Source organism: Quercus suber, unplaced genomic scaffold, assembly GCF_002906115.3.
Source record: "Quercus suber isolate HL8 unplaced genomic scaffold, Cork oak 2.0 scaffold_1033, whole genome shotgun sequence".
In the NCBI taxonomy this organism is placed as follows: Eukaryota; Viridiplantae; Streptophyta; class Magnoliopsida; order Fagales; family Fagaceae; genus Quercus; species Quercus suber.
The window spans coordinates 52183-123770 of NW_027070444.1; the positions used below are offsets into that span (position 1 = coordinate 52183).

Sequence of the window (71588 nt, forward strand, 5' to 3'; positions counted from 1 at the left end):
ATTGCTAGGGTTTTAAGGAGAGAAGAAAGAAAAAGAAAATAGTGATGATGTGGAAATTTTTTTTGTAATTATTTAATTTTGGTATTTTTATGCAAAAAACGTTATTTTAGGTCTAGGTGATTTATTTCCTTGTTTTTAGGTTCTTTTCATGTTTTTTAGGTCAAATTTGGTTCCTATTATGGTTAGGTATTAATTAGGGCTTATTTTAGAATATATTTTCTTGTCCATCAAGTTTTATGGAGCCCTTAAATAGGCCTCCAAGTTTGTATACGTTTTTCAATATTATTGATATTAATAAAAATTCAAACTTTTGTCTATTGCTTTTCTGGTGTATTCTATATAAGATATAAAACCTAAAAATAAAAAGAATCTAAAAGAAAAAGAAAATAGTGATGATGTGGAAAATTATGCAAAAAACGTTATTTTAGGTCTAGGTGATTTATTTTCTTGTTTTTAGGTTCTTTTAATGTTTTTTAGGTCAAATTTGGTTCCTATTATGGTTAGGTATTAATTAGGGCTTATTTTAGAATATATTTTCTTGTCCATCAAGTTTTATGGAGCTCTTAAATAGGCCTCCAAGTTTGTATACGTTTTTCAATATTATTGATATTAATAAAAATTCAAACTTTTGTCTATTGTTTTTCTGGTATTTTCTAAATTTTTTTTTTTTTTGCCTATTTTACACTAAGAACCTATTTTTTGTATTTTACACAATTACCTTTACACTGTATTTTAATTAAATAATCATTTTTAATTATTTTTTTTACCTTTAATTTCTCCGGTTCTCTCTCATCACTCAAGTCTCTTGTTTTCTCCGTTCTCTCTATTCTCTCCTTCCGTCATCTCAATGGTCTCCCCTCTCTTCATCCTCTCATCTATCAGCTTCCTCATCTCAAACATCTCACTCCTCTCTGCTCTTTTTCATCGCCATCCTCGTCCTTCCTCTCTCTCAATGTGTACCACCCTCAACCCACCACTAATCTTTACCTTTTTCTCGATCTAACCCAGCCAAGACCCCAACATTTCTCTCTTTCAATCTGATCGGCAATAAGACGGAATCACTAGTTTTTTTGGTTGAAAGCTTTTATCTCTTGATCTCACCCATGACTCGAACATGGGTTTTTTGGGTTAAGGTGAAATGGGTCGAGATGAAGTTAGGTTGAAGCGAAACATGTTTTTTGGGTTGAGGCAAAGATTGTATTGTGATTTTCCTTTGAATTTGGTTTACATTTTTGTTTATTTTGGGTTGATTTTTTTGTTGATTTTAGTTTAATTTTTTTGTTGATTTTTGGGTCAATTTTGTGTTAAATTTAAGGTGTGGTGCTAGGTTGTGGTGGTGATGGTGGGTGGTGCTAGGTTGCGGTGATGGTTGGACAATGGTCGATGGTCGATCAGTTTTGTTTGGTTCAAAGGAAAAGGAAGAGGGAGAGGGAGAGAGAGAAGAGGTGAGAGAAAAAAATAATAATGATATGCATAGCTTGTATATTTACATAATTATTATAGTAATTGTGCAAATTTACACAAATTTAGACAAGCAGATGCATAAGAATTTTGAGGAATTTTGGGGTTAAATATACAAAGTTGGACAGTTTTTGTATTTTGCATTCACTGGTGTGAATGCTTTAAAATTTCTACTAACCCATTTTTTAGCATTTCACACGAGACATGAGATTGACGCATGACTAATTATAGACACGTGTTGTGTCTATGTCTGCGTCTCATCCAATGTTCATATGCATTCTATAGAAGCCAAACCCATTCAAAGTTCTCTTCTTTATAGTCAATAAAGTTTGAGGTTTATATTTTAACAGTAGAAAAGTTGAGCATTTGAGTGGATAGTAGTGTATGGTGAATAATAAATAAAGATTGTTTTATTTTTTTAGTTTACAGTCATTATATCAAAGAGATAAAACAAAGAAGGTGATTCTGAGATCTCTGCAAACGCCCTTTGGCATGGAAATTGCTCAAATTCTTCCTTTGGTCACTTGATAAAAGATATAATGCCTTTGATTAGTTTTCTGCAAAACTATTCCTTCTCGCATACCCTTAGGTAAGGCAATGCGTTGACTCATGTTCTAACCAAGAGAGTGAGATTTTGTTCTAGTTTTCAAGTTTGGATGGAGTCTGTTTCTCCAATCTTTATTGTTGTTAAAATTTTGATTTGCAAGGATCAATTTAAATTGCTGATTTGGCTTTTTTCTCCACCAAAAAAAAAAAAAAAAAAAATTGCAAATAGACACAAATGAAAATGCCACACGCCCACGTTACGGCCAACTGCAAATAGACACAATTAGTAAGTTTTTTTTTTAGAAGATACACAATTAGTAAGTTAATATTATAATTAATTAGAACTACCAAATTATTAATTAGTTATTAAACTATACGTTTTTAGTCATACTCACTTATAACTCTTAGATTAGCAACATAGAGGACTTTTTGAGTTGGATAATTTGGTAAGGATTGAAATTAGAGAGGTGTCATTTTATTGGTAATTACTAATTAGTCACGTAAAGGACTTTTGATTCATCAATTTTAAATATTATAGCATAGTGGCTCTTTTATTCGTTTAAATCAATAACTCGTAGAGTCATAACAATTTTCAACTGCTGTGAAGATTATTATGTCTATACTCTATAGTTTTACTCACCTTAGAAGAGAAGGTGTCCTGGATTTACTTGTAAGAGATAAATTCTTTTGGTCAAAAGCTTCTTCTTCTCCCTTTTTTTCTTTTTCTTTTTTTTTTTTAATTTTATTTTTTATTTAAATCTTGAGTTTGTAGGTTGAATCTGAACCCATATTTATTATTATTATTATTGTTTTTTTTTCTTTATTTTTACATTTGAGTTACAGTTCAAGTCAAAAGTAGATGTGCACTGTAGTTGAAAGCCAAAATATTTAGTTTTCGTTCCACCATACTAGCCCCAATTTTGTAGTAGTGGTACTAAAAAGTTTTTTAGCTCCACCAATAATAATGCTCTAATAAACTGAATTTAGCAATTGGACTTTTGGATTCAATAATTCAACTGCCGAATTCAGCACTAATTTGTATCAACTATCTTGTCCTTTTTTGCATCACACGCCCTAACCACCCCATTCCATGTCACCATGAAATTTGACATTTTACTTGCCAAATTTACACGATTTCGCACTATGAATTGTTGATGCATAAAGTTTGCATTAATCAGTTTGGACTTCTAACACCTGTTAAAAGGAGAAAAATAATCTAAGAAACCACTTCCACTAGGATGAGACCCAGCAGGAAGTCTATGATGCCTAAGTTAGAAAAAAAAAATATATATATATATATACACACACACACACACTCTAGTATATTCCTATATAAGCTTAAAAAATTTAAAATAATTAAAGTTAAATTATTATATAAATAGTAATAATAAATTATAAAATAAGTAAAAAATTTTAATTAAAAAATTACTTTAAGATTTGATTATTTAGAGTTTAGAATTTATAAGTGTTCATCTATTTTAAAATTTTAAAATTCTCTTTGTACTTTGTGTTGATTTCTTAATATGAGATATGGAATGAGTTTGATTTGATCATTCCTACTTGGTTTATGTTTAATTTATGCCCTAACCATCACAAACAATAATAAACAAAATAATTCCTCATTATCGATTTTTTCCTAATGATAATCTAATTGAAAAAAATCAACACACTCACAAATTAAATACAATAACCAAAACCGAAAATCAAAACAAGCACAAAAGAGTTCAAAAATTAAGAACATAAAAAAATAAATAAAATCTTACTGTGGGGTGTTCGAGCACCGATAAGGACAAGGAGCATGACGTTCCTCACCAAAACATTTGTAAAGTGCCTCAAATCCGAGAAAGTGGTATACTAGAGTAGGAGATGGGAAAGAGGCATGAGGTCTTACGAGCACCCCAAGAGGAGGGGTAACACTTTGGGGAGGAATAGTGGGGTTGTAAGAAGTTACCTGAAAGAGTATACCTACTACCCCCGCATTGAATGCTCTGTAGCAAACTTATCCATTAAATTAATGAAAAGGTGACCCCTGAATAGTGTTTTCACAGCTAGCAATCCTTTCTATCACCTTCAACAAAACCTTGATGGGACAAGTATTAGAGGGAGAGTTTTGGGACGTACATGTGGAAGGTCATGATGCAAAGCAGTAGGATATATAAGAAGAAAGAAGTTCTGAAATGAGAGGACCTTTTGAATGAAACAAGAAAAAAGGAGAAAGACCAGTGTACAAACTAAGAAAACCTAAGAAAGACTTATATAAGAACACATCCTCGGGAAGGACCGAGGATAGTTTTTTACTTATTTGACTCTTGTTTTTCCTTAACTGTGACCTAAATCATTAGCTTGAAACTTAATGTACAACTGTATTGTGATTACCTTCTCATCTCTATATTAAAACAATTCTATTGTTTGGGCTTGGGTTGAAGTGCAAGTCATCATTAATCTAAGTGGGCTTGGGCTTCCAAATCCAGTTCCTATACTTACATAAGAGAACCAAGAACTTAAATTGATATCTATTGTTTTACTTCTTTATAGTAAATTTCTTTTGGCATAATATCCTACACGCAAACTCAAAAGCAAAGAACAATAAGTAAGATGAATTTTTTAGATTAAAACATAAGCGTAAGTTGCATTTTGAAAAAAAAAAAAAACAATTTGAGTGTATTGTGTGCGATTTAATTATAGGAATGACTTACTGGTTATGATGGATTATATCAAAAAGTCATGGCTAAATATATATAAGTTTTGAAAATTTTGATAATAGACGTTTAGTTGAAATAGAATTTAAATTTCTAAAACTTAGATTATTATATGATAAACCTTTATCTAAATTAAAATATTGTTAAATAGTATCTTTTAGTCAAGAGTTTTGTAGTTTAATATCCTAATAAAATATTAATTTAATAAGATGCAACTTGAGGGAAAAAAATTTTAAGTTCTAAAAATTTTGATAATTGACTTTTCGTTGGAGTATAATTTAAATTTCTAAAAATTAGATGATAAAGCTATTGAGGGCTAAAATTTCACAAGAAAACTCATTCCATGAAAAGTAAGGAAAGACCATGGGTCTGAACAAAAGAATGCCCAATTCATGAAGTTAAGAAGGACCATGAAGGCCCAAAGTCCTAAAAAGAAGGAAAAAGAAAGAAATAATAATAATAAAGAAAAAAGAAGAGGATCTCGAAAGAAGGATCCTGGTCGGATCAAAGGATATGCAGCAAGAAGTACATCAAGGCCCTAGGACGCCTTGATGTGTCCTTTTGAAACCTTGAGAAGAGGACCTTGGCTGACATATGGGAAAGCCAAGGTGTATGATTAGATTTCCAGCAAAAAAGCCATTAANAAGGACCATGAAGGCCCAAAGTCCTAAAAAGAAGGAAAAAGAAAGAAATAATAATAATAAAGAAAAGAAGAGGATCTCGAAAGAAGGATCCTGGTCGGATCAAAGGATATGCAGCAAGAAGTACATCAAGGCCCTAGGACGCCTTGATGTGTCCTTTTGAAACCTTGAGAAGAGGACCTTGGCTGACATATGGGAAAGCCAAGGTGTATGTTTAGATTTCCAGCAAAAAAGCCATTAAAAAACCAGCAAAACTAGGCATTATATTTGTAACCCATGGTCCAAGCCCGTGGGATCCCAAGTGGATAGTAAGGGAGAAGTGGTTTGTTTGGTAGGAGAGTGATTTCTGGTGAAAGGAGGATCCCGAAGGTTTCCCTTGGTTCATATATTTGCTTGGAATGCATGAACCAATGGAAAATTCAGTTCCTCCATGTGCATGATACCTCCCACAATTTCCTTTCAATTGTCATTTTCAACTAAAACTGTTATCCAGTACATTGAGCAGTCCACCCACTCCTTTAACTTTTCAAGAAAGAATCTCATTTATAGCTAAATCCAAATGCCCCTTTTAAGTTATAATTGCCTAATTGAGCTAAACCTTTTCCCAATGCACTTTTTTAGGCTCTAGAGGACATAGTTTTACCCATCAGACCAGAGACGTCCTCGCCCGGGGTACCAGACCATTTCCACTATAAAAGGAACACTAAGGCATAGCAGAAGGGGGGGGGGGAGAAAAATGGGGATTTAAAGGGCGATTTTAGAGGTTCAAAAGATATATTCTTAGAGTTTTAAGAGCCTAGCAAGGGAGGGGAAAGAAAAAATGGGCAAAACAAGAGAGAGCCAAGGAGTAGGAATTCGTCTCATATCCTTAAGATTATTCAAAATATCACTTAGCCTCCAAAGAAATATACGCCAAAAGCATGCACATATTAGATATCACTCTCTCCCACAAAATCCTCCTCACTTGACTATCTGGGAAGGCAATACCCAAGCAAAGCTACTTAGACTTTAGATCGAAATCTCACAAGTCTTGTGCAAAAGCACTAAATCTATGAGAATTGGGGTCAGGATCCTCATGGCTGACTCATTCTTATGAAATTCATTTACATATATGTATATGTATTAAAATGTATATCCTAATTTGAAGATCTAACAATATTTAAAGATATGTGTATTGTATAGTTGTTCTTGTGCAAGATCTATAGAGGTAAAGAGAAAGGACAAAACTCCATTGCATAATAAGCATGGAGAAAGATTCCAGTTCAAGGAACCAGAAATTCTGGGTTCCATGGATTACTGACCTAGTACACCTGGGAGCCATGACATCACGTTCGTTGGGCCTGGGTACTGTCCAAAAAAGGACCCACACATTTTTGATAATTGACTTTTCGTTGGAGAATAATTTAAATTTCTAAAAATTAGATGATAAATCTTTGTCTATATTAAATTATTTTTAAATCTTATCCCTTAATCAAGAGCTTTGTAACTTAATATCCTAGTAAAATATTAATTTAATAAGATGCAACTTGGGGAAAAAAAAGTGGGTTGTGTGGGATTTTTAAGTTTAGAAAATTTTTATAATAGACTTTTAGTTTGTATAGAATTTAAATTTGTTTTAAATTATTGTTAAATCATGCAACTTGAGGAAAAAAAAAACAAAAACATGGGTTGTGTGAGATTTAAGTTTAGAAAATTTTGATAATAGACTTTTGGTTTGAATAGAATTTAAATTTGTTTTAAATTATCGTTAAATCTTATCACTTAATCAAAATTAGGGGTGGCAATTCATGTTAATGGGTCGGGTTCATGTCGTGTCGAGCCATTAGTATTAAGCTATATAGGTTGACCCGAACCCAACTTTGTTTAGTAAACATGTCAGGAATTCTCAACCCAAATACGACCTGTTTATTAAACAGCTCGACCTGACTTGACACGTTTAACTCGTTTAATTAACAAGTCATGTAAAGATCAATAAAAATGACCCATTTAACAAACTATTTGATTAATAGGTCATACCAAACCTATATAATTTTTATCAGTTCCCATATATCTAAAATTAAAATACAATTGCTTTAAAAAAAATTAAAATACAATTACAACTATAAATATAGTAATAAACATATAAAAATAACCATTAATTAAGCAATAATATCAAAATAACTAATAATTTTATAAGCTAAACGGGTCAAACAGGTCAAACGAGTTCACATGTTGAACACAAACACGACCCGTTTATTAAAAGGGTTAACCGTGTCAACTCAAATATGACTCAAACCCATTTAGCCTCAACTCATAACTTGTTTATAAACAATTTAGTCGTGTTGGGTTCGCGGGTTGTGTCAGATTTTGCCACCCCTAGTCAAAACATGGGGTTTTTACACAAAAAAAAAAAAAAAAAAAAAAAGTGGGTTGTTGTGTGAGATTTAAGTTTAGAAATTTTTTATAATAGGCTTTTAGTTTGAATAAAATTTAAATTTGTTGAAATTTAAATGATTAAACTTTACCTAAATTAAATAGTTGTCAAATATTATTATCCCATAATTGAGGAAATATATCTTAACAAAAAATATATAACTAATTTACTAATTAATAATAGTAGCCACTTGGCTTAACCATGACTTCTAAGCCAAACTTTTATTATATAGTAATTGAATCATGCATCTTGTGGGGAAAAAGAAAAACATGGATTGTGTGGGATTTAAGTGTAGAAATTTTTGATAATAGACTTTTAGTTTGAATAGAATTTAAATTTGTTTTAAATTATTGTTAAATATTATCCCTTAGTTAAAACATGGTTTTTTTTTTTTTTTTTTTTTAAGAAAGAAAACATCAGTTCCTGAGTGAGATTTAAGTTTAGAAATTTACTATAGTAGATGTAGGGTCCGTTTTTGTAAGGTTCCCCAACAATACATTTTTAGAGAGTGGGTCGAAGGTTTAGGCCCTAACCGGCTAGCAACGAACTACAAGCACCTCTCTTTTATTGAAGGATGGTAAGCCCAATTTACAGCTGAGGGTAGCCCTTCGGCCCTCGTCCGAGGAGGTTCTCCCTCTTCAAACTATCATCGCCTAGGAGCAATTCTCAGTTCTTCTCCATCAATGACCTCTCCCAAACCCCCCCCCCCCCCACTTCTTAAGTTCTTCCCTCACTCTTATATCCTTCTCCTTTCTTTTTGCTGATCATCCATTGGCCTCCTCTCTGACCCTCCGTCCCATCAGCGGTCTTGTCCGTACTCAAGTGGCTCACCATGATCGATGTTGCCCTGCCAAGGGATTACATCCCCATTAATGCGGCCAGGAGAGTTAGGTGAGCGTATTCAATGCCGAGGTGACAGTTCGCCCAGGGCTTGCCCCCCTCCGCCGTACTTCTGTCGCCGACGCGTGGCACTCGGCCCTTTCCTCCTCGGATAGCCAAGAAGTCTTCTTTGGTGGGATGGTCCTTGCGTTCTCCCGGGGTCTCGGACGCCTGAGGACGGTATGCTCCTCGGGGGCCGATCTTCGTGCTTTCATCCTCGGACCCATCATGCACCCTCGGCGTGGGCCATTTGGGCCTGGCTTGGAGTGGGCCAAAGCTACCCGATTTTCTGGCCCCACAGTAGATTTTTAGTTTGAATAGATTTTAAATTTGTTGAAATTTAAATGATTAAATTTTACCTAAATTAAACAATTGTTAAATATTATTATCCCTTAATTATGGAAATATATCCTAACAAAAAAAAAATATAATTAATTTACTAATTAATGAGTGTAGTTATTTGGTGCATCCATAGTTTCTAAGCCCAATTTTTATTATATAGTATATATATGCCGATTATTTTACAAGAACAATATTTTTTTTTGGGTGTTTCAAATTTTCAATGTTTTTCTCATAGCTATTCCTAGTTTAGATTTCCCAATAAAAAATATATAGGCATGCTATTGTATTGTTTTTTTCTTAAGCCATTTCCTTTACCATGGATTTAATTAACTCGTATTGAGAAGCATAACTGCCTCCATTATGGGCAATATTTTAATCATGCAATTGTTGCTTCTCATAATGGGGAGTAATGGTTTCTCTAAGTCGAACTCTAATGGCATAGTGTGCTCACGTGTGAGGGTTCTTGGATTATTTCATACACATTATGTATGAATGAATGTATTCAAGAATCAAGATATAATTAAGCTAGGGTCGAGGCTATTTTATTATAGGAATTACGACTCAAGTCTTTACCTACAAATTAGACTAAAAATTATAATTATGTGGGTTTCAGTTACTTTAATTAGTAATAAAGTCTCTTATCGTTGAATAAAAAATCTGATATTTGAACCCTGTCTACACCAACAACTCATTGGTATCTTGACCAAATAATAAATAACAATCATCGCAAAATAAACACCATAGAGAAAGACCTTTTTGTAATGGTACTTTGGGCTAAGTAATGTGTTTGAGTTTGGTGAAATAGTGTAATTAAGTGTGTGTGTTTACCAATTAGTTTGTTTCTAAAAAAAAAAAATATATCAGTCAAAGACAGAAAAAAACTTAATCCTAATTTGCACGTAACCCAAACATTTATCTTATCTCCCTTCTTATTTATTCGATTATTTCTACGATATTTTCTTATCATGATAACATTACTAACCACAAGTTTTGGACCTTCTGGTAGCTGGACGAAGTCTTAACCATCCAAGTTCATGAAATGATCTTTTACTCACTGATCTCTACTTGTGACTTAGATTCTCAAGCAAGGTATGTTCCTGAAACTAGCAAGTAAATGGATATCCATTGCCATCTTCTTGTTTTCGTGTTTGTGCTGGAAGCATCCAAATCCAATACTCCAACTAAACAAGTTTTTTCTTAGCCCTATCCTCGTATCCAAACGACATAATATTATTCGCCACCACATGAAGAAGCCTGGCATATTCGAGGCTTTCGAGCATTATTCTCTCTTTTGAAAAAAACAAAGGTTCCCCACACGGCAGGCAGAGATGCCTAAACCCTAAAGCCAAGCCACTAATTGCTATGGGCATCTTTCTTGACGTTTCACCTTATATATCATAATTTTTTTTTTTTATGAATTCTTATTTATCATAATTAAACAAATGATGTCACAAGACTCACAACAAAGCACAAGTCATACAAAGATACCAACCTTAAGATGCTAGCTAGCTACACTCTAATGTAAGTTATGTAAAATTAAAATACGACATTTTTATGTTTACGTTCACTGTTTATGTAAATTGTACACAATTGTATACATTTGCGTGAACAATGTACAATATTATACATCATTTATGCAAATGTCACTACAAAAAATGCAGGTTATAACAGCACATGTAATACCCATTACAGTTGTCATGAACAGCTAAATATAATAAAATAATTTTTCTTTAAAATAGTAATAAAAAGACTTTTTGGGTCTCCCACTCGTAATCCTAGGGCTAATGACAGCACGTTCATACCTTGACTTTGTTGTATGGTGGGGCAGTAAGATTAAGTTCAAATCTTTTAATTAAAAAAAGTTTCAGGCTGTCTTACTTCCCCTCCCCTGTGTGTTAACTTCTAATCTAACTAAACTTTCTCAAAAATAAAGGTTCTGTGGGTTGTAGTCCCACATCGGTCCTGTGTGTGTGTAGTAAGACTTATAAGCCATGATTATTCCCTTAGAAGGTAGGCCCTTCTAATGGGATAAGTATTGTAAGCTCTTGTGAGTCTTGCTTCCCCTCTCTTGTGTGTTAAATTCTAATCTAATTAAACTTTCTAAAAAAGGTTTTAGGTTAGTGAAAGTCGACAACGTTATAACGTCATCATGGGCATAAAAGACATCGATAATTTAGACTACGAAAGATCCGATGAAATATGCTTTTTCTTAGTCTACTTTTCGTTTATTATTATGATGTTTATGTTTTTGCTTTTATTATTATGATGTTAATGTTTATGGTTAATATCTTTTCTCAGTAACACCATATATTGTCATAACATTACTCATATATATTGTCTTGTCAAGCTCCTATTTCTTGTACTTATTAGAGACTTAGGAGTCAAAATTCCGAGTTGGCATCAAGTCTATCTCAAATAATTTAGCACGCGAAGGAAAGAACCTGAACCGTCCTCAGCCTTTTATTTATTTATCTTGGTTGCATTTTATTTATTTTATTCGGCAAATAAACCAAATAAATACTAAAACCCAAAATTTCGCTTTTTTCTTTTTAAAATCCTTATCTTTTTTTTATGTGACTAGCTTATTTCAAACTTGTTTATCCTAATCCTAATTGTCTCTCCCCTTGATGATATTTATCTTTTATTGACATTATGTTTCATCTAAATCTAATTTTCCTTCTCATCCTAGTAACAGCAAATTAAAAACTAATTGTTTTTTTTTTTTTATCAAAACTACTTAGTGTTTTAGTTTAATGATAAAAAAAAAAAATTATTATGAAGTGAAATTCACATTCATATGTTAAAATTCTATGATCTATCTATCTATCAAAAATGGAAAAAAGGTAACAACTAAATTAATTCTATCTAAGTTTATTATCATCCACCCAAATATAGAAAGTACACAATGCACATGGATTATCTCAATTCTCACATCCTTATTCCATAGTCCATATCACATTTAGAAATTGCTACTATGCTAGGAATATACTCTCATAGTACCATAAATACGTACTTCTTCCTCTCACATAAATGATGGGTCTTACTAATTAAATTCATGGTGAGACCCATCATTCATGTGAAATGAGAGAGTATACATTTATGGTACTCTAAAAGTACCTAATAATTTTCCATGCTAGTAATATATGGATAATTAAGAAAGCTCACTTATTCTAATTTTTTCCCTAGGGAGATTTGAATTCTAAATTTCTAAGTTTTTCCCTAGAATCTCCATTAACATCAGCAAGAAGCTCTTGAAATCCAAGAGTTAAACTTTGATCAAGTGCGCCTATGTATTAAACAGAATATTAGTCCAACATCAAGGTAAGCCAAGTCCGAATTCCAATTGGACTTCTTACCCTTCTAAAAATGTCATTTTCATTTTTCCCAAGTGTGTACTGTGTAATGTCCCTAACTCCGTGTGTTCCATTTACTCCTCAACAGTGAACTAATGCAAAAATGAGTCATCGACGCATTTGTTGGGTCACACACTTGTTTTTTTGAGAGAATGTTGGGTCACACACTTTGTACAAAAACTCAAGCCAAAAGTCCTAAACTTTACCTCATATTTTAATGTAGCAGATGACATCATTAACAATAGCCTAGGGCCCACATTCTTTTCCTTTGTTCACAGTCCAGGTCAGGTCCATCCATTAAAGCAAAGCATTTTCGAATACTTCAAAACCAAAAAAGAAAAAAGCAGAGAATAAAAAATAAAAATAAAAAACCATAAAAATTTAAACGGGCCCCACCAGCTTCAGATCACAAATTGTTTAGTAATCATCGCCGTCGTATCCACCATCACCACCGTCGTCGTCAAGATTTTCCTCCACCCTCTCAGCCGCATCATCAGCGATCTTGTCTTCCACGTACTCAGCACCTTCGACCAATGCGATTCCACCCAAAGCTCCTGCGACCGCACCCACAGCCAATCCTGTCCCCATGCCACCGAACTTACTCTTCTTCTCCTCCACAGGCTGCCCGTAGTTCTGCTGACCGTAACTCGGCTGCCCGTAATTCTGCTGCCCGTAGCTAGGCTGACTGTACTGCACCGGTGGCGCTGGCTGGTTGTACCCGCTGTAAGGGTACCCAGCTGGCGGAGCAGCCGCGTAGTAAGGGTCCCGAGGCGGAGGTGGGGCGGCGTATGGGTTGCCGTACGCCGGCGGAGCCTCGTAGTCTCTCGACCTCGAGCCCGCCCCGTACGGCGGCGCGTAGTAGGGGTCCGGCGCACGGTAGCGCGGCTCTCTGATTTCAACCTTGACTTCGACCTTCCCGTGGGGCCTACCGGATGGCCGTTTCACTTGGAGCGACCGTTGGCAGCGACCGTTGAAGCCCACGTCATCGAGGACCTCGGTCAGCTTGAGCCGAGCCGAGCCGATGAGCGGCTTGGTCCCGTCCTCGGAGCCGGCGTGGACGATGTCGATGAAGAGAGTGGAGTAGTCGTCGATTTGGCCAGGTATGGGGAGGACAAGTGTCTCGTCCCAGTTGGGACACGTGTCGCCACCCTCGTCGACTTTGGTGGAGCACTTGTTTTTCGGGTCGACCCAAACAACGGCGTAGGGCCTGTTTGGGCCGTGGCGCCAGTTCACGTTTTTGAGGTCCCTGGCTGAGGAGATCTTCACCTCAACTTCGTAGCGAGAGGCCATGGATAATGGCAAAATTTGGTAAATTTGATGGGAACGAAGGCACTGCTTTGGAATGATTGAAGTGTGTCTCAATCTTGGGTCTGGTATTTATAGGTCCTACGGATAAGATTATTACAATATCGCCCTGGAGAAGAATATTTTTGTCTCAATTACCGAATTACCCTTTGAATTGGCAGGAGGAGAGCGGATTTGGTGAAAGGGTATTCTAGGGAAGGATGATATGGGTAGAGTTATTAGCTTAGGCAGGTTTGTTTATGGTGACTTAGGTGGTAAATACTTGGGTTGGGTGGGGTGGGTTAATAGGGAAAACGAATGCTTAGCAACTAAGTATATCTTTGTACTTAATAAAAAAAAAAAAGGGGTATATCTTTGTAATGACTAACAGGGAAGAAATTATCAAGTCTACCAACTAATAAAATACTTAAAACGTACATTATTAATGCTAGGTTTTTTTTTTTTTTATTTTATTTTTTATTAATTACGTTAATCTCATGTTGAGAGAAAAGGCAATAAGATTGTTCATAATTTAGTTAAACATGATTTATGTGTTTCAAACTTTGTTGTGTGAATGAAAAATGTTCCACCATTCTTTTTGTTATCCTTGTTGTCAATGCCAGCTTTTCTTAATAATATGCACTATGTTTTTTCTTTAAAAAAAAAAAAAAACTAATAAAATACTATCATTTATGCAAATATAGCATCGCCTAGTGATTTTTTATTTTTTATATTTCTTATCTGTATATATTAAGAGGATTCAGAAAGTTAGTTATTACTTTTTTTCCTGTAAAAAATACCCCTAAATTAATTAACCAACAACTTAAAAATGGGGTTAAAATAGTAAATTAGTAAAAAAAAGTTAAAATACCCCTACCTAAAACTTAAAAATAGAGTTAAAATAGTAAATTGACAAAAATAATAAATTCTTACTTGTATGTTGAAATGTCTTCTTGCTTCTAATAAACTCCTACTTTTACGTTGATTTAAATTCGTATTTCTACTCACTAACTCCTTACAAAATATGATCACTTTTTTGTCAGTTTTAAAACTTCTCCAATTTACAAAACTTACCCCATTTATTTATTTATTTTTAACTTCTTCATGATGTAAAGTAATTTTTACTCAAAAAATAAAAGAGTCTCTGAACACGCATCGTAAGCACGCGTACTCAAAGCTAGTGCTAATTAAAAAAGTGACTGCACATATGTATATAAATAACACATCAACAATTCCAGCCTAATAATTTTCGTGGTGGGGAGGTAATATCATGAGTTATAACCGGAATTGCCGGTGGGACAAGGTTTGTTGAATATAAAATGTAGTACTCAAGTTCAGGCCATTGCCGGCTTTCATGAAGGGAAAACGTTACGTAAACATTGGGATTTGGGAGTTGAGATGAAGTGCTTACCCGAGGAAGGCATATTCCTGTACAAGTCAAATCCAAGGGAATTTTCTTTTCTTTTGTCCAGGCTCCAATTTGATCTATATTTTTGCTCCATATGGGAACCAAACCAACAATTGGCGGATCCGGAAAATTAAGCCTGTTTTGGTTTGTCTGTGTATTTTATTTTCCACCAAAGGAAAAAACCGTATCTTGGAACCCGTCATCCCACGTGACACACGTGACCCAGTCAACATCCAACAGTGCTGCGCGGTTCAAACACGGCTTAAACACTGCCCCACAGTACTCGCAATTATTTTTTTTGGTTCTTGGCTAAACCCGGAATTACCCCTTCTTTTGTCACTTTCTCTAGTTCTCTAATGTAAATATACAAACCCATTTATAATCATTTTCCATGTATAGTAGATTATTCTTTCTTTTTCTCAAAAAATAAAAGGTGATTATTCTTCTTTCAAAACCGTTTCTCTCTTTACCACTGATACTTTTAATGCGGTGGCATTTTATAAGTATAAATATTTATGGGTGTGAAAGATAAGAACCGAGATTTAAGCAAGGTAGACTCAACAATTTTGGAGACTTTAGGCAAAAATTTTAAGTGGATTCTTTTCTAAACTTTAAAGTCTAAACATGCACAAATAAAAATTAATTTATTACATGGTTCAATAAATTAGTATCACTTAATACAAATGAGTTAATATAGTATACATCAAATTATTAATTATTGTGATAATTTATAATAATTGAAGCATTAAAAAAATGTGATAACTTATTAATTAATGTAGGGTCGTGTGGGCTAGCTTAGCTTAGGCCTTGTGATGTGTTGGGGCTAGTGGACAAGATTGCATAATCCATATAACACTATGCAGTCTTGTCCTATCAAGTTGTTGCATTGTTATTGTCAGTATTCTGCATTTTAGGATACAATGTAGCATTTTTAATACATTTTATTGATCAATAAAAGTACTTAAAATTTTTTTAATTAAAATATTATATATTTATATATATATATATATATTTTTTTTTTACAGGTGGGGGCCTTTTTTTATTTAGAGGTCTTAGGTGATTGCATCAATTGCATCTATTGTTCAGTTGGCCTTAGGTTCAAGTCTTCATAAATGAGCTTCACACACATATACACTTAGATTAGCATAGAGTAGAAATTCTATCTTACATCAAAAAAAGAAGAAAAAAAAGGGTTTCTCTTCAACTCTTTGAAATTTTTTTAAAAATATTTTTCTATTTGATTTGAATTTTAAAAATTCAACCGATGAATTGGATTATACCATCTATACTTGCAAAATTTCAAAAATATCAAAAATTAATAACTATGTCATCAATCAAAAATTTTAAATTCAAGTTTTTGTAATCTAAAATAATGCATGAAAAATAAGTTTACTGATTGAATAGTAAATAAAAATGAAATTCGATATGCGCATTAAAATCACAAAGAACATTCAATTCAATAATTAGATTTTTAAAATTCACATCCAATTGAAATACATATGAGTTTGAAGAGTTTCTCTCAAAATTGCCTTGTCCTTCTTCTTTTTGTCATGATTTTATTTTAGTTTTACATTTTCTTCCTCTTTAGCTTTAATTTTTTGCAGGTCTCTTTAGCTTTATTTTATGATTATTAATCACTAGTATTCATGTATCACTTTGATCGATAAAAGTTGTGGTGTGAACACAAGACCTTATCCCCTTGACCTGGTGTCATCCAATTACATATACCCGAAAGTTCTTGAGGTAGGATAAAGTTTTTTGGTCCAATAGCTTCATACCTTTAAAAGTAAACATGTGTTGCTATCTTGACAAGTCTAATATATTAAAGCAATGGACCAAATCCAAATCCTTTAGGTATGGGAAATTTAATAAACTAAAATAGTTGAACCCAAAGTTGAAAGTATGCAAACATGTTATTGATTTTATTGAAGGAGGAATTGGATGCAATCTCCATTCTACACCTAGGCCAATCTTTGTCCATTTCTTTTAGCTTAAGAGGGAAGTGTTTTGTTTTTTTAGATACTAATTTCATGTCCACTTTCTTATCAAACTCATTGTTTTTGTGTGTTTAGAGTTTTTATATTTTAAAAAAAAAAAAAAAATCTAAATTTGATGAGGATGGACTCATGTTTTACACCATCTAAGAGATTGCCATATCACTTTTTTATTTATTTATTTTTTTTATTTTTTATATATAACTTAAAAACTCAATACATCATACGACACCTAATAACACTTTATGAGCCTTTTACTGAAAACTTGAAATATGGTATTTATTAAAATGTTATCTTGTATGATCAGATGTATTTACGTTTTAGTAATACCGGCTCAAGTTTATTAGTAACTGCTTGGACAAAGTATAAACTCCTTTTAATTCATAGCTCAATCTGTTTCATGTGAATCATTTATCAAACACTCTTCACAGTCTAGAATATTTTGAACCTGACTAGTCAAATGGGAATGTCGACCGTAACATATGCTTGCTAAATACCCTCCATACAGTAAGCAATGGACACCAAGCTGGAAGATATGCATCCTTTCTTGGAGGGTGTAACCAGGTCCTTCAGCAGTGCTGCAAAGATGAGGCTGAACATCCCTTAAGCTGGAATATTTTGAAGTTCCAAGCCAGCTAAAGTCAATAGGATCTTTAAATGCTCTCAAATAACGGCAACCATGAATAAGAAAACTCCAAACCTTTTGTGTAATGATAGTGACACAATCAAGGAACTCACTAGATATATCCTCAAAATCCGCATTTTGAGCTTCACTATGAAATAGAATGGCTTTAAAATTATCCATTAGTGAGCACTTAGAGCATATGCATTTCAAGAGAGGCGGGTTCGCTATAGGCAGATCCCATTTTGCAAACTCACTCCCTACAGGACTTCTAGAAAGGGTTAATAAGGAGTCCCCAGCACTTATCCAGAAATTTGCAACTGTTGCAATTAGAGAAGATTCAAAGCGAAACAGATGGTGAGTAGCACCTGCAAGCAATAATGAGTATGCTGCACTGGTCCTGCTCAAGTCCAGAGCTTCCAAAAGATGCTCATCCAATTCAGAATATAGACCCAACAAGTCACTTGCACGGACTTTATATGCTGAAGCCAGTGTAGTATAGGCATTTAGACAGAGGTAGTGCAGGGGATGCAACTTGATGGTTGGTTGTGATTTTACTTCCCTGCCTTCTAACTGTTCATAAAGGAGACCTTGTGTCAACAAGATTTCAAGCTTCTCACAACACAATTCGGGATCACCAAATGAAAGATACTGAGTTATAGCATCGTCAATGTAATCAGTCAGCGTTCTTATTGCATAGTCACGATAGACATTTTGATCAGAACTCAAACTGGAAGCATCAAGATTTGCTGAAGAAATTTCCTGGAGAGGAAAATAGCACAAAGTTACATTAGTTGAAGATACCATTTCATAGAGAGTTTAGGCATCTCCATATCTTTAAACCAAAAAAAAAATGTAATATTCTGTTAAGTAATATCTCTGACAGATCATAACATTAGGTTCAAAGAGGCGAATTAGGCTAGGTGAAAAAGGTAAATATGGTTAAAACTTCCAATGGTACAAGAGAGTTAAAGGTGCTTGTTTTTGCGAAGTCACAAGAATTAGGAAGCATGCAAGGAAAGCAAAATAACAGCAACTGGAGATAATTTCAATTAGTATTGATAACTAATCAATAATTTCCCAAGTTGCAGTACTATGCTACCTTTTGCAGACATAAGATATGTAATAAAGACAGTAAAAAGCATGAACTTTTTTTTGGGATCAGAAACTAGCATGAACTAAAGTTAGAAAATAAATTAGGAAGCAATCAGAGTAATTCGGTAAAGAATTTGAAAACATTACATATATTTTCCTAGAACTAAACTTCATGAAGTCCAGTAATGAGACCATTTATACATGCAAATGAATCTAAAACTATCGTCAATATTTGCCTGTTTGGGGTTAAAATCTTAATTAAGTCATGTTAAGAAGAATGTTGGCAAGTTTGATATAATTATGTTAAAAGGTGTGTTTGTAAAAATAAAAATAAAAAGATCCAGCCAAAGGTTTGGAAAATATAAATATAAACTCAAAACAAAGTCGATTAAAAAGCAAATTAAGAAAAAAGAAAAATGGAAAAATCATTGAATTACAACTATAAGTTAATAGATTGTATTCAAAGACATGAAAAAATTCAGACAAACAGATGTTATGTCTTTATTTTTCCCCCCAATTCTTACCTGCAGAGTATGATCCACATTGGTTGGGGGTGAAGCACTACATCGCTCACAACGGCAGATAAATCGATACCTTGACCATAACTCTGATTGCCTCATTTTCTGGGGAAAAAAGTTGCATGTAAATTATTAGTACGAAAGATCTAATTGATTTAGATAGTACAGAGACTCAAAAAGGAATTCAAAGAATCAAAAACATCTTGATGAAATGTACTTGGACTATAAATGCTTAGCTTCAAATGAATTTTAAGCACAATAATTGTAATAATCACCCAAGTTTAGTGTTGACATTTTCCACGAAAAAGAAATTATAGTATTCAAAGAAATAGTAGTAGAGAAGAGTAAAATAATTAAAAGAATACCTTAGGCTGCAACAAGTTAGTGTAGGTAACAGTGACTTGCTCCCCTTGCTTAATCCTCTTAATACTCCTAACAACAATTTTGGGACCATTATCCTGGCACACCTCATCATCTATAACATTATATTATTAACAATGAAGATTGATTAAAGTTTGAAATATAATAGAGAAGAAGAAAATGAGTAGAGAGAAAGCGAGAAACACACCTTTTGTTAATACAGTATGTTGGGGAAGAATCCGAAGCTTGGTGGAGTTGGAGCAACAGGGTGGCGGTGGAGAGAGGAAAAAGCGGTAAGAAGCGTTGGGAGAGCAGCTGTGATTGATCCATGAGAAGTTTTGTGGGTATACTGCTATACCCAGATTGCGCCCATCATAATCCTGCACCTCCACACCATTGGTTAGCACAAGGCACAGTGCAGCTGAGGCTGAAGCTGTGGCTGTAGCTGTGGCTGTGGCTATGGCTTTGGCGCCCTCATGAATTGTGGCAGCAAACTCATCGTCCTCTTGGAGTAGGAGTAGTTTGCGGCAGTTGGTGAGCAAACCGGCGATGCGATCATCAGGATGGGATTGGAGGAAGCGGAGGGCAGCACGGAGGTCAGAGGAGAAGGGGTGGTGGGGGTGGGATTGAAGGATGTGGAGTTCTTCGGTGGAGACGACCCTAGTAGTAGTACAGGCAGGGGAGCAGTAGTAGTAATGGTGGTGGTTTTTAGTATTATTGTAATTAGAATTTAGAGGGAGAGGGAGAGGGAGAGGGGAGAAGCAGGAGTAGCAGTGGGAGTGGAGGAATGAGTGGTGGAGAGCGTATGAGAGTGGGGGTATTGGAGGTGTTATATCTTCCCCTATTTCTATGTCCTCCCTCGCCCTCATCTCCATCTCCATCTCCATCTCCATCTCCATCCCCCCATAAAATGATAAAATTTGAGTATCTTAATCTCATTACCATGTGTCATCCATTTGATCATTCAACACTCAACCACACCCATTTACCTAATGTGTAAAACTTTCTCTCTCTATAGTAGGGGAAGGGATCATTTTAAAGCTGTAAATGAACCAAGCTATTTATGAACAACTTGAACTCGGCTCAAGAAAAAACTTGTTTATGTTCATTTATTTAGTAAACAAACCAAACTCAAACATAGTAATGTGTTTGCGAACAAGCTTGTAAACATAAGAGCTCGAATTAATTATACTAGCTTATAACCTGCATAATGTGCAGAATACTTTTAATTATTACAAAAGACACATGGTAAGTGAAAATTTAATGTTTCTAAAAAAAAGTGAAAATTTAAACATTTTACATTAAGATAGTACCAAAAAAATTCAAATAATTACTTGCAAGGAAAAAACCTAAATTCAGGGGGTCTTTCATAGAGACTTCAAAATCTAACTTGAAATCTATATTAAGATAATACCAAAAAAACATTTTAGCATAATACAATTTAATTGATTGTTGAAATCAACCAACTTCAGACTTTAATTGTATAAACATTAGATCATAACAATTCAAAAATAGTTGTATAAATCAACTTAACATAGAAAATATTTCATAAAAAACTTTCAGAGGTTTGTGTCATTTGTATTTTCTAAATGTCAATGGACTTTTTTTGTTTCCTACAATGATTGACACTTTAATTAATTGGCGCCTCAAGAAATGGCATAATATATGCATATTGGCCATTCCTATGGAGCAGCTAAATCAAACATATAAATGAAACTCTAGTAGAAGATGGATCCAATTGTTCCCACGACCATTTTCCTGTTTTTCCAAGCTTGTGTAGGACCATTTCTAACACACATACTTTGGAAATTATTTCATCTTCCATGCCCTTTTCTTCTGGTTCACTTCTCAAACATTATCATCCGTCTTCTTTGATGTGCTACTCTTGCACTATTTTTTTTCTATGATAACATTGTAAACGATCAAAAGTAATTTTAATAGGTTTTTTTTTTTTTTTTTTTGGTTACAGAGAATACACATGTGAAAATCTGCACATACTATTTTTGGTCTAATTTTAAAATAAATAAAAAATTATCAAGCATTAACAAATGAGAAAGACAATAATTTAAAAATAAAAGCAACAGAGGGAAAATTATGCTATCCTGACCTTTCAATTTAATTCAGTAACTCTTCTTGAACAATAACCAACGGTCTTATTTGCCTCTATGCTTCTACAAAAACACGTGAAAAAAAGAAAAAGAAAAAAAAAAAGATGTCATTGAAAATACATAAACCCTAATAAACATCAATGTAAAACCGGTTCAACAAAATACAAACTGAGTTCCCACACACATTCCATCCACAAAAAATCTAGAAGTAAATTTGGTCACATGTGCAAAATGATGTGGAGAATAATTAAGATGGTAGTGATTTGCATTGTGGAGAACAGCAAACCTATGGTACAAAGGTGGTACAACATATGCATAAAGATGAAAACCTTTGTTAGTAGAATCATTTGGAGTACAAATATGATATCAATACTATAAACCACTCTATGACGTGCAACTAGTCTGAGTGAAGTTCTCCTATGTCATCAAAAAAAAAAAAAAAAACTATAAACCACTATTCAATTGGAAAAACTGATCCACATATCTCAAGAAACCGAACTGGAATGATTAGCAAGTTTTGGCAAGTGACAAAAAGTTTTTTTTGGGATTTTAATCGAACAATCTGGACTCAAAGAGAGTCTACTGATTAGGAACAACTACCATGTCAAATTCAGATCCAAATCCCATTGACTAAATGTTACCCGTTTACTGACACACAAAAAAAGAAAAAAAAAAAAAATTTTGTTTCATCAAGCTAATTTCTTCTTCATCAACTGCTTTTGTTATATATTTTTTGTAACATAGACTTTTATCTATAATGAAAACATACAAACTTTTAAAATACCAAGAGAAAGGAAAAGGTACAATGGACTAAAAAAGTAAAGTTACAAACTTTAGATAAAATAAGACAGACACTAGTTATCTTATCATTATGTTCGTGTTCAAATACACATAATTTAGCACCTAAAAACAAAAACACATAATTTAGTAGGTCGTTACATTGCTATCAAACATCCACAATAATAATCTCTAAGGCAATGCATCAATTTTTTTAAAACATAGTAAAGCACATATATGTACAATATGCAAATCTCGCGAAATAGTGGAGAAGTTAAGTGATTTTAAATACTTATATGAATATAATCCCAATAATATTATACAGACAGAAGAATTTCAATAAAATTCGTAGAGAGAGGATTAATTTGAACATTGACAGTATTAGTGTTCAATCCTAACCAATTTAAACTATAAGCTTTAGCAATTCTGGAACTGGAAAATATTATAGACTAGTGTTGTTATTAAAGAAAGTTAAGTTGAAACTTAGTATGAAATAATCACACAATAAAATTAAACAAAAAAGCATCTAGGAAAATTGACAGTATAGAGTTTTATTGCCTAAAAATTTCAACTAAGATAGAAATATTAAAGATGAAACATGTCAAACTCTAATGATGAACAAAATAAATTTGTACCTAGACTCAAACTTATTGATGTAGCTTATAGCATTAGAGCCATGTCCACCTATTCAAATCAAACAATGGCAAATTCAATCTTCCTAGTGCCTGGCTTGACCCAGATTAAATATTAATCACAAAGCTCATTTATGGTAAACTTCACTAAAGGAACAATGTGGTAAAAGTGTAAGTGGGTTTTTATTTATTTATTTTTTTCTACATGTCAATTATAGAATCATCACTAATAGAAACTCGAATTCCTCAAAACCAACGCAATGTAATCATTGAGCAATAAAATCACACAAACACAAATAAGCCAAATTGATTGTAAAGCACAGCAGACAAAATATAAAAAGAGAACTCTAACCATCTGTTTGGCTACTGGAAAAAAGGGAAAAAAAAATTAATGGGCACACAACAGTTTTACAGGCGTCAATCAAATTCAACAAGTGAAAACATTAGTTTTTAGCACAAAACATGAAAGGGGTTTTAGACCTTTTTTTTTTAAGTTTCAGATATAGATGCTCATAGCAGCATTGAAAAGTGAACCATTCAAGGGTAAACATGTTTTTTTTTCCTACAAATATTCAAGGGCAAAACCCCATTAAAAAAAAGAAAGCTGGATTGTGATAAATCGGGAAGAAAGCATCAAAATAAAGAGCAAGTATCAAAATGCTGACCTTTGGCTTTAGGTATATGGTGTTGCAGAAAAGAAGTGAAGCAGAACGGGTGTCAAGCTGAAAATTTGGAGGAAGAGGTTTTATTTTACCGTTTTGTCTTTTACCGATCGGAGATTCATCTTTTGATTAAAGGGTGTGGCGTATAAGGGTTTTTTTTTTTTTTTTTTTAAACGCGTGGTTGTTTTTGTCTTTTACATTTTGCCTAGTTACTTTTTTTAATTCATTTTTCAACCGATTTTTTATTATTTTCTTATCTTATTTATATATTATTACTTTATTTTTTTTTAATTTTTTTTTATTCATTTCGAACCAATGTATACTAATTCTGCTTCCATGTTCACGTTTTTTTTTTTTTCAGCCCCATATTTTGACTTTTCTTCATTTTTTAGCAACTTTCTCATTAAAAAAATTGATCTCACAGTATTATTTACACATTTAAAAATTATTTTGCTACTACATTTTCAGTTTTCAGTTTCAGTAAAATAAGTTCTACCTAATCAAACCTACAAAATAAAAAGATATGAAAAGAGGAAAGAGAAAATATTAATTTTAAATTATTTTACTCATCTGCAGTAACTTCAAGATAAAGAGAGTGGCCGAAGATGAGAAAAAACAATTTGCCTCATTTGGAAATACTACTAGACTTGGTTTTTAAGGCTTCACTATCATCTTTGCCTATACTTTTAGTTTTAACTCTTCCATCATAGATACTCTAAAGACGTGTTTGGATGGAGGAAAAGTGAAATGGAGTAGAGTAGAATTAGGTAAAAATAAGTTAAATTTATGCTAAATTTACTCTACTCTGCTACTTCTCAATCTAAACAGATCATAAATTAAATAGTATTTTAGCGAATTAGAGCGACTTTTCTCATAATATGTAAATGTGACAAAAGTTTAAGTGCTTTTGTCCTTATTGAAGGGTGTAAAGCAAAGGGTTCACTCCAAGTAAATTTAATCTTTAAACAAATAAAATAAAAAACAAGACAAAGTTTGGCTACAACTTCCATTAAAATAATTAACATGACTATATATTTTCAAAATCTAACCATTAGATTACATGTTCTTTATGCTCTTAATACATAGGTTAAATTTTTTTCAAATTAAATGTTATTTACTATACGATCTATAAACTTATTTTTTTATGCATAATTTTAGAATACTAAAACTTGCAATTTAAACAATTGATTAATGTAGGGGCGAAGTTAAGGGGGTTAGGGGGGGGTCGCCCCCCCGGTCTGCCCAAAAAACACCTTTAATTATTTAATTCCCTTGCCTACTTTTTGTTTTTGGGTTTTTTAAATGCCATTTTGTTTCTTTGATCTTGAAACAGAACATAACTTATAAATGAATTATTGAGGAATCTAAAGTCCTCCACTAGCATTCCTTGCACTAATTTTTTTTTTTAATTTGTCCCTACCATATTATAATCTGAACATTTTATGGGAACACATTAACCAAAATAATAGAAATTCACATATATTGCATTCAATATCTATCTAACTACTAATAGTTTCGTTCACAACTTGAGTTTTGGCTCTAAAAAAAAAAAATTGATCACCCATGTTAGAAATATCTCAATAAATAAATACAATATTATGAACAGGCTTTTTTTGTTTGTAGTTTTTTTTTTTTTTTTTTTTTATCACTCATGTTAGAAATATCTCAATAAATAAATACAATATTATGAACAAGCTTTTTTTGTTTGTGGATTTTTTATTTTTTTTTTTTTTTTTTTATCACTCATGTTAGAAATATCTCAATAAATAAATACAATATTATGAACAAGCTTTTTTTGTTTGTGGATTTTTTTTTTTTTTGGTTGTATAATTAAATTAAATATCACTTAGTGTTTAAATGAATAGCTTTTAATTTTTCAAATTAGTCTCAAATATTATATATTCATATTAATTTGTGTAAGTACGTATATCATATATAAATTTTGCCCCCACCCCTTAACTCAAATCCTAACTCCGCCACTAGATTAATAATATAGTTATTGATCTTTAATCTTCTAAATTTTTTGCAAGCATGTAAGATATAAGATGTAAATGCAATCCAACAGTAAATTTATTAATATTCACATTCAATAAAAAGATATTAAGTGAAATTGTAACTTAAAGCTACAACTTTGTAGCCAAACCTTGTTCTGAAAAATATAATGTTGTTAGACCACTGAGTTTCCTTTATTCCAAACGGGCCAAGACAGCCCAAATCCATCTGATTTACCGGCCCAATTTCTACAACCGGACTGTCCTGGACCCTTCTTTCCATTTCTAAAACCCTACCAAAACCAAACGGTCCAAACCTCCCTAAACTCTCTCTCTCTCACACACACACTCTGTGAACTGTGATTCACCTTCACCACCATGCTCTCTCGTCTCCTTCCAAAACCCTCGCATCTCCGTCGTCTAACCCTAATTTCCCCAAAATCACATTCACATCCCCAAACCCCACAAATCCAAAGCCCCAATTTCATCCCCAAATTCTTCTCCTCCTCCAACAACAATGGCAAGGACCCACCTTCATCGACTTCATGGAACCTTTCCCACGAGAGCGACTCGAAATTCGAACAGTTCTTCGCCCAGGACTCTCCTGCCGGAAACGACGACGTGGACTCGTGGTTGAAATCGAGCGAGGCGATCGGAGCGAAGAGTGGCGAGGATGTGGAGTACAAGCCGTGGAACCTTGTGGACGAGGACAAGGACGACGTGTTCGGATTGAAGGAGGAGGAGGTGGGTGTACGGGAGCTCGGCGACACCGCGGGTGAGAGTAGTGTCAGCAGTACTAGTGGTGGTGGTGGTGATGATGTGGAGAGAGAGAAGAGAGAGGAGGCATTGAGGTTGTTAGAGAGAGAGAAACAAGAGCTCACTGCTGTACTGAAAGGTACATTGTGTTATTTAGAGCATAATTTTATTTTTGGTTTTTTGGATATTAGTTTTTGCATATGGGTTTCTAAATTAGTATAGCAAAATTAGACTTACTATTCCCAATTTTCAAGAAACGAGGCCACCCCATATAATTGATCATTTTGGATGATGGGTATTTTGGATGCATTTCTATATTTTTAGACCAAAGAAAAAAAAAAAAAAAGGGATTTCTGTTTTATTGGTCTGTGACTAGGAATGGGAATACTGCATTTATACTTTTCACCAACTGTTTTCTCTTGCCAAGTAATTCTTCTTAGGATTTTTAATTAAAAAAAAAAAAAAAAGGCTTTTTGAATGCAAATACTTGATGGTAGAGTTCTTAATGAAGATATTGAACTTGGCATATGGGCTTTTTGTTAAGTTTTGAAGCTTAGGAAATTTTGATTGGGGAATATGGATGTCATGCTGGTTATTGGCGCCAATGAGAGAGTGAGTTGATTTAAGTTGAGGGAACGGAAAAAGGTAAAGGAAGACCAAAAAATAACAATGATAGAAACAGTTTAAAAAAAAAATGTTAATTAAGGAAATAATAGAGAGTATGGCTTTAGATAGAATAGAATGGCAGAAAAGAATACTTGTGGTCAACCCTATCTAATATGTTTGGAATCCATTGCAGACCCCAAAATTATAGGACTAGGACTGGGTTGTTGCTGTTGAATTTGAATGTCATGCTCTTTTTATTTTCCTGATTTCCTTGAGATTTTGTTTATGTTATTGAGAATAATAGCTTAGCCAGGCCAAGCAAAGTGTTGGTTTTGGTTTAGACGTTTAGTAAATTTCCAATACAACTTCAACTTGATTGAGTGAAAACAAGCTTGACTGAAAGTAGTTTGTGTAAGTTTGACTTAATTGGTGGTTGTTTACTAGCTTAAACTATCAAGGTGAAATCCATCACTTTTCTCATATCAAGTTTACAAATTAGCAGCGAAATGTGTACTGATTCTGTATTTCTGATTGCAGGTCCAAATCGTGCATTTGGTGACCTTATTGCTGCATCTGGAATCACAGATGAAATGCTAGACAGTTTGATTGCCCTCAAGGACTTAGAAGGGATTGAGGGATTACCTCCTCTAAGTGAAATAGAGGAAATGCGATATGAGAAAAATACAAGAAAATCCTCAAGAGCTGAAATAGAGCGCCAGAAACAGGAGGAAGTTGCCAAAGCAAGAGTGAGACAAGTAGATGAGAAGGGAAGAGCTTATGGAACAGGGAGGAGAAAATGCAGTATAGCCCGTGTCTTTCTTCAACCTGGTGATGGAAAATTTGTAGTTAATGATAAAGAATTCGATGTCTATTTTCCCATGCTTGATCATCGTGCTGCACTCCTGCGACCTTTTTCAGAGACAAAGACTTTGGGCCTTTGGGATATCAACTGTACTGTGAAAGGAGGTGGTGTCTCAGGTTAGTTAACTGTTTGTAGCTAAAATTCTGCTAAAAGGTTTAAATTTTTTATTTTGTTGAGTTCATTTTATGCAAGTTGAAAATTAGGGAGAACTTTGATTTTATCACATGCTTCTTTTTTTCGTCCCACTATCTGTTATGACTTAATTTGGGCCAAATTATTCTTTTTGATATGGTATGAATATGCTTCGTCAGGAGAATGTAAAACAAATGCATGTGTATATTTTTATAGCTAATGTTATTTTGCATAAATTAAAATGATTAATAAACCCATATAAATTATGTAAAGATAGGCTAAGAAGGCTTATCAATCTTGTAACCTCCTGAGTTTTGGATAGATCTTTCATGGATTCAGGCATAATCCACAGAAGGCTAAAAGTTTCCTAACTACTGAGCAATGAATGAGGGGACGTTCCACCAACTCTGTTTTTTTTTTTTTTTTTTGATAAGTAAGAAAGATGTATATTCAAGAAGCTACCTTATGAAAAAACATAAGGCAGAACTGTTTTGCACTTACTCGAGTTCTATTCAGCAAAGACATCTTCTACTAACCAAACACCTAGGATTTAGTTCTCTTATTTCTTTTTTACTTTCCAATTTGAGTATATTGTTACTTTTATTGAATATGTTAGTATAAACCGATAATATATGGTAATTAAAGGTAGTAGAAAAATTTAAATGTCTTCCATCACTTATACACAGCAGATCTATATATGTACCTATAAGATCATTTTAGTTTTGAACTTTGAAGTACATGCTTCTTAGTCTGATCATTCATATTTGTACTTCTAAATTTTTGACCAGACCTCCCAACTTGTTCTCTGATTTTCATGTTGTCCTGAAATAGTGATTTGTGTGTATCCATGGTGGTTAATCTCAGTTCAAAATGGGTTGGGAATCCTTAATTTTGTTAACTATGCAAGCCAAGCTTGGCCAGATTGGATAAGGCAGTAAAGCTAGTGTGGCTTGAATAGGTTGGGAATATATTTCTAAGTGTATGAAAATTTATTCCATAGCAGAGAAAGATTGCTAAAGTACACTGGCTGTTTATTGGACTGTACCCCTGAAATTACAATAGAATATATAGAGAATCCAAAATATGCATTAGAGACCAGGACACACGCCGTCTTTAGACATTCAGGCTTCCAGCTAAACAATATCTCAAAGACAGTTTCTTTTATTAAATGGATGAGGATTGAGATACATGTTTAGTCATTACTCATATTACTAGTTTGTCTTTGGTCTCGACACATAATTTATTCTTCATTTTGGCCTTTAAACATATCTACATATGAAAATAGTGCCTTTTACATCAACTCACACTTTCTGTCAATAGCAATCAGTAGTTGAACTAGTTTTTCCTTCCACATCATTTCTGAGTTTGACCCCACCCCATCCGGCCTTCCCAAAAAAGAAAAGGAAAAAGAAAAGATGATATTTTTATGTTAAGAACCAGTAGTTGTACTGAGCACAAGTTGAATTCTTTTGATTTCTTTGTCTACTTGTACTTTATTATAGATCACTTAAAATATTAGCTGAGAATAAGTTCAAAAATAGCTTTGATGTTAGCCAAGCATACCGAAAGCAGCTTGATTAAGTGCGGCTTATTCTCTCTCTCTCTCTCTCTCTCTTTGATAGGTAATAAGAGTAGTATTATTGATCATAAAAAAATAAGAAACAAAGGATCCACGATGATGAACACAAAAGGGCAAAGAGTAAAGAAAAAAAAAAGGACACAAAAAATCAAAGGGCTATACTAAGAGAAGCAAGAAACTCAATGCTGGATGAACATTTTGAGGAACCCCAACACCAATACCAATCAAATAAAGTTTGTTGACACAAATCTTTTAAATGATCCAATGATTTTTCAGTATCCTTAAACAAGCTATGATTCCGCTGTCACCAAACAATCCTTATCAAACAACCTAGAACCAAATTCCAAATATCTGATTTATACTTTCCAAGCCAATTTCTCCAACAAAATAGTAAACATGCAACAAAGCCTGGCATGACCCATTGATCTCCATCTCTCTCTCTCTCTCTCTCTCTCTCTCTCTGGTATCGTATATATTTTTTGTTAGTGTTTGCTTAGCAAACCATCTTTACATTCTCATAAGCTCCTTACCTAACAAGTATTGTTGCTCAGTTTTCCAACTGATTTTGTATGTTCATTCCTTGAATCTTAGATTGTAATTTCTGGGGGAATAAATTGTATTTTCTAATAAATTTTCTTCCAAAGAAAGTATGTTACACAATCCCCCCTTCCCATTGTATTCCTTCCTCTGCCTCAGCATGCTTGGTGTGGTGTTTGTTATTTATTTGATTTTTCTTTTGATTGGTATATACAACTCATACACCTATACATGATTGTACCCATGACTTCATCCTCCATCTCTTTTTTATGTGGGAGGAGATGCAATTTGGTCGAAAGACTATTGACACTGATTGTTTGTTGATTCTACATCTCTACTTCAGCCATCCAAACTTGCTTCTACCTGGCATTTTCTGTCCCCATATCTTTGCCCTTTTGAATAGCTGTATTAAGATGATTACTACTGTAAAATATACCTCATTAAGGACTGCACTGTATTGGTGATTCCTTGGGTATGTTTATACTATCTGTCTCTCAGTTGCTAGCAATTGGCTCTCCCTGAAATTAGTCTACTCCAATTGATTAGTATCTATTTTTTTTGGTCATCAGCTTTTTTTTGATAGGTAATATGCATATATTATTGATAAAAGATAAAGAAAGGAGAATACAAGGTGTTCACGATAATGAACACAGAAAAAAAAAACAACAAAAGGCAAAGAAACAGAGAAATCAAGAGACTATTCTAAGAGAAAAGAGGAACTCTATGATAGAAGAACAATCCGAGGAATCCCAACACCAAGACCAATCAAAAAGAGTTCGCTAGCACAAACCTTTTAACTAAACCAATGATTTCTTAGTATTCTCAATGGAGCAATGATTTGTTCCATCCAAACGATCCACATTAAACAACTTGAAACCAAATTCAAAATATCTAAATAATGTTTCCCAAGTCAGTGTCTCCAACAAAATAATAAACTCGCTATAAAGCCTGGAATGACCCATTGAATCCCAAAAACCCGAAGCATGCGCACCCATAAAGAATGTGCTACGTCACAATGAAGAAGGAGATGATCCACAGATTCCCCATTACAACGACACATACGACATTGATTCGCCAAAGGGAGACCCCTACTCATGAGATTATCCAAAGTAAGAATCTGACAATGAGCTGCTGTTGACATAAAGAAAGCCACCCTTCTAGGAATCTTTACTTTCCAAATGCCTTTCCAAGGGAAGATGGAGTTAGGAGCATCCCAAAGCTCATGGTAAATGGACCGAGTATCGAACTTACCACTGCCATTAAGGCACTAATGTAGACTGTCACTCCCAACATCCCTCCTAATATGAAGCCCCTCTGCCTTTTGATATAGAGTGCTGGAAGAGGAGGTTGTGATGTGACAGATTATAAGAAACAGTCATCTTCACCTTTTCTAAACTGTATGCTAGCAGTGGAATACAAGACGCCAGGACGAGATGTTTTCATAATGTTTGTAGATGTATTATAGATTATAAAGGTGATTGAAATTGATAAACTGAATGGGTGCTCCTTGACATCAATTTCAAGTTCAGAATATCATTACCTTGAGGGCGTTTGGACTCAGCTGAAAGCTGAGTCCATGTTTTGCGTTTTTCCTTTTTTTTTTTTCCTGGCAAGTGAACAGTAAAATCACATGATTTTACTGTACAATAGACAAAAAACACTGTTCATGCACTGTTTAGCACTGTTTACATACTAAAAAAATATTAAAAATGGGTCCCACGGTACTATTTACACATTTAAAAATTATTTTGTTACAGTATTTTCAGTTTTCAGTTTTCAGTTTCAGCAACAATAAGTTCAATCCAAACGGACCTCTTGTTTCCTTGTCCAGAAAGGGTGCCATCTTTAATGAGGATATTAGTTGGGACTTTTGTCTTAACCTTTCTGGTTTTTTCGCTACCTATGGTCTTTGGGCCAAATGGTATCTTCCCCCTACATTAAGGTGGGGGGAAATTTCAAGACTTTTGTTTGAGTTGTATTACTACCTGCTGAGAAAAACCTTTCATTTAAAAAAAAAATCATGGTTTATAGTGTTTGCTTTGTTTTTTTTTTTGTTCATTAGTGTTCCTTTTAATTATGAAAATTTTCCAACCTCTTTTTAGGATTTTTTATTTTTGAAAACCAATGTAAAGAAAGAAGAAATGCCCATATATATGTATCTTCTCAAGAAAATCTAAATTATATGTGTGATTGAGTGGTGGTGATTTAATTTAGACAATCTCGGCTATTTCAATATATTAGATCTGCCTGCACATGTTGGAAACATACATGGACTAAGTTATTAGACCTTTTTGATTACTTATTTTTTTGAGGGGGTGGGGATGTTGGTTGTGGTTGAAGTGTATAATTTACAAATAGCTTCTGGGCTTTGGCTTTGTAGTATTAATATTACAGAGGAAGCTGATTCCTTTCCTTTTCTGATTTTTTTAATATATGACTATGAGCTCTATATTCTTGTACTATCTATAAACCAGTAACTTAATTGCTGACCTCATAAACTAATTGCCTGAACTTGGTGACAGGTCAAGTCGGAGCTATTCGGTTGGGGATCAGCAGGGCCTTGCAAAATTGGGAACCAGACCTACGTCCTGCACTCAGAGATGGTAAAATCTCTAAATACATATTAACTTTTTATATATTCTTTTTTTCTGCCTAATAAGGCTAATATACCATATATTGCACATCACACCATATTCTGAGGAAAACATAAATAACTCTTTCCCACTTTACCGGGTAGCTCTTTCAAATATAATTTGTGGCAATGCATCTTTACAAGGCTAGTTCTTGCATTCTGAATTCTGATTGTTAATTAATCATGATCTTATAATTATCAAAAACTAAAACAGCCAATTTGTTTACCAGCTGGTTTCTTGACAAGGGACTCACGTGTTGTGGAAAGGAAAAAACCGGGCAAAGCTAAAGCAAGAAAGAGCTTTCAATGGGTCAAGCGTTAATTATTTGTTTGGATGTGAATTTGCTTTACTGCAGGACCTGTTTTATCTTGAACTTCAATTTTGACACACAACAGTAACTTTTTGAGATGGACTTGTTTGGCCAGGAATCTCCTCTGTAATGTAGCTTGTAATGCAATTGTACTCCTTTGAGTGCTGCTAGAATTTTAGTGAACAGCCTAAAAAGTAATCTTTTGGGCTTTCTCTGATATAGCCTGCATGTACTTCCCTTGGCCTCTATCCTCATCTGCAGTTTCTTTTGTACCTATTGGCAATGATGAGTTGTTTAACAATATGAAATCACAGATTACGCTTCTAAGAAGTGGCAATACTTGTGACAATTGAGCAAATATTATAAGTGATTAGTCAAAATGTTACAGCAAAATTATCCACAGTAGATATACCTCAAGCTGCTCTGGGAATTGTTACAACAATGGAGCTTGCCTTTGCTGCCATGTTCGTTGCACTCTTAATCTGGTCCCTATCCAATTACTTATATGCAGGTGAAAAAGTGTACTAGAAAGATCTCTTCCTCTAAATATATTTCTATACTTAGAGATGAGGCTTAATTAATTTGAAACTATATTGGAATAGACAGTTTATGAGCTTTGCTTCAAGGATATAGCCTAATTTTATTAAAAGAAACACCTTATGTTATTTGGATGATTCCTTATATCAATCTATTTTTCTCTAGACAAATGGTGTATTAAATTTTCTCTTATATTCTTAAGCCAACTATTTAAGATGAGTAGTCTAGGGATATTAATATATACTACATAAAAGGTATAAATTGATGCATCACAAATCATAAAAACAAATATATATATATATATATATCTATTATGGTGTTAAAGTGACATATATATTAATTATATTTATTGTTACATCAATTTGAAAATTAATTGGGATTGCCTGGCAGGTAGCAAGCAAAGTTTTGAAGTGTATCATTGAGATTTAGGAATGTTGGAAACATATGTTGGGCATTTTTCTTATTTCCAATGAGTCGAGGGTCTTCAATTTTATGTAAAAGACCATACATTAAATGATTTTTTTCTTAAAATTTTGGATTTTATAAATAAGTCCTCAATTATGGATTTTATATATTAAATGATTGTTCTCTCTCTCGTCTTGTTGTAACTCGCTCGAGCTCAACTCAGTATCCGAGAAATGAAGGGTTTTAATATTTCCATATCTACAAACACACTATAGCATAGTCGGCAATATGGCGTCAGAATATTTTAAGCAAAAATGCATTTCTCTTATTCACCACCACACAAAAAGCCCAAAATTTATATCCAGATTGATATCCAGCAAGTGATGCAACGCAATACAACACTGTGAATACCTCCAATTCCCCTAACAAAAATTTTGAACTTTAAAACTCAATCTTTTGGTACCATTTAAAAAAAATTAGTACTTTTCACATTTGATACACTTTAATCATGAGTTTGATGATGTTGAATTAGTTGAAAGAGCATCCCCTACTGTATTATAAATGATGCATTGATCATTAATGGCACTCTCTTAAAAATTAATTTACGTCAACATTATTGATTGCTATTATGTATGGTAATTAGCTTACTCTAATAAGAGACTCATATGCGCATATTCTATTATATGCAAATTACAACACTATCAACTTAAGCAGAATGAGGAGGAGGGGTAATTAATTAATTTATGACTTGGGACTCCTTGTCTTGTCTGGGACATAAGTGTCATTACATTTCCCTTAGCTGTGGGTTCTTTTAAGTTAATGACCTTAATTACCTGTTAGGAAGTCAAAGTACAAAAAATAGTGCTTTGCAAACCAAATAGACAAATTTATATCTATCTATATATTGCTAAAAGTTGATGTGTAGTATTTAATGTTGTTACACTCACGTTGAGCCACATTAGTAGCCACGTTATCATTTTTTGTGTCCAATTTTTTTAATATATGTTTTTAAACATTTTCTCATTTAAGGTGACTTAAAAACTCTATTATTTAAAAATTAAAATATCTTTTAACCATTATTTTTATTATTAATTTTTCAAAACTCTCCCTCCCTTTTACCTCTTCATCTCTTCACTACTTTCTACCTTAATATTATTCTTTCTCTATCTTTTTATCTTCATTTATTTTGATTTTTCTTATTCTTAACATTTTACTATAAATTTGACATTTTTTTTTTTCATTCTATGCATAGTTTTTTCACACAAAAAATGTTACTTTTCTCTCTCTTAGTTTGTTTTTCATGTTTTGTCTGATTTTTATGTTTATTTTTATTGCATCAATTCTTTAGGTTGATGAATTTTTGTGTTAATTAGAATTCTACTTTGGGTTGATGCAATTTAATTTTGTGTTTTAAGTTATTATCTTTTATATTCTCTTTAATTAAATATTATCCTACTGCATTGTACATATAGTATAAAATAATATATTGTTATAATGTTACATAGAAAGACTTGGATAATTTGATGTTTATTGTTATATATTTTATTTTTACTTTTTTTTTTCCTTCCCATCTTATTTTATTCAGCATTTAAATCCAATCATATCCTCCATACTATTAAATTATGCAACACAAATCAAGAAAATGGCTAGACCCAAACCTGCCTTCCTTTACCATACATTAGGGAAATCAAAATATTTGTGTGATAAAGGGTCATATAATTTATAATTTAGATAGCACTCTTTGAATGTGTCTAGGCCTATAGATTGAGCAATTTGTAGACTTAAAAGGCTATTGAGAACGAACTTTTTGAATCAAGACTAAAAAAATATGAACTACTATATATCATTTAGATAAAAACTTTTATCATAGATACATTATTATTATTATTATTATTTGCCACAAATTTAAATCAAGCAAACTTAATAATTTTAGGACAAAGTTTAGCTACAAAATTTGTTGTAGTTTAATGCTACAACTTTAATCAATATCTTTTTATTGGAGGTGAATTTTGACAAATCCACCATTAGATTACATCTTCTTCTTATATCCTTAATACTTGCAAAATTTCTAAAAAATTAAAGATCAATAGCTATGTCATCAATAAATTGTTTAAATTGCAAGTTTTTATAGTTTAAAATTATGTATAAAATATAAACTTACAAATCATATAGTAAATAATTTCCGATTGATACAAAATTTGACATGTGTATTAAGAGCATAAAGAACATGTAATTCAATGGTTAGATTTTTAAAATATATAGTAATTTTTATTTTATTAAGTAAGGTTGTAGCCTTAGGTTACAACCAATTTTGTAGCTAAACTTTGTCCATAATTTTATATAATGTGTTAGAATCATCTCTGCTTCTTCTTCTTCTTCTTCTCAAAAATATTATGTATCATCTTTAAAGGATGCCAACAATATTGATCTTAAGGGGAAAATTACATAAAATATTGAGAAAAAAATGCTTTATATTACAATCTACTAAAAATGCTTTTTAAATATTAAAACCTTTCTATTTTTCATATCATTGATGTGTTCTACAACTACCATATGTGTTAACTTAAGTCTTAATATTTTTAAGTTGTTTTGGCAAAAAGAAAAAAAAAAAAAAAAGTTGTCACAAAAGAGGAGCTCATGTAAAGTTTTTTGCAAAATGAAATATCTGTTTTGTAAGGCCACTCGTAACAATATTTGCATAGCTATATAGTTCTAGTTAAAGCAATCGAGTATACTTTTAGTCTTCAAAAAACACATATCTACTAATGGTTAAACGTTCATCTTGGGTAGTTTTAACTTTTCATATAATTTTACCTTTACATATTCATCTATTTTAATTTATATTTTTTTAAGAAAAAAATCTTTAGTTTAGATATTTATAAGTAAACAATGAAATAATGATTCATGAATAAAAAATAAAAAAAATCTATACATATTTATCTTGTGCGGTTGTAACTTTACATATAATTTTGCATTTATATATTTATCTGCTTTAATTTAGATGTTTATAATTTAATAATAAAATCTATAAATAAGGTAATTAAAAAAAAATCATATTTCTACAATTCAAAAAATCACAATTTACTTTTTTTTTTTCAAAAAAAGACCTTTTACATTTCCTTGGAATTATTTATTTATTATTTTTTTTTTATAAAAACTTTGACATATCACTAACCTAACCATTTCATACATTAAAAAAAAAAAAAAAAAATTAAGGCTCATTATTACTTCCATTAATATATTATGGATATCTTAATTGATTGAGACCAAACTAGAGAAATGTCTTTCATATTTCCTTGAAAAAAAAAAAAAAACTTTTGACATACCACTAGCGTAAAAACCTATTTAAGCCATCAATGATATCTATTTATTACTGATAACCATAAAATTTACAACTAGCAAGGGAACATACAAAGTAATAACGAATAAATAACGGAAGAAAAAAAAATGAAATGAAATCAAACGTCAATTAATAACCGTTATTTAGAAAATAAAAAGATGGTCAAGAGGAGTAAGAAATAAAATAGAAATGGCTATACAATGGACATTAAAAACTTTATAGTGCAATAAAATCAACCATTACATTCACTTAATTAAATCCATAATCAAAAATAAAATATAATAATACAAAATTTAAACTTAAAACTAATCAAACTCTAACTAGGGAAATTATAATTCATATCATAACTAAAAATGAGACGTTCTTCAGTAATTTAGAAATTATATTAGAAATAAAGTTGGAAAATTTTATAATCTCATTTGTTGACATATCATTTAACCTTATATATATATATATATATATAATCATAACCTTCATGCACCATGACTTTAAAAAATCTAATGAATAGTTCTTCCTCTTATTTAATGTCTATGTTATGCAAATCATCAACCAAAAAATATATAATAATGGTAAAAAACATTATAGACAAGATTATGAAAAATATGATTAAAAAAAAAAAAAAAACTCTTTATAAAGTATAGGGACTAAAATAGTATTTTACCTAAAAATTTATCATGTGCAACACACAGGTCTGCAACTAGTTTTATTATAATAATTTTAAAACTTGCTGCTATTACAAAGGAGGATGAACGATAACTACACTTCTAACTAGAAACAAACCAAACTAAACATTCTTGGAAAGCAAATAAACACAGACCCATGCCACAACAACAACAACAGAAAATCTAAACACACCATAAATAAAACATAGTACACAACTTAACTTAGTTTTTTAACCCAAACCACCACCCCCAACAACTCCAAGCTGTAACAACAAGAAGAACTGTCCTTTTAAGCCTCAGGAAGTGGCGGACCTGGAACGCGTATAATGAAAGGAGTGTCATGTTTAGCCAAGGCAGGTCAAACTCCTCCATGGTATGGACTCTTATGGTTGGAGGTGGAGCAAATGGAGCTGGGCATTGGATGATGATGCGATTCGTATAGTTTTAAGTTAAATAAGCCAGATCAAAATGACTTAGTTCTGGCTGATTTAACTCGAAATTGTATGGATCGCATCATCAACAAATGCCCCAGTTCCATTTACTTCACCTCCAACCATAGGAGTCCATACCATGGAGGAGTGTCTTGGCTGAACATAACACTCCTTTCATGATACACGCGAAATGGTAGCCTGCCATTGTTGAGAGAGGGAGAAGATGAGATGTGTAAAAACAGAGAGAGAGAGAGAGAGAGAGAGAGAGAGAGAGAGAGAGGTTAAGGTGATTGAATTTTGAGTGAGGTAATGAATTCCACGCAATGCTGATATTTTATAGAGAAAATATCCCAACCAACATTTCAGAATACCATCAATACACCAAGCCATGTTTCGTGTGCATGCTGTTGAAGGAAGGAAGAAGAAGTCTGAAAAGAAGTTTGAAGAAGAAGGATAAAACGACTACGTGTTGATTAAATGCATCGTTTCATTTAATAGAGGAAGCATTAAAACATGCCGTTTTATTTAAGTGATTGACTTCATCAAAAATTAATAAAACGGTGTGCTTCACTTTTGCTTAAATGTTCGTTAAGCTTGGGTGCGTAATTTTGTTAGTTAGCTATTAAGCAGTCTTTGTAGTATATAGACAGCTCTATAAGCACGAATGTATTTTTATGCAGAAAGATTGTAATTGAATACAAGTCTTCCATTCTCTCTCTCTCTCTCTCTCTCTCTTGTACTTTCCTTCATTTTCTCAGACTTTCCTTTCTCTGTGATTTGTGTTTCTTTGTTGATTCAATTGGTGATAGTCTTCAGAACTCAGTTCTCTACTTACTGAGTTTTCCATCATGGTATCAAAGCATACTACTGCTGCTGCTACTCAAGCTTTAACTATGGTTGCCTCAAGCTCAACAATGGCATCATCTTCATCTACTTCCTCAATGTCATCAAGTCTGGTAAATCAACCTCTTCTGCTTCTCTCTAATAGGTCCAATATGATGACACTAAAGCTTGACAATACAAACTATATTTTATGGAAACATCAAATTTCCATGGTTCTTGAAACCTATTCCTTGTATGAGCTGCTTAAAGAGCCTCAACTTTTTCCTAAGAAGTTTCTTAAGGATTTATCTAGATCATACACTACAATTGTGAATCCAGATTTCTTGATTTGGAAATCAAAGGAAAAGGCTTTGCTTACCTTTATAAGTTCAACTTTATCTCCATCTGTGCTTGCACTCATTGTTGGTTGTGCAACTGCCATAGAAGTCTAGAAGATGCTGGAAAATAGGTTTTCTTTAGTCTCAAGATCTCACATCATGAATCTTAAGAGTGAACTTCATAATTTGAAGAAAGGAAGTGATTCTGTGGATGTGTATCTGCAAAAAATTAAAGTTGTAAGAGACAAGCTATTAGCTGTTGGAGTTATTGTGGATGATGAGGAATTATTCCACATTGCAATTAAGGGACTTCCAAAAGAATTTAATGCATTCAGATCAGCAATCAAAACCAGGAGTACCCAGCTTGGTTTCGATGAGCCCTCAACGTTGTTAAATGTAGAAGAAGAATCCCTCAATGAAAGATTAGAGGTTAAAGACTCTATCTTTGCTATGGCTGCATCAACAAATCAGAAGTCTAATGACAATGGTTATAATCAAAACCAAAATAGAGGGAGAGGCTGAGGGATTTTAATAATAGAGGAGGAATAGGTGGTAGAGGCTCAAATGGTCAATCTTCTCAGTTTAGTCCTTTCAACCATTTCCAACAAGGTCAATCTAGTTCAGGTGGTCCTAGATCAGATAGGCCTATATGCCAAATATGTCGAAAGCTTAGTCATTTGGCTTGATTAGATAGGCCTATATGCCAAATCAGAAGCTTGTGATATGTTTGTTTAGTTCAATGCTATGGTTGTAACTCAATTTTCTTTGAAAATTAAAACATTTAGATCTGATGGAGGGGGTGAATTTTCTTCCAATGAATTCAAATCTCATTTAACAAATCATGGCATTTTTTATTAGATTTCTTGCCCTCATACCCTTCAACAAAATGGAGTTGTTGAGAAGAAACACAGGCACATCATAGAAACTGTTATTGCTCTTTTGTCTCAAGTTTCTTTGAACTACTCATTTTGGTCTTTTGCAGCTCAAACTGCAGTTACCTTGATATATTTACTTCCTTCTTCTGTTCTTCATTGGAAATCTCATTGGTTTACACTTTACTTTTCCTTACCTGACCTTACACATCTTAAAATCTTTGGATGTGCCTGTTATCCAAATCTTAGACCTTACACAGCTCATAAACTTGAACCTAGGACTAGGGAGTGTATCTTCATTGGCTATCCTTCTCAATCTAAGGGATACCTTTGTCTTGATCCTCACACAAATCATGTATATACTTCTAGGCATGTGGTTTTTAATGAATCTAAGTTCCCTTCTACCTTACCTATTCAATTTGTGTCCACCAATACTTATACTTCTACTGTTCCTACTTGGTTGTTCGATCAGCTTTACTTACACTCTACCAATCAGTCATCATTGCTTGGTCCCTATCCATCTCACTCCCCTAGTCTATCACATTCCAATTCTATCACATCTTCATCTACTACAAGTTCCTCATTCTTAGCTGATCTCATTCCTACTCCTATACCTTCTCCACCCACTGCTTCACCTTCTTTATTACCTTCCACAGTCACTGAACCTGTCACTTTGTCTATTTCCACACTCATAGATTTTGTTTCTTTACCTATTTCTCCCATGACTTTCCTCCATCTGTTCCTTTACCTATCCCTACCTTTAATTCCCATCCTATGCAAACTAGGTCCAAGAGTGGCATCACCAAACCTAATCCCAAACTTTGCTATAAGGCTTCCATTGATTATACCTATACAGAAACACCTTCTTATAAAATTGCTTCTAAGTATCCCAGGTGGTGTGAGGCTATGGATGTTGAATTTCAGGCACTTCAAAGACAGCAGACCTGGTCCCTTATTCATGCTCCTCCACATGTTAACTTGGTTGGCTACAAATGGGTGTTGAAACTTAAATTGAACAGTTATGGTTCCATCTTTAGGTATAAGGCCAGGCTTGTTGCTAAAGGATTCCATCAACAAGCTCGTGTAGACTTTCATGAAACCTTTAGTCCTGTGGTTAAGCCTGCAACAGTGAGACTTGTTTTGGCTATTGCTATGAGTTATAGGTGGGAGTTGAGACAGCTTGATGTGTATAATGTGTTTCTTCATGGCTTTCTCAAAGAAGAGGTATATATGCATCAACCCCCTAGATATGTGGATCGTGCTCATCCAGATTATCTATGCAAACTTCACAAATCTCTCTATGGTGTCAAACAAGCACCAAGGGCTTGGTTTGAGAGATTTGCCTTTCAATTGCTTCATCTAGCCCTCATTGCCTCCATGAATGACAACTCCTTGTTTTTTTTTTGCTCAGCTCATACCATCATCTATCTCCTTTTATATGTGGATGACATCATTGTTACTGCGAATGATTCCACCCAAATTCATAATTTGATTGTAGCTCTTGGTCAAGTATTTGAACTCAAGGATTTGGGGCCTCTTAACTAATTCTTAGGCATTCAAATTACTAAATCCACTTATGGTCTCACTCTAACACAGACTAAATATGCTTTTGATGTGCTTCATAGATTCCATATGGAAAATTCCAAGCCTACCAAGACTCCCTCATGTCCTTCCACTCGTTTGGTTCCTCATGATGGTGTTCTTCTTTCTGATCCCACTCAATACAGGAGCATGGTTGGTGCTCTTCAGTATCTGACCTTTACTCGCCCAGATATTGCCTTTAGTGTTCATCAATTATGCCAATTCATGAGTAACCCTACCACTACTCATTTTGAGGTTGTGAAGAGAGTTCTTCGTTATATTAGAGGCACTTTACATTTTGGGATTTTTTTTACTCCAGGGCCTTTAACCCAATTTGCGTTTTCAGACATAGATTGGGTGGAGGATCCTACAGATTGTAGGTCTACAACTTGGTTGCTTGTGTTTCTTGGGCCCAATCCCATTTCCTGGTCTGCTAAGAAGAAGAGTACTATGTCTCATTCTTCAACTGAGGCAAAGTATCGTGCCTTAGCTACTACTGTAGCTGAATTATCTTGGCTTCGTACTTTGTTCAAGGAACTTCGCATTTTTCTCACTCATGTTCCTGTCATTTGGTGTGATAATGTTTCTGCTAATCTAGTCTTTCATTCTCACACCAAACATCTTGAAGTTGATTATCACTTCACTCGTGAGAAAGTTCTTCGTAAGCAATTGCAGATTGGTTTTGTTTCAGGCCGTCACAATTTTGCAGACATTTTTACTAAGTCGCTTCCTGCTCCTTCGTTCCATCTTCATCGGTCCAAACTTCTGGTTGATTTTTCCCCTATCAGTTTGAGGGGGGATGTTGAAGGAAGGAAGAAGGAGTCTGAAAAGAAGTTTAAAGAAGAAGGATAAAACGATTGCATGTTAATTAAACGCGTCGTTTCATTTAATAGAGGAAGCATTAAAACGCGCCATTTTATTTAAGTGACTGACTTCATCAAAACATAATAAAACAGTGCGCTTCACTTTGCTTAAATTTTCGTTAAGCTTGGGCGTGTAATTCTGTTAGTTAGCTTAACATATTTCCTAATTTCCAAGGACATAGCTCCAAATATTTTTGGGGTTTAGTTATAGATATTTTGGGTTGTTAAATTAAGCTATTAAACAGTCTTTGTAGTATATAAACAGCTTTATGAGCATGAATGTATTTTAATGTAGAAAGATTGTAATTGAATACAAGTCCTCCATTCATTCTCTCTCTCTCTCTCTCTCTCTCTCTCTCTCTCTCTAACTTTCTTGCACTTTCCTTCATTTTCTCAGACTTTCCTTTCTTTGTGATTTGTGTTTCTTTGTTGATTCAATTGGTGATAGTATTCAGAACTCAGTTCTCGAGTTATTGAGTTTTTCATCACATGCATCATAGCTTTTTCATTTAATGCGTTAAAACAAAAACAGAGCACACATGTTGTTTCTTTAGTTTGAGAAACAAATTTAACTTGTATTCAGAGGCATGTGCAGCTACTTAAACTTGATGCAAGGTGTCACCATGGAATAGTAATTATCCTCAAATTAGGAGTTGAAACAAAAACAGAGGACAATAGGTTAGTTTCTTTAGATTGGTAAATAAATTAAATGTGGATTCAGAATTTTGGTGACATAGGCATGTGCTTCTTGTTAGAGCTACTGGATGCTTTGTCTGCTAGTATCCAACCTCATCCCCTGTGTCACCAAAACAAAAACAGAGAAACAAGTTCCTTCCCATTTCTACTGATCAATCTTATTCAACACCATTGAGCATTGTTGTGTTAATGATGGCTTGCCGAACATCAGGGTGGACAACTGGTGGAGTAGGAACATTTATCATGAACAGAGTCTCACGTTCTGCAAAGGCAGAATGAAACTCCTCCAATGTTAGAATTCGTATGGTTGGTGGTAGTAAAAAAGGGGCCAGGCCTTGATCAATAATTCGATCAGCTTGGTTTCGTGTTGCATTGCATAAAATCATATCATTTACGATTCTTTGATAAACCTCTTCAGAGATTTGGCTAGAGAGGCGGAACCAAATCTCAGCATTTGTAAATTCGGTTGGGGCAGTTGCCATGATGTTTAAGGCAACTTCTGGGTCTAAGACATGGACAGTAAAATGGTTGCCAGCCATTATTGTTGAGAGAGGGAGAAGAGAAAAGATATGTAAAAACTGAGAGAGAGAGAGAGAGAGAGAGAGAGAGAGAGAGGGTAATGAATTCCATGCAATGTCGATATTTTATAGAGAAAATATCCTAGCCAACATTTCAGAATACCATTAATAAACCAAGCCATGTTTTGTGTGCATGCATCATAGCTTTTTCATTTTAAGCGTTAAAACAAAAATAGAGTAAAGACGTTGTTTCTTTAGTTTGAGAAACAAATTTAACTTGTATTCAGAGGGGTTAGGGCGATGCAAAGCTGATATTTTATAGAGAAAATATCCCAACTGACATTTCAAAATGCCATCAATTCCTACAAGATAAAAGACTTAATACAACAAAATAAGTTGTTGCAATAACAACTAATGTCATTGTAATAGGTGTTATTACAACGATAAAAAAAGTAGATGCAAGTTGTTGTAATAAATTCCGAGGCAATAGGTTTATGCAACACTAAATTTTCTTTGCAATAAGTTCCACATATTGTAATGATTTATTTTGAAAATCTTGTTGCAATAGGTGTTATTGCAATGACAAAAAAAGTCGATGCAAGCCATTATAATAAACTTCGAGACAATAGATTGAAAAAATCTCATTGTAATAGGTTGATTTTTATCAAAAAAAAATTAAAAAAAAAAATAAAACAGTTTCTTAAATAATAATTTTTCATTAACTTTTTTTGCAATTTGAAAACCATATCTAGGAACTATACTAACAATATAGTTCAATGGGAAATAAAAAATTATCTATTGCAACAACATATCTCAATGTATAATAAAAGTTACCTATTACAACAACACATTTCGATGTAACATAATAATGATTGCTACAATCTCATGTTGATGTAATAAATTTAAGTTACTATTACCAAAAATAAAAATAAAAAAACAACCTAGAGATACAATAGTATATATATTACCTCCATTATTATTATTATTATTATTATTGCAATAATACTTGTTGTATTATGTCTATTTTCTTATAGGGTACACCAAGCCATATTTCGTGTGCATGCATCATAGCTTTTTCATTTCAAGCGTTAAAACAAAAACAGAGCAAAGACGTTGTTTCTTTAGTTTGAGAAACAAATTTAACTTCTATTCAGAGGCATGTGCAGCTATTTGAACTTGATGCAAGGTGTCACCATCGAATAGTAATTATCCTCACTTTAGGATTTGAAACAAAAATAGAGGACAATAGGTTAGTTTCTTTAGATTGGTAAATAAATTAAACGTGGATTCAGAATCCTAGTGTCATAGGCATGTGCTTCTTGTTAGAGCTACTGGATTTTTCGTTCGCTAGTATCCTACCTCATCCCATGCGTCACCAAAACAAAAATAGAGAAACAAGTTCCTTCCCATTTCTATTGATCAAGCTTATACAACACCATTGAGTATTGCCGTGTTGATGATAGCTTGCCAAACATCAGGGTGGACAACTGGGGGAGTAGAAACATTTATCATGAACGGAGTCTCACGTTCCGCAAAGGCAGAGTGAAACTCCTCCAATGTTAGAATTCGTATGGTCGGTGGTGGTAAAAAAGAGGCCAGTCGTTGATCGATAATTCGATCAGCTTGGTTTTGTGTTGCATTGCATAGAATCATATCATTTACGATTCTCTGATAAACCTCTTTAGAGATTTGGCTAGAGAGGTGGAAACAAATCTCAGTGTCTGCAAATTCAGTTAGGGTAGTTGCCATGATGTTTAAGGCAACTTCTAGGTCGAAGACATGGACAGCAAAATGGTTGCCAGCCATTGTCATTGAGAGAGGGAGAAGAGAAGATAAGATATGTAAAAACAAAGAGAGAGAGAGAGAGAGGGGTAATGAATTTCTTGCAATGCCGATATTTTATAGAGAAAATATCCCAACCAACATTTCATAATACCATCAATAAACCAAGCTATGTTTCATGTGCATGCATCATAGCTTTTCCATTTTAAGCTTTAAAACAAAAATAGAGCAAAGACGTTGTTTCTTTAGTTTGAGAAACAAATTTAACTTGTATTCAGAGGAGTTAGGGTGATGCAATGCTGATATTTTATAGAGAAAATATCTCAACTGACATTTCAGAATGCCATCAATCCCTACAAGAAAAAAGACTTAATATAACAAAATAAGTTGTTGCAATAACAACTAATGTCATTGTAATAGGTGTTATTGCAACGATAAAAAAGTCGATGCAAGCCGTTGTAATAAACTCCGAGGCAATAGGTTTATGTAACACTAGATTTTCGTTGCAATAAGTTCCACATTGTAATAGGTGTTATTGCAACGATAAAAAAGTCGATGCAAGCCGTTGTAATAAACTCCGAGGCAATAGGTTTATGTAACACTAGATTTTTGTTGCAATAAGTTCCACATATTGCAATGATTTATTTTGAAAATCTCGTTACAATAGGTGTTATTGCAGTGACAAAAAAGTCGATGCAAGCCGTTGTAATAAACTTCGAGACAATAGGTTGAAAAAATCTCATTAATAGGTTGATTTTTTTATTAAAAAAAACTAATAAATAAATAAATCATTTTCTTAAATAATAATTTTTTCATTAATCTGTTTAGCAATTCGAAAACCTTATTTAGGAACTATACTAACAATATAGTTTGATGGGAAATAAAAGATTACCTATTGCAACAACATATCTCAATGTATAATAAAAGTTACTTATTATAACAACACATTTCGATGTAACATAATAATTATTGTTACAATCTCATGTTAATGTAATAAATTTAATTTACTATTACAAAAAAAAGAAAAAAAAAAAAAAACAACAACAACAACCTAGAGATGCAATAGTGTATATATATATATATATATATTACCTCCATTATTAATTTACTATTACAAAAAAAAGAAAAAAAAAAAAAAACAACAACAACAACCTAGAGATGCAATAGTGTATATATATATATATATATATTACCTCCATTATTTATTATTATTATTATTATTATTTTGCAATAATACTTGTTGTATTATGTGTTTTTTCTTATAGTGTACACCAAGCCATGTTTCGTATGCATGCATCATAGCTTTTTCATTTCATAGGCATGCGCTTCTTGTTAGAGCTACTGGATGCTTCATCCACTAGTATCCAACCTCATCCCTTGTGTCACCAAAACAAAAACAAAGAAACAAGTTCCTTCCCATTTCTACTGATCAAGCTTATTCAACACCATTGAGCATTGCCGTGTTAATGATGGCTAGCCAAACATCAGGATGGACAACTGGCGGAGTAGGAACATATATCATGAACGGAGTCTCACGTTCTGCCAAGGCAGACTGAAACTCCTCCAATGTTAGAATTCGTATGGTTGGTGGTGGTAAAAAAGGGGTCGGGGCATTGATCGATAATTCGATCAGCTCGGTTTTGTGTTGCATTGCACAGAATCATATCATTTACGATTTTTTGATAGTCCTCTTTAGAGATTTGGCTAGAGAGGCGGAACCAAATCTTAGGGTCTGTAAATTCTGTTGGGGCAATTGCCACGATGTTCAAGGCAACTTCTGGGTCGAAGACATGGACAGTAAAATGGTTGCCACCCATTGTTGTTGAGAGAGGGAGAAGAAAATATAAGAATGTAAAAACAAAGGGAGAGAGAGAGAGAGAGAGAGAGAGGGGGGGGGTAATGAATTCCATGCAATGTCGATATTTTATAGAGAAAATATCCCAGCAACATTTCAAAAAACCACCAATAAACCAAGCCATGTTTCGTGTGCATGCATCATAGCTTTTTCATTTTAAGCGTTAAAACAAAAATAGAGTAAAGACGTTGTTTCTTTAGTTTGAGAAATAAATTTAACTTATATTTAGAGGGGTTAAGGTGATGCAAAGCTGATATTTTATAGAGAAAATATCCCAACTGACATTTCAGAATGCCATTAATCCCTACAAGAAAGAAGACTTAATACAACAAAATAAGTTGTTGCAATAACAACTAATGTCATTGTAATAGGTGTTATTGCAACGATAAAAAAGTCGATATAAGCTGTTGTAATAAACTCCGAGGCAATAGGTTTATGCAACACTAGATTTTCGTTGCAATAAGTTTCACATATTGTAATGATTTATTTTGACAATCTCATTGCAATAGGTGTTATTGCAACAACAAAAAAGTCGATGCAAGCCGTTGTAATAAATTTCGAGACAATAGATTGAAAAAATCTCACTGCAATAGGTTGATTTTTTTATATAAAAAAATTAAAAATAAATAAATCATTTTCTTAAATAATAATTTTTTCATTAACCTGTTTTGTAATTCGAAAACCATATCTAGGAACTATACTAACAATATAGTTCGATGGGAAATAGAAAATTACCTATTGCAACAACATATCTCAATGTATAATAAGAGTTACCTATTAAAACAACACATTTCGATGTAACATAATAATTATTGCTACAATCTCATGTTGATGTAATAAATTTAAGTTACTATTACCAAAAAAAAAAAAAAAAACAACCTAGAGATACAATAGTATATATATTACCTCCATTATTATTATTATTATTATTATTGCAATAATACTTGTTGCATTATGTCTTTTTTCTTGTAGGGTACACCAAGCCATGTTTCGTGTGCATGCATCATAGCTTTTTCATTTCAAGCGTTAAAACAAAAATGGAACAAAGACGTTGTTTCTTTAGTTTAAGAAACAAATTTAACTTGTATTCAGAGGCCTGTGCAACTACTTGAACTTGATGCAAGGTGTCACCATCAAATAGTAATTATCCTCACTTTAGGATTTGAAACAAAAATAGAGGACAATAGGTTAGTTTCTTTAGATTGGTAAATAAATTAAATGGTGATTCAATCCTGGTGTCATAGGCATGTGCTTCTTGTTAGAGCTACTGGATTCTTCGTTCGCTAGTATCTAACCTCATCCTCTGTGTCACCTAAACAAAAATAGAGAAACAAGTTCCTTCCTATTTCTACTGATCAAGCTTATACAACACCATTGAGCATTGTCGTGTTGATGATAGCTTGCCGAACATCAGGGTGGACAACTGGCGGAGTAGGAACATTTATCATGAACGGAGTCTCACGTTCCGTAAAGGCAGAATGAAACTCCTCCAATGTTAAAATTCGTATGGTTGTTGGTGGTAAAAAAGGGGCCAGGCGTTGATCGATAATTCGATCAACTCGGTTTCGTGTTGCATTGCATAGAATCATATCATTTACGATTCTTTGATAAACCTCTTTAGAGATTTGGCTAGAGAGGTGGAACCAAATCTTAGTGTCTGCAAATTCTGTTGGGGCAGTTGCCATGATGTTCAAGGCAACTTCTGGGTCGAGGACATGGACAGTAAAATGGTTGCCAGCCATTGTCGTTGAGAGAGGGAGAAGAGAAGATAAGATATGTAAAAACAAAGAGAGAGAGAGAGAGAGAGAGAGAGAGAGAGAGGGTAATGAATTTCATGCAATGCTGATATTTTATAGAGAAAATATCTCAACCAACATTTCAGAATACCATCAATAAACCAAGCCATGTTTCGTGTGCATGCATCATAGCTTTTTCATTTTAAGCATTAAAACAAAAATAGAGCAAAGACGTTGTTTCTTTAGTTTGTGAAACAAATTTAACTTGTATTCAGAGGAGTTAGGGTGATGCAATGATGATATTTTATAGAGAAAATATCTCAACCGACATTTCAGAATGCCATCAATCCCTATAAGAAAAAAGACTTAATATAACAAAATAAGTTGTTGCAATAACAGCTAATGTCATTGTAATAGGTGTTATTGCAACGATAAAAAAGTCGATGCAAACCGTTGTAATAAATTCCGTGGCAATAGGTTTATACAATACTAGATTTTCGTTGCAATAAGTTCTACATATTGCAATGATTTATTTTGAAAATCTTGTTGCAATAGGTGTTATTGCAATGACAAAAAAGTCGATGCAAACCGTTGTAATAAATTTCGAGACAATAGGTTGAAAAAAATTCATTGCAATAGGTAGATTTTTTTATCAAAAAAAATTAAAAAAAATAAATAAATCATTTTCTTAAATAATAATTTTTTCATTAACCTGTTTTGCAATTCGGAAACCTTTTCTAGGAACTATACTAACAATATAGTTCGATGGGAAATATACTAACAATATAGTTCGATGGGAAATAAAAGATTACCTATTGCAACAACATATCTCAATGTATAATAAGAGTTACCTATTGCAACAACACATTTCGATGTAACATAATAATTATTGCTACAATCTCACGTTGATGTAATAAATTTAAGTTACTATTAGAAAAAAATAAATAAATAAGTAAATAAAACCTAGAGATGCAATAGTATATATATTACCTCCATTATTTATTATTATTATTATTTTGCAATAATACTTGTTGTATTATGTGTTTTTTCTTGTAGTGTACACCAAGCCATGTTTCGTGTGCATGCATCATAGCTTTTTCATTTCATAGGCATGTGCTTCTTGTTAGAGCTACTGGATGCTTCGTCCACTAGTATCGAACCTCATCCCCTGTGTCACCACAACAAAAACAGAGAAATAAGTTCCTTCCCATTTCTACTGATCATGCTTATTCAACACCATTGAGCATTGCCGTGTTGATGATGGCTAGCCGAACATCAGGATGGACAACTGGTGGAGCAGGAACATATATCATGAACGGAGTCTCACGTTCCGCCAAGGCAAAATGAAACTCCTCCAATGTTAGAATTAGTATGGTTGGTGGTGGTAAAAGAGGGGCCGGGCCATTGATCGATAATTCGATCAACTTGATTTTGTGTTGCATTGCACAAAATCATATCATTTACGATTTTCTGATAGTCCTCTTTAGAGATTTGGCTAGAGAGGAGGAACCAAATCTCAATGTCCGCAAATTATGTTGGGGCAGTTGCCACGATGTTCAAGGAAACTTCTGGGTCGAAGACATGGACAGACCAAACCATGTTTCGTGTGCATGCATCATGGCTTTTTCATTTTAAGCGTTAAAACAAAAACAGAGCAAAGACATTGTTTCTTTAGTTTGTAAAACAAATTTAACTTGTATTCAAAGGGGTTAGGGTGATACAATGCTGATATTTTATAGAGAATATATCCCAACCGACATTTCAGAATGCCATCAATCCCTACAAGAAAAAAGACTTAATACAACAAAATAAGTTGTTGCAATAACAACTAATGTCATTGTAATAGGTGTTATTGCAATGATAAAAAAGTCGATGCAAGTTGTTGTAATAAACTCCGAGGCAATAGATTTATGCAACACTAGATTTTCGTTGCAATAAGTTCTACATATTGCAATGAGTTATTTTGAAAATCTTGTTGCAATAGGTGTTATTGCAATGACAAAAAAGTCGATGCAAGCCGTTGTAATAAACTTCAAGACAATAGGTTGAAAAAATTTCATTGCAATAGGTTGATTTTTTTATTAAAAAAAAAATTAAAAATCAATAAATCATTTTCTTAAATAATAATTTTTTCATTATCCTATTTTGCAATTCAAAAACCATATCTAGGAACTATACTAACAATATAGTTCGATGCGGAATAAAAGATTACCAATTGCAACAACATATCTCAATATATAATAAGAGTTACCTATTACAACAACACATTTTGATATAACATAATAATTATTACTACAATCTCATATTGATGTAATAAATTTAAGTTACTATTATAACAAAAAAAAACAACAACCTAGAGATGCAATAGTATATTTATTACCTCCATTATTATTATTATTATTATTATTTGCAATAATACTTGTTGTATTATGTCTTTTTTCTTGTAGTGTACACCAAGCCATGTTTCGTGTGCATGCATCATAACTTTTTCATTTCAAGCGTTAAAACAAAAACAGAGCGAAGACATTGTTTCTTTAGTTTGAGAAACAAATTTAACTTGTATTCAGAGGCAGGTGCAGCTACATGAACTTGATGCAAGGTGTCACCATCGAATAGTAATTATCCTCACTTTAGGAGTTGAAACAAAAACAGAGGACAATAGGTCAGTTTCTTTAGATTGGTAAATAAATTTAATGTGGATTCAGAATTCTGGTGTCATTAGCATGTGCTTCTTGTTAGAGCTATTGGATGCTTGGTCCACTAGTATCCAACCTCATCCCGTGTCACCAAAACAAAAACAGAAGAATATCAAGCTCAAACAACAAGCCCAATTCCATTTGCTCAAAAAATACAAAGCCCAATAACAACCATAAACTTTGAGGAAGCTAATGGGCCATAAAGTCACAGCACACCCTAACTTTGATGGACTGGGATAAAGATTTTAATTAAAGATTTTTTTTTCTTTTTTTAAAATTAAAAATTAAATCAAATCAAATCAAATGAAAAATGAAAAAAAAAAAAAACACTAAAAACTAAAAATAATTGTGGACTTTTGAGTGTAATGGCTCATTTAAATACAAGCTCAAATAAATTTTCCAAGAAAAAAAAATCTAAAATATGATGGGCTTGTATTATAAATGATGCATTGAGCTTTGCTACATAATCGCCACATCATTTATAACCTCAAGAACTTTTTAACAACATCAATTTCACTTTAAAATCATTAATTATCATGATGTTCTTTAGTAATTTATATCACCATCACACTTTAAGTTTTAGATATTTTCAGACAGCGATCGTTATTACTTAGAGAAAAGTTAAAGAATGTCTTAAGGACATTGCTTTAGAAAAAAGAAAAAAAAAAAAAAAAAGGAATTTTTTATAAGGGAAAAGAAAAAAAAGCTTTTAATATTTCTCTATAAAATTGTTTTTAAAAAAAAGTTTATTAGCGATTGCTCTAAGGGCACCGGTTAACAAGACAAATACAACTAACATGATATTTTCATACCAAAGTTAACTTCAATACATGATCTGTTGAATTTACTTCAAAATCTGTGTATTAAATGATTTATTTTAGTATCATATAAACTGTACCGTGTGAATATGATTCACGTAAGATACTATAGTAGCATATAAATTGGAGTTGTTTGAGGAGTTCCTTATTATTACAAGTTTGTTTCTCGAATTCTTTTAATGATAAATGATGCTGCATTTTTCTTGAAATGTCCAGCTTATCACTAATAGCCTTGAAAAGAACTCTGTTGTTCAGTTCCTCACAACACAACAATACATTTTTATTCATTTCTTTCCGTTTACCTTAAATGGGAACATAGTATAGTACAAGTTGTAAATGCAAATTCATTACATGGAACGCAATTAGCAGTTGCAGTGTCATCAGCTTTCTTCTTGATAGTTCCACATCCATCCATGTATATAGAAGAAACTCCCATTACCAATAACGTAACCAGCCACCAGTTTCATCTTTGCATAGAAGAATCAAACGGAAGTCACACAAGAGCAGTCACAGACTCACAAGTCATTTCTTGCCAAAGTAGAAGAGGCAATTCGGGTCATATTACAAAAAAAAAAAAAATACTCACGTACCACACCAGACATAATCAGTGGCAACTGGCAAGACCAATTCACACTTTATCTCGGGGAAGTGTATGAATTATCTTTGTCTTCGGAATCTTCATTCAGAGGTTCAGAATCATGACATGTCAGAATTTCAAAAAATCAATCAAGGAATGTGCAAGTAGGTGTCACATGGAATCTACAAGTTCACTTGTATTGCTGTTGCAACTTATGAAGCACTTTGGGGCCTGTAGTAGTAATATCACCTGTTTGTTTAAAGGGTTAACACAATTGCAAAATGTGATGAAAGAAAATCCAAAGGTAAGCGGTAAAGATCTTAGCCTGGTCCAAGGATCAAAACAACAATTTGGCGATTAAGTTCCTTGGATATCTGAACCACCAACTCATCAACTAGAGTCTCCTGTTTGTATGCTCCAATTACCGCTGTAAGATCATTGCCAATTCTTTCAAAACATAAGCCAGCATACTTGCTGTTGTACTCTTGCCTGCAAAAACAATAATGTGCATACTCCTTTCGAGGAAAACGTAGATTAATAAGTGTGGTAACTTACTAAATAGGATAGAAAAAACATGCTAGCTTGTTTTCTTGTTAATAACATCTCACTATCAGAAGCATACTCAAGCAAAATAAAACATGCTAGTTGCTTATTCAACTTATTTGCAGTATTGAAAGTTTGTTGTTGGAAATTTAAGCAAGCTAGTAGTAATATTTAATTGAGACAGGAACATTCAATATAAATATGTAATAAAAGTGATTGATTAAACTTACATTCACAAACCCATTGGGTGTGTGTGTAAACTAACCAATTAAAAAAAATTCTAAAACAACAATGATAGTTCCAATGTTTACACTTTTCGTAAGTGCAATCTTGGTCTCCGATTACAATGGAAACAAAAGCAATATTTAAGCTAATCTTCATAACTTGGTTGATTCAGTACAAAAGAAAATCTATGGCTCTAGATCCACAAATAATTAACAAAGCAGCAGTACATCATATATTATGGTGTAATAGAACAGAGAACAACTACTCAAAAGTCCTATATTAAATGTACAAACTGAGCTACAACTTACAACATCAATTCTAGAGTTTAGAGAAGTCTGTATAAATTACAATCTGTATAAACTACTGAACTGCAGCCTATAATATGATTACCATGGCTACCACTAACAGCAATAAGCTTGTAGCACTCCGTTGGCCTTGCCAGCCAATAATCCCGTTTGTGTCTGTAAATAAGGGAAAATCAAGTAAACCAATGCTTTATATTTCATAAATTGAACATTAAAAAATTCCATCATCTGCCTAGTGAAACAAACAGTTAGACTATTTGAACTACAAAGTTAACCAATCTACGAATGCCTAACACAGGGAAGTACTTTTTTATTTATTTTGGATTGGTAAGATACATATGCACTTGGTGGGTCTTAAACCCACGACCTCACTAGTCCACCTAGCACTTGCAAGGGGAGGAGGTGCCAGTCGAGCTAGAGATCATTGGCAACATTGGAAAGTACTTTTACAGATATAATGAGGAAATTTCAAAGCAACTTTTACTTTTGAAAGCAGATCATAGGATTCCAAATGTGAATACGCTGAAAAAGAGCCAAAGTACTTACACAGCAAAAATAAAAAAGAATTGTAGCAAAAAAAAATGCCAAATTTTAAAGATTGATGTACTCACACAGGCACTCCAGCAGACTTTGCACGCAAAATCTCCACATTGTCTTGAGGAATAGCACTTGAAACAACAATCACATTAGGTAATCTTGACCCATCACTCCCTTTAAAATTCAAACCTGAATGACTGGTAGGCCGTCCATGTGGCTGCTCCATTTAATATCTGAGCCACTAAGCTCAAAACCCTATAAACAATTCACACTAATAATATTCAAATCCTAAGAAATATTCACTTGTAACACCTTGAAATTAACAAGAAGCAACGCAATTAGGCACCATCAAACATGTTTCTACCAATGACAAGATTTTTGACAATGTAATGAACAAATTTGGTTTCTGAAAACAAATTCATTTGAATTGTAAAACAAACAGAACAAAGCAAAAACCAAATTCCATCTATTTTATTTGGACATAAGATGGGATATAAAATTTTCATTCTTTAAGCTTACACTATCCAGTACCAAGGTACAAAGAATTTTACTCTACTACTTATCAAAAAAAAAAATTACTCTACTAAACACAAAATGATTCTATGCCTTAGTTTAAGTTGAAACAAAATCTGATGGAAAACAAAGGGAGTTGGACAAAGATAGTACCGGAAAATTCAAGGCGATGGATTTTCCTGGCAAAGTGACAGACAGGTCATTTGGAAGATCCGGTTTTAGCTTGAACTTCCATTTTGACACACAACAGTAACATTTTGAGATGCGCTTGTTTGGCCAGGAATCTCCTCTGTAATGTAGCTTGTAATGCAATTGTACTCCTTTGAGTGCTGCTAGAATTTAGGCGTTACTTTTCCTTTTTTAAGGTAGAGATTCATGTTCAAGATAAATATTGGTATGGGAATGTGCTTTAAGGGGTTGTTTGGAATGGGGAATATGTTTCTATCGCTAACTTACCACAAATTTGTTGGCTTTATGCCACATGAATACTGAATATGTTTTAGGCTGATCATGTAATATATCATGGGAAGGAGTTTTTAACTGCAGACTCCTTTATTCGATTTCTATGCTATATCCAGTTAAACTTTTAATTATTTCTTATGATAGTAGGATTGAGCTTTGAAATATATTTGTAACATTGAGTAGAAAATATCAATTCATCTCAATCCAACATCAAGGAATAGCTTGTGTTGATTGCAGAAAAATGATTTGCATAAGCAGATCTTCATTGAAAAACACACATTGCTAAGTCACCGCTAAGATACAACAATGATAAAATATTAATCCAAGAAGCAAAATGTGATAAGTGGGGCTTTATTGTTTAAAAATCCTGTGAAGTGAGAAGAAATATGAGATGACACAACACAAATTCTTCTATGTTATGTATTCTGCATTTATTTTGACATAGTCACAACTTAAATCGCATCCACATGCTTGCCCGCTTCCCAAGCCATCACCTGTTTGGAAGAAGATATGAGGCAAGACAAATGCAATGCCACAAGACTAGGAAAGTTAACCTCATCAAAACAAGACCAGCTGGTGAGAATGTTTTATTCTTTTGGACCCATCAACTGTTGGGTAATTAAACGTGAGTTGTCAACTACATACTAGAGTAAATCTCAATTTTTGAAGATGGCGGCCCAATAAGCAATACTAAATTCGGCTAGCAGACTTGTTCACTTTAAGAGATAACACATTGTTTTCAAAAAAGTGAAGTAGTTATTTAAATTGTTTTAGAAAAGAATTCATTTATCCTAGCCCTTCAACAACCAAGCAAATCTGCAGCATAAGCAGCGATGTAAGCCTAACTGAATTGTTTGGATTTAGCTTAAGGACTAACATACTATACTAATACTAGTATTCATTGTGCAAAGAAAAGTTAGCAGGCCGAATTGCAGATATATTTTTTGGTGGTATTTTTTACAAAATTATGTCGATCCCACCCTCTAGGTGAGTGTGATCCCTTAACTAGCTAATATTAGTAGACTTGGTTTTTGAATTCACCGTCAATAGAGAGCAAAAGTAGCATATTTATGCGTACTTCAGAAGCTTACCAACTGATATAAGAATTTCAACTGTACTGTGGGTTTCACCAGCCTTCCTCAGATAGTTACTTGCTTCAGCTCTGAAAAGATTACCAATTACTCGAGAGAATCAGAGATTGTTTAGTTACAAGGTGAGGGGATATTTGGAAAACAAAAAGTGACATGCTTAAAAGGCAAAGTGCACACACGACAGGCATGCATTCACACAATAAAAACTGCATGCATATCTACAAATACAAGAGTCCTCTCCCTTAAAAATTCAGTTAGAAGCACACTAGCTTGGGAAAGAGACAAGGCACTTGCACTAGCATCTGGATGATGTCTACATCTTGTATCTATCAAAACTGCAACTAGGATTCCAAAGTTGATTACATTTTTTAACACAGAGCAACCAAAAAAGCATCACATAGAAAATTTTCAAGTGTCCTCATGATGTGTGACAGGTAACCCCCAACCCCCCCGCCCCAAAAAAAAAGAACAAGAAAAGAAGAAGATTATGATCTAGTTCCGCAGAGCACTGGAAATAATTGATGAAAACTGGAGTGAGGAGAAGAAAAGAAACACATGAATGATCAAATCTTACAGAGAAATGAACTAGTTCTTGGTTATATCTAAAAAGTCAAGAGTTAGAATTACCGTTTGAATGAACTAGTTCTTGGTTTTATCTAAAAAGTCAAGACTTAGAATTACAGGTCAAACGGTTGTTTTCCCTAGCATCCATGAGCAGAATGTCTCCTAGCAATACTCAAAGCTTGTTCTGGTGGAAAGAAATCCCTGCATAACCTGCAGCAGCAGCAATGCGCTCCCAATTTGGATCTCTGCCTTTATACAGCGCCCTGCTTAACAAAACTGTCGGCAGATTAGACTTAAAAGTGAGGTCTTGGAAGGATTGTCAAGTTTAAAAATCATGCCTTACCAAGCGAAGAAGATGCCACCGAGCATGCAATCTTTGCTGCTTCAGCCTCACTGCCTGCACCTGTCACAGACACCTACATATCCAAGGTAGAATGTATAGGTTGGACACTTCTCTAAAATCACAGGATATTGCTGAGTTTGAAATCAAAATTACACCACAAAATTTTTTTATTTATTTATTTGTAAGTTACCTACATACCCAATGGATCAACCACAACAACACGACCTCACCCTCCAACCCATTAAGATAAGCTTCAAATTTCTGCGTTCTCATTGTTTGTGAAAGAATTATACTTGTCCATAATATATTTATATTTTTTTTAATATAATGAATAAGAGGATACTGCTTCATAAATGTGAGCGTTGTTCCCTCTTGCATTGCTCCTCTTAAGAGATTTGTTCACTGCTCAAATTTGAGTTCTAAAATGCAATAACACAATTATTAAAATCAATATTTGGATGGATCATCCCAGAACCTTTTGCCATTCCCCCCAACTCTTACTGTTCTGTTCTCCCTCCAACCTGAGGAATTTATCAACTTTTAAAGGACTGTCTGTTTGCTGGGAAGTTGATTTCCAAGAGTAATAAATTTGAAGAAGTTCTATTAAATTGAGACAAGGCCATTGTATACATCCAACAACATTTTCTACAAAGGAAGAATTTCAATTTGTTTACTGATCTTTGCTTGTTAACAAGTATAATAAAATACAGCCCATTGCCAAATCAAACCATTTGCTTTTTCTTTTTCTTTTTTTGCTGGATGAATTAAACCATTTACTTTTAACATTTTTTGTCCATATCTAACTTCAGCCGACTCACCAGTTATGCATTAGAAATCAAGCAAAATAAACGGACATGAAAAAGTATCTCCAGTCAAATTGTTTCCTCCTCGCTCAAATTCTTGAAAGAGTTAAAATTGATCCGAATGCACACACAAGTCAAGAAAAAACTTTACAACCATAAACAACTGGAAAATATATGATGATCACCTGGTTCCATGGGTCATGGGGGGAGAAAAATGGGAGCCTTAGCATTGGCGAGTATTTTGAATTCCCTCTGACACAGTGACAGAGATGAAGTAGCACCGAGGGAAGGAAAATTGTGTGATACTAACCTTTGGTGCACTTTTTAGTGGTGGTGGTTGAGGCCCAAGGGTAGTAAAGAAGCTTGACCCAATGTGCGTAAATGAATCGATCCAATCATGAACCATTCGGGCTTTGCTCGATATAAAAAACTTATTTATGATTGTTTATTTATAAATAAATTAAGTTTGAGCACAAAAAAATTTATTTATGAATAGGCTAGTGAACTATTAGGCTTGATACAAAACATTTTAAGTATAGACTTATTTATAAATTCATATGTGTTAACTAAATATTAGGGGTGTGCATGGGTCGGGTTGGGTCGAGTTGAAGGGATTTTTTGACCCAACCCACCATGGTGGGTCAAAAAAAATTCAACCCAACCCACATGGATCGGGTTGGGTCGAATTGAACCCATTGCCAAATTTTTATTATTATTATTATTAAATTTATTAAATATATTATTATTAGTATATTTTATATATATATATATATTATATTATATATAAGCACTTATAGTATATAATATTGTTATTAGTATATATTAAATTTACAGCTGATTTTTTTTTTTAATTTATTAAATATATAATATATTTTAAATATATATTAAATATGGGTGGGTCAAGTCGGGTTTGGCGGATTTGTAATTTTATGACCCACACTCAACCCGACCCACTATAAAAAAAAATTTTGTGACCCAACCCAACCCACCAAGCCTTAAAAACTAACCTAACCCGATGGGTCGGGTTGGGTCGGTCGGGTTTGGCGGGACGGTGGGTTTTCTGCACACCCCTACTAAATATACTTATTACACATATTTTATAATGACATGGCCAACATATGACCATTACCTATTACTTTAATTTTTTCCTTCCCTCTAAATTGACCAAGAATCACTTTAGACTATAGTTACATTTAAAAAATAATTATTTAATTAAGTAGGCCACATATGATCATTCTCTATCAATTATCAAAAGTAAAGTTATGAAACATGTTAGTATTTTCTTATTCATAATAGTTCTAATCAAATATTTTTCTAGTTTTTAACCGTTTAACGTGAATGTAAAAATTATATTTTGAAAAATTGCTGAATGTATAGACAAGGAATGATAAATAAATGAATTTAATTATGTAAGTTTTTAATTTGAATAATGGCTAATCATAAGTAAGACTAGATGCATTATAAAATAACTATACTATTTTCTTTTCTTTTTTCTTAATTTTAGAGATTTAGCATTTGATAATGTAATTTTGTTAGATCTCAAGCTCAAAAGCTTGATCTGACCTCGAGTTTGAACTTGATATTAAGCTTGAGTTTGGCTTGACTAATTAATCAAGTATTAGTCAAGCCAAGCCAAGCTCAAACTTTTTGGTTTTTCCATGAGTTCAAGCTCAAATGCTAGTTTTCGGCTTATCACGAGCTCAAGCCAAGCTTGAACTTTTGAGTTTTCCAGGTGAACCAAGTTTAAATATGCACTACTCGACAAAAGTTCTTTAATTTGAAGGTTCTCCAAGCATGGATGTTTGGAGGATCCATTGTAATTATTAAGCTTCAAATCAAGTTGTAAGAGCCTAAGAAAATTTGATGTTATCAATTCTTTAATATAAGTATACAAGTTCTATCTATTTGTTCCAAATTTGTGTTCACTAGAATTTATTGCCTATATGGATGGAGGGGGAAGGAGGGGAAGTGGAGGGGAGTAGAGTAGAGTTAACTAAAAATAAGCTAATTTTGTACTAAATCTACTTTACTCTACTCTACTCCCCCTCCCTCTTCCTCAATCCATTCGGACCATTAGTCAAATTCTATCCATTCAAAATGTTAAATGCAAACTTCTTTAACCTTTTAGCTGTCTTCATATTGGCCAAACTTGAAATTTAATTGAATATAATATAAGATCGATAGTAATATTGTTCTCCCTAGGAGTCTTTTCAGAGCGAGCACTAATAGCCATTAGTGCACAAACAGGCAAAAAAATAAGCATTAACATTAGATGGTCTACATTATTCTAGGATGCAGGTTTTAATTTTCTGGGGACACAGTAGCCACCAATTGCATAAGCATGATCACGGTCATAAAATATTAGAGCATTCGCATCAGTAGATGCAAAATTTTTGTAAATTTGCACGTCTAAAACCTACTTTTTCTATTTTACACACTTATTTTTACAAAACACTCATATCAGTTTATCTATTCTACACATTTATTCAATAAAATATTCATTCTTTTACAATTTTTTTAATTATTTTCTTCACATCCCTCTCACTCACTGCCTATCTCTCTCTCACGGACCAAACAAAACCCAAAATTACCAACACCCAGCCACCATTAACGACCAAACCACACCCACCGTCAAAGAAATCAGCCACCATCATCAACCGACTAGCCACCGTCATCAAGCAACCAGGCACCATCATCAACAAACCAACCACCATCATCAAGCAACCAGCCACCATCATCAACAAACCAACCACCATCATCAAGCAACCAACCTCCACCATCATCAACCCATCCAGCCAAACATCATTAACTCACCTGGCCATATTAACCCACATACCCAAAACCCCATACAACCCAAAACAAAGTCAAATCAACACAAATACCCGAAACCCCATTCAACCTAAACAAAAGCCAAATCAACCCCATTCAACCCGAAACCCACTGATCAAACAACCAGAAATAAAGGAAAGCAATCAGATCGGTGGAGAGATCAGCGATTGGTTGTGATGGCAATCGGTGGTAGTGGCGGCGAGAGATCGATGGTGATTGTGGAAGCTAGAGGAATGAGATGTAAGAGAGAGAGAGCTGAGAGTGTGTTTTGCTGTTCTGATCTGATGGAGAAAACGAAAGAGTGAGGTGAGAGTTAGAGGGGATAGAGAGAAAAAGAGGAGAGAGAAAAAAAATACTAAAATATTATATGCAAATGCTATAGTAACTGTGCATATATGCACGGTTACTGTAGCAATTGTGCATAAATGCACAATTTTACACCCACTAATGTGGGTGTTTTTTTGGGCCAAAATATGTAAATGGAGTACCTTTTTCTATTTTGTAAAAGTTTACACAAGCTAATGTAGTTGCTTTTAGACCTTGAAATTAATATTTGGCCCTCCAAAAAATAAGAGCTAGAAAACTAATTGTTGGGTTCCAAAAAATAGTTGTTAATTTCAAATTTTTAGTTTTTTCCTCTCTTAATTGGTAAGTTTTTAATAACATAAATTTACTCTTAGAGTTATCTTACTTTATTTGGGACTAAGTCTTTTTGTTGTTTTTGATAAGTTTCAAATTGTTTGACAATACTTAATTAGTTAGTCACAAAACATTAAATGAAAAAAAAAAAATTACACTATGGATATGTAATGTTAGGAAGTGACAATATTTAGTGTGCGTTTGGGATGGACTGAATTTTTTAACTTATCTCCATTTTCAACTTATTTTTGCTATTATTTATAGGTCCCATTGTACTATTCAACTTATTTTTTAACATTTTTTCTACACTTTCAGTAAAAAGTTTTCAGTTTTAGTTAAATAAAATGTTCCAAACGGATACTTAAAAAGCAATTTATTTTCTCTTGGACACACACACATATATAATTTTAATTTTGAATTTTGAATTTGGGACTAAGTATTTTATTGTTATTGTTGTTGTTGAGTTTCCAATTGTTTTTCAATGCTTGATTTAAATTAAAAATGTTGAATGAAAAAAAAAATAGAGGATAATTTAATGTTAAGGGTAAAAATGTAGTTGTGTAAATGTATGTATAAAGATGTAATTCAATCTTCCAAAATTAAAATTTTTGGCTACACCCCTAAAGGTAGATATCATCAACATGTCCAGGTACAACACCAAGAGGCGAAATTCTAATTATTACACTTTAAAATTGTCAGAAAAAGAACAAACACTTCTGTCAATCACGTAGTTAAGAGTCCAAATAGATAATCAACATGAGAAAAAGAATATTCACAAACCTTTATACTTAGGAAGCAAAAAAGAGCATGATTTATATTTTTAAAACGGAGGTTTTAATGATAATATTTTCCATGATAGTAAGATTGGTTTCTAGATTATCATGCAGTGGGTTGAAAAAAATTAATAATCATTATATACTAATATGAATTAATAAGGCAGATTCTAGAACTTTAATTCCTTTCTCTCGATTGTTTACGTATTTTTACTACTTTTATATCACATCTTTGCTTAGTTTAATTATTTGCTTAGTTTTATTTAATTTCAAAACAATCAAATTTTATTAAACTAGAATAGGATTAATTTGATTCTCAAAAAAAGAATAGGATTAGTTTAGTTAAGATTTAATTAATTTTTTTATGTTAATACAAGTCTCTATGGATTTAACCTCATTATCGTCAAACTATACTTTAGTACAATTCATGCACTCACGAATAGTTTAAAATTTCATAATAAATTTTTGGCATCATTATTAACTTGTTGCATACCATCACGTGATTAGTGGTGCAAATCAATTGGTAAATCTTTTTCACGTGGCAACACATGGAGATTAATTTTACTGGAATGGTAAACTGAGGGAATTAAAATTATATAAAAATAAAAATAAAAAGCCTAAGGGTGTTTTTGTAACTATCCAAGAGCTGCCCTTTCTGGAAAAAAAAAAAAAAAAAACAACTAAACCCTAACACAAAAAAAAACCCTAAACCCTGTCTTCGCTATAAAATAGCCCAAAACGCACACATTCAACATCGCCACTCTATCGCACTTGAAAGCACAATAGCCAGTGCTTAGCTCTCATCTCTCGTCACAGCAATGGGTTTTCCTCGTGGCCGTAGCGGTGGATTCAGGGGGGGCAGAGGTGATGGAGGAGGTAGAGGAGGCAGAGGAGGCAGAGGAGGTGGAGGTGGAAGATTCGGTGACAGAGGAAGTGCCATGAAAGTTCGCGGCGGCGGACGTGGTGGCCGAGGTTTTGGTGGTGGTGGTGGTGGAAGAGGCCGGGGTGGTGGTAGAGGTGGTGGAATGAAAGGTGGAAACAAGGTGGTGGTTGAGCCTCATAGACATGGAGGCGTGTTCATTGCTAAGGGTAAAGAAGATGCTATTGTTACTAAGAATTTGGTCCCTGGTGAAGCTGTCTACAACGAGAAAAGGATCTCTATCCAGGTCAATTTCTATGTGCTTGATATTTATTTTTTGTGTTCATTGTTGGGTAAATTTACTATCTTTATGGTTTAAAAGTGTGTTCGGATTAATATTTGTTGATTTGTTGAAGCGGGTGTACCTAGAAACGATGAGCTTAGCTGAAAATGTTTTGCGTTTTGGACTTTTTGAGCTTATTTTGACGAATATTTTTGCGTTCTAGTGGTAAATATATTTGTGTTCTAAAGGATCTCTATCAATTAAATGTGTTTGGCGTTCATTGTTTGGTAAAAATATCATCTTTATGATTTAAAAGTGTGTTTGGATTAACAATTTTCTGATTTGTTGAAAGTTGGCATGTCTAGAAAAAAATGAGCTTAGCTAAAAAAGTTAAATTTTTTGGACTTTTTGAGCTTATAGTGGTACTTACACAAATGAATTTTTTGGCTTTAAGAATTCTCGTTTTGCTTTTACAGAATGAAGATGGAACAAAAGTTGAATACAGGGTTTGGAATCCGTTTCGTTCAAAGTTGGCTGCTGCCATTCTTGGTGGGGTTGATGAAATATGGATTGTGAGTGTCTGTTTTACTTCTCAATTTCATTTCATTTGTGTGCTTCATATGTCTTTGTTTCATTATGATTATTAAATCTATGAATAATTGATCTCTTTTCCCTCTGTTTGCGTTTTGATGTCTTAATGAAGAAACCTGGTGCACGGGTGCTTTACCTTGGGGCTGCTTCTGGAACCACAGTCTCTCATGTGTCTGACATTGTTGGTCCTGTGAGTAGTTATTATGAAAAATGTGGTCTTTACATGCTTGTTTACTGGAGAGTGTTGCTTAAAGTTAAAAAATTGTTGTATTTTGATTGTAGACTGGAGTGGTTTATGCAGTGGAATTTTCTCATAGAAGTGGTAGAGACTTGGTTAACATGGCAAAGAAGCGTACTAATGTTATCCCAATCATTGAAGATGCTAGACATCCTTCCAAGTATCGAATGCTGGTTGGCATGGTGGATGTGATATTTTCTGATGTTGCTCAACCGGATCAGGTTTGTTTTCATAGTCTTCATTCTTTAATGGGAATTTCAAGTACACTAATTTCTCATGGGACTTTGAGATATTTTATTTGATTGGTATCTGAATAATACTTTTGTTCTCTCCTAGTTACATATATTATTTTGATTTATCTCATTTTGTATCTTGTCTTGTATCATAATGTATATGATGAGTTACTCGGATTCCCCTTCAAGACATAATGGGTGATGAAAGACCGAGTTTCTGATGCTTTAATTAAGTCAATTCTTGTTTATTGTAATAATAAATTGTCAAATATATAAATTTCTGGTGTTTTTATCTTGTTTGCATCATGAGCTAATGAAGAGTTACTTGGGTTTCACTTCATAATTTGATTTGGGATGAAGCTTGAGTTCAGATACTCTAAAGGAGTTTTTTTTAAGAACTCTCTCTCTCTCTCTCTCTCTCTCTCTCTCTCTCTCTATTATACGTGCACAATCGGTTTCAATTTTTATTTTTTTAATCATTTAATATTTTTGATTGAATTTCACTTGTCTTCCATATTCTGCTGAAAGATGATCTTTAGATCCGGGGCATGGTTTGGGCCTTGTCTTTATCATTTAGATTAACATTTATTGCTACATTTTCTTGTACTTGTATTATCTCCTAGTTACATTTTTTTTTTTTTTTTTGAATTATCTCATTTTGTATTTTGTTATATATCATAATGCATATGATGAGTTACTCGGATTCCCCTTCAAGACATAATGGGAGATGAAAGACCGAGTTTCTGATGCTTTAATTAAGTCAATTCTTGTTTATTGTAATAATAAACTGTCAAATATATAAATTTCTGGTGTTTTTATCTTGTTTGCATCATGAGCTGCGAAGAGTTACTCGGGTTTCACTTCATAATTTTATTTGTGATGAAGCTCGAGTTCAGATACTCCAAAGAAGTTTTTTTTTAAGAACTCTCTCTCTCTCCCCACTTTATACACACACATAATCTGTTTCAATTTTTTTTTTTTATCATTTAATTTTTTTGATTGAATTTCACTTATCTTCCATATTCTGCTCAAAGATGATCTTTAGACACGGGGCATGGTTTGGGCCTTGTATATATCATTTAGATGAACATTTATTGCTACATTTTCTTTTACTCATACATAGATTCTTTTACTTACACTTTTTGTATCTTGTATTTTATATGATGATGCATATGACGAGTTACTTGGATTCCCCTTCAAGACATCATGGGTGATGCAAGCCCGAGTTTCAGATGCTGTTATTCAGTCATCTTCTTATTTATTGTTATAATATATGCTCAAATATATAATTTTACGATCTATTTATCTTGTTTTCATCATGAGCATATAAAGAGTTACTCAGGTTTCTCTTCATGATGTTATACATGATGCAAGCTCAAGTTACAATACTCTAATGAAGATGATAAGGAAGACCGATATTGCCAATATATCCTTCAGTATGCTTTATCTGGTTTTTGCCTTTTACTATCTTTGCAGGCAAGGATTCTAGCTTTGAACGCATCATATTTTCTGAAAGCTGAAGGTCATTTTGTAATTTCAATCAAGGTTTGTATATGTTCCTTTTCTTATGTTGATGACCCAATTGGACTTATATCTACATGACTGACAGAAGGTGTTTTAATAGTTTTTTTATGTCAAATTTAAGACTATGTCAAATTTTAAAGTGTAACAAGTAGAAATTTGGTTTTTGGTGTTGTACGTGTTGATGATATCTACCTTAATATTTCAGGCCAACTGCATAGATTCCACACAGCCTGCTGAGGCCGTATTTCAGAGTGAAGTGAATAAGCTAAAGCAGGATCACTTCAGGCCATCTGAACAAGTTACTCTTGAACCTTATGAGCGTGATCATGCTTGTGTGGTTGGTGGCTACCGTGTTGCCAAAAAATCAAAATCAGCATCCTAGAAGAATGTAGGCCATCTAAATTGTGTTGTTCAAAACCAGCATTTTAGCAGTATGTAGGCCATCTAAGTTTTGTTTATTATGTTGTATTGTATGTTTGTGTTGTGCCTGTTTGTGCATTATGACATTGGCCTGTTCCTTGTTATGTGAAGACTATTGGAGAGCAGTCAGAGTACAATTTTGTTAAATGCAAGATAGTTCTTATTTTCAGTTAAATTACCAGCCGAAAGCTAAAAGAAATTTGCTTTGCACATATTGAATTGATAAAATTTGACTAAATTCGATTGAACACAAATTTGGGCCAAAAAGAATTGGAACCAATGTCATTTCTATATATTCAATTTCTAAGTTAAGATCGAAATTCACAATCTCATGCTAATAGAGAACTATGCAAAAACTTAAATAAACCCGGTTGAGGCGCTAAAGCAAAACAAACCCATTTCTAGCTTAGCCAGAAGTCTTTACAGAGTTCCCGCTTTAAGCTTAAGAATGGGCCAACACGGTTCAAGATGTGTTCTTTCCATTTTTACAATTTAAACCATTTTAGGGGTTATTTATTTATTTATCTTTTGTTTTTATAAATCTTTACTAGTAAGGATCACATCTTGAGTGAATTGCAATGTGAAGCTGCTAAAGTTGTTTATCATCCTACAAAATAGCTTAACATACAAATACAATCGTTCAAAAACTGTCAGCATGCTATTCTGGAAGAATTACAAAAATGGCTCCAACAATCAATTAGCAATTGAGGTTAAAAAAATACAGATGTATTTTTGCTGAAGGGTTTCATCATTCATGCTTCTAGCTTTGACATATAATTAGATTTCAATGTAACAGGTCCCCAGCATGATACTCTGAACTACTGTTTTAAGGCGTAAGTATTGGAAGCATTGACCAGGAAGACAACATATAAAACAATAATGTTGGTATTGTAATTTGCAAACCACAAAACTTGAACTTCAATTGGATTGGGCTTGAATTATCCAATAATTCAATGTTTGGCATGACCTTCATCATGCTCGAATCCAATTTCCATCCAATGACAATTTTTGCAAAATTTACGAAGAAATAGCCACCACCCTCTTTTATACCCAATTATTGTGCTAAAAGTCATTAGTTGAGCATCCAAGCACTGGTCAACTGTCAATCTTACTGATATATCTAGTGCATTGAGCCATACCAAAATATAAAATAAAAGTTTTAAGAATGAAAGACAAACTTCAATCAAAGTTTAGGGGCAATATAATATCTTTGCCTTTTTTTTTCTCCAAATTTAAAAAAAAATATATATATAGCTAAAGTTAAGAGAAAATCTTTAAATTCTAAATTAGAGTCTAATTTTGCACCACGTGTCTCATTTAATTTTTAAATTTGTGTGTCAAATGTATTATTAGGTGCAAAAATCAAAGAGTTTATATTCAATTAGATTCTAAACTAAAATTTAATTGGAGTTAAATTTTGCATCATGTGTTCCATCTAATTTTAATTTTTTTAAAAAAAATTTTATGGCAAACAAATTATTGGATGCAAAAAGCAAAGAGTCATCCAATTAGATTCTAAATCTTGTGTGTGTGTGTAATTCTGATTATTTTTAAATGTACCCGTGCATATGCACTAGGTTACACACTAGTTTTATATAAAACAAATAATTAAATAATAAAGATTTCTTGAAATTTATATATTTTCTCTAATTGTTGGCTAAACCTAAACAAATGTGAGTCATGGAAAAAATATAATATGGGGAGAAAAATTGAATCCAAAGATGACATTCAAGTCTAAAAGGATGTCATCAAATATATGAAGGAACACGAAATAAATTGGTAGTTGCTAATAAGAGTAAGGAGCTTGGGTATGATGTCTATCTTACTTTTACGGAAAGTCTATCGCAACAACTTTCATAGTGGATTTGATTAGTTGAGCTTTGACTCAAAAGCGTTTTTTCATTACGTGAACAAATCCTTGTCTTTGTGTGTGTGAGTTGTTCATTTGATGTTTATTATGTGCTTGACTATCTGTGATGCACATTATGTATAAAATTGCATAATTAATTATCTTGACTTAATAATCGAATAAATAGTTATAATTGGTAGTAAGCCATATTAAGGGTCTAAACAAAATTTTCAATTTTAGATTTTGGAATTTAGTTGAATTTTAATTTGGTTTTTGAGAGTTAATTTAGATGAAAATGAAAAATTAAGCTCAATAATGTAAATTATAATCTTTTGATGAAACGTGGACTTCAATAGTTAATTTTTTTTTTCTTTTGCTCAAAAAAAAAAAAAAAGATTTTTCTTATAAGGTTGGACAACACTTTTGAACATACCGACTGATGACATTTAAGTCCTTAAAACAACAAGAAAATTCCTAACTATTCAAATTAAAGCTACCTAGAAACCAACCAAGTCGTTTATTTATCGTAAAATGCTGGTTTTCTTTTCCCACTGAGGTACATATTTTATCACATTATAGTCTAGATGTTAGTATTTTTTTTTTTTTTGGGGGGGGGGGGGGGGGGGGGGAGGGGGGGGGGTGGGGGGCTATATATTATATCCTTATGAGTTTACCAAATTTTTTTTTTTTTGGAGAAAGTATGAGTTTACCATTTGAAATAAATAAATAAAAAATTTTAAACAAAACTTGCATTTATTTTCCTGTTCTTGAATTCATTATTGAGTCTCTAACTTAGTAATTTCCATCAGCCTATCATTTTGTAATCCAAATATGATTTTACCATGTCTGACATATCACAACATTGCATACAGAAATGGGAAATTTGCTCTTAACATGTTAATATGTTTGCAAAAAAATGTAAATCTTGAGACAGAAATGGGAAATAAATAATCTTTGCCCATTTTCTACAATGTCAGCTAAGTGTACAACATACATTCAAACTGGATCTAGTTTGAGAGATAACAGGACCCTTTAAATTTAAACATCTGCAACATGCATATCCAATTACGCAAGATACTGCTAATTCTAGCTATGAAAATTGGAGTATCATAATGACACACTAATATGATACCTGAAATCATAGGTTGAACACTGTTAAGAACCATGGTCACACCAAGGAGGATTGCTAGGCGAGAGACAGCTTCTTGTAACTCTGTACTGCTTGTAAATATGGCAGCAAAATGGTCTTTAGTTATCAGGATAACAACCATGAAAAAGATCCCAATAAGGAGAGACTGAAATACAGTCACATAAACAGAGTATTTGGTAGCTCTTGGATGCCCCAACCCGAGCTCATTGGAAACTCGGACACTGCCACCAGGAAAGAAGAAAATAAGCTATAGAGTAACAAAAAATTTTAAAAAGGGAAGGACAATTACCCAATAAAATAACGAGATTAAATTGTATACAGATGTGGTGTAAAACCTAAGTTTTACCTCTCCAATCTTAACATGCCACATCATCATATTACATATCATAAAATAGACACAATCACACTCAATTAATTTTAATATCCATTTGAAAATCCAATTTAATTGTAAGTTTATTGAGATGTTATTATGTGTGATAGGGTGTATTAAGTATTAAGTAAAAAGCTAATCTAGCAATCTCTTATTGGATGGTGTCAAAACATAGGTTTTACGCCCCATCCTTATCAAATTCAGTCTCTAAAATAATATATGTAAGAATGAAAACACAAGGATAGACCAAACGCAGACACACACTATAGCAAGATGCATACAAACACAGTTACACACATATTCACATGGGTGCGATTCAAAAACAAGCCTTCAAATATCTAGCTAATATACCTACAATTCATTCTGTCACACCAAAAATTACTAAATGCAGTGAGCAATGTAATTTATCAAAAAATATGAACATCTTTTCAAAAATATGTATAATTTGAATTGTATAATTATGATTATTTTTAATTGTAGTTGTGCATATGTACAGGGCTACACACTAGTTTCTACTAATTGTTGGATATTGTATAAGGCATATGAAGTGCATTTATTTTTGGTGAAAAATCAAAGCCACAACCTATATGTTTTCATAAAGGAAAGCAAGGTGCAGAAAAAATTGAATGACTTTTATCCATAATTGATAAATGATGGAACAAATATGGAAGTGATAAATCTTATTAGAATATGCTAGACAATAGGCTTATGAATT

At 33.2% G+C, this 71588-nt stretch overlaps 6 protein-coding genes and 3 non-coding genes across 18 annotated transcripts in view; 5 read left to right on the forward strand and 4 right to left on the reverse strand.

Annotated features, from left to right (window-relative positions):
• The window catches only part of LOC112039451 (UPF0496 protein At3g49070), a 10403-nt gene extending 8884 nt beyond the window's left edge, over positions 1–1519 (reverse strand). For both annotated transcript variants that reach the window (XM_065768977.1, XM_065768976.1), the window contains exon 1: positions 768–1519. The gene's annotated coding sequence lies outside the window, so the exon portion shown is untranslated. The remainder of the gene's footprint in view (positions 1–767) is intronic.
• A 10996-nt stretch (positions 1520–12515) lies between these two features.
• On the reverse strand, positions 12516–13702 carry LOC112039453 (protein SRC2). The gene has a single exon (XM_024072333.2). The coding sequence runs from the start codon at positions 13622–13624 to the stop codon at positions 12752–12754; it is 873 nt and encodes a 290-aa protein (XP_023928101.2). The 5' UTR covers positions 13625–13702; the 3' UTR covers positions 12516–12751.
• A 3672-nt stretch (positions 13703–17374) lies between these two features.
• On the reverse strand, positions 17375–23933 carry LOC112039440 (protein SET DOMAIN GROUP 41). 2 transcript variants are annotated; one of them, XM_024072317.2, is made up of 6 exons: positions 23798–23933; positions 21723–21786; positions 19824–20656; positions 19621–19730; positions 19262–19360; positions 17375–18404 (listed from the first exon to the last, which is right to left on the reverse strand). In XM_024072317.2, exons 3-6 carry the CDS (start codon positions 20512–20514, stop codon positions 17409–17411), a joined length of 1896 nt encoding a protein of 631 aa, XP_023928085.2. In that variant the 5' UTR covers positions 20515–20656; positions 21723–21786; positions 23798–23933; the 3' UTR covers positions 17375–17408. The 2 variants fall into 2 exon arrangements, with proteins under 2 accessions (XP_023928085.2, XP_023928086.2); XM_024072318.2 differs by having other exon boundaries at positions 19824–20818.
• A 2148-nt stretch (positions 23934–26081) lies between these two features.
• LOC112039441 (small ribosomal subunit protein uS9m) lies at positions 26082–33602 on the forward strand. Its single transcript, XM_024072319.2, has 4 exons — positions 26082–26680; positions 27685–28125; positions 32780–32860; positions 33120–33602. The coding sequence occupies exons 1-4, from the start codon at positions 26164–26166 to the stop codon at positions 33209–33211; spliced, it is 1131 nt and encodes a 376-aa protein (XP_023928087.1). The 5' UTR covers positions 26082–26163; the 3' UTR covers positions 33212–33602.
• Positions 33603–53407: 19805 nt separating this feature from the next.
• Positions 53408–59424, reverse strand: LOC112039425 (uncharacterized). Of its 8 annotated transcripts, none has more exons than XR_010627203.1 (8): positions 59301–59424; positions 58313–58385; positions 58033–58245; positions 57406–57476; positions 55414–56808; positions 54888–54958; positions 53743–54218; positions 53408–53619 (listed from the first exon to the last, which is right to left on the reverse strand). XR_010627203.1 is itself a non-coding variant. In XM_065768979.1 (8 exons), exons 6-8 carry the CDS (start codon positions 55563–55565, stop codon positions 54151–54153), a joined length of 291 nt encoding a protein of 96 aa, XP_065625051.1. In that variant the 5' UTR covers positions 55566–55594; positions 56006–56808; positions 57406–57476; positions 58033–58245; positions 58313–58385; positions 59301–59424; the 3' UTR covers positions 53408–54150. The 8 variants fall into 8 exon arrangements, 7 of the variants coding, with proteins under 7 accessions (XP_065625051.1, XP_065625052.1, XP_065625056.1 ...); XM_065768979.1 differs by having other exon boundaries at positions 53408–54218; positions 55414–55594; positions 56006–56808; XM_065768980.1 differs by having other exon boundaries at positions 53408–54218; positions 58033–58232.
• A 4651-nt stretch (positions 59425–64075) lies between these two features.
• LOC112039444 (rRNA 2'-O-methyltransferase fibrillarin 1) lies at positions 64076–67679 on the forward strand. The gene is made up of 6 exons (XM_024072324.2): positions 64076–64522; positions 64975–65070; positions 65202–65279; positions 65372–65548; positions 67037–67105; positions 67290–67679. The coding sequence occupies exons 1-6, from the start codon at positions 64175–64177 to the stop codon at positions 67464–67466; spliced, it is 945 nt and encodes a 314-aa protein (XP_023928092.1). The 5' UTR covers positions 64076–64174; the 3' UTR covers positions 67467–67679.
• LOC112039457 (small nucleolar RNA snoR60) lies at positions 65715–65785 on the forward strand. Its single transcript, XR_002886003.1, has one exon. It is a non-coding gene; the product is annotated as a small nucleolar RNA snoR60 (small nucleolar RNA).
• LOC112039454 (small nucleolar RNA snoR60) lies at positions 66241–66311 on the forward strand. The gene has a single exon (XR_002886001.1). It is a non-coding gene; the product is annotated as a small nucleolar RNA snoR60 (small nucleolar RNA).
• LOC112039456 (small nucleolar RNA snoR60) lies at positions 66727–66797 on the forward strand. The gene has a single exon (XR_002886002.1). It is a non-coding gene; the product is annotated as a small nucleolar RNA snoR60 (small nucleolar RNA).
• Positions 67680–71588: the final 3909 nt, after the last annotated feature.

Excerpts from the sequence above, each read along its gene's own strand:
- LOC112039425 (XM_065768980.1), bottom strand. The coding sequence starts at position 55,565 with ATGGAGCAGCCACATGGACGGCCTACCAGTCATTCAGGTTTGAATTTT. Across the intron at positions 54,959-55,413 it reads AAGTCTGCTGGAGTGCCTGT|ACACAAACGGGATTATTGGC; the intron begins GTGAGTACATCA and ends CCTTATTTACAG. Across the intron at positions 54,219-54,887 it reads TGCTGTTAGTGGTAGCCATG|GCAAGAGTACAACAGCAAGT; the intron begins GTAATCATATTA and ends TTGTTTTTGCAG.
- LOC112039453 (XM_024072333.2), bottom strand. The coding sequence starts at position 13,624 with ATGGCCTCTCGCTACGAAGTTGAGGTGAAGATCTCCTCAGCCAGGGAC.
- LOC112039440 (XM_024072317.2), bottom strand. The coding sequence starts at position 20,514 with ATGGAGATGGAGATGGAGATGGAGATGGAGATGAGGGCGAGGGAGGAC. Across the intron at positions 19,731-19,823 it reads ACATACTGTATTAACAAAAG|ATGATGAGGTGTGCCAGGAT; the intron begins GTGTGTTTCTCG and ends ATAATGTTATAG. Across the intron at positions 19,361-19,620 it reads CTAACTTGTTGCAGCCTAAG|AAAATGAGGCAATCAGAGTT; the intron begins GTATTCTTTTAA and ends TTTTTTCCCCAG.
- LOC112039444 (XM_024072324.2), top strand. The coding sequence starts at position 64,175 with ATGGGTTTTCCTCGTGGCCGTAGCGGTGGATTCAGGGGGGGCAGAGGT. Across the intron at positions 65,280-65,371 it reads TGTCTGACATTGTTGGTCCT|ACTGGAGTGGTTTATGCAGT; the intron begins GTGAGTAGTTAT and ends TTTTGATTGTAG. Across the intron at positions 67,106-67,289 it reads ATTTTGTAATTTCAATCAAG|GCCAACTGCATAGATTCCAC; the intron begins GTTTGTATATGT and ends TTAATATTTCAG.
- LOC112039441 (XM_024072319.2), top strand. The coding sequence starts at position 26,164 with ATGCTCTCTCGTCTCCTTCCAAAACCCTCGCATCTCCGTCGTCTAACC. Across the intron at positions 26,681-27,684 it reads GCTCACTGCTGTACTGAAAG|GTCCAAATCGTGCATTTGGT; the intron begins GTACATTGTGTT and ends TTCTGATTGCAG. Across the intron at positions 28,126-32,779 it reads GAAAGGAGGTGGTGTCTCAG|GTCAAGTCGGAGCTATTCGG; the intron begins GTTAGTTAACTG and ends ACTTGGTGACAG.